General features: G+C 46.4%; 5 protein-coding genes and 1 long non-coding RNA gene across 9 annotated transcripts in view; 2 read left to right on the top strand and 4 right to left on the bottom strand.

Annotated features, from left to right (window-relative positions):
• Positions 1–237: 237 nt before the first annotated feature.
• LOC133105790 (translocon-associated protein subunit beta-like) lies at positions 238–4,350 on the bottom strand. The gene is made up of 6 exons (XM_061215983.1): positions 4,204–4,350; positions 3,448–3,605; positions 3,057–3,155; positions 2,091–2,199; positions 1,479–1,556; positions 238–871 (listed from the first exon to the last, which is right to left on the bottom strand). Exons 1-6 carry the CDS (start codon positions 4,264–4,266, stop codon positions 761–763), a joined length of 618 nt encoding a protein of 205 aa, XP_061071967.1. The 5' UTR covers positions 4,267–4,350; the 3' UTR covers positions 238–760.
• A 506-nt stretch (positions 4,351–4,856) lies between these two features.
• On the top strand, positions 4,857–10,299 carry LOC133105774 (transmembrane protein 79-like). Its single transcript, XM_061215981.1, has 5 exons — positions 4,857–5,113; positions 5,601–6,549; positions 7,180–7,374; positions 7,486–7,708; positions 8,651–10,299. Exons 2-5 carry the CDS (start codon positions 5,826–5,828, stop codon positions 8,850–8,852), a joined length of 1,344 nt encoding a protein of 447 aa, XP_061071965.1. The 5' UTR covers positions 4,857–5,113; positions 5,601–5,825; the 3' UTR covers positions 8,853–10,299.
• Positions 10,300–11,800: 1,501 nt separating this feature from the next.
• LOC133136423 (uncharacterized) lies at positions 11,801–15,988 on the top strand. The gene is made up of 4 exons (XR_009709523.1): positions 11,801–12,135; positions 13,052–13,225; positions 13,825–13,986; positions 14,192–15,988. It is a non-coding gene; the product is annotated as an uncharacterized LOC133136423 (long non-coding RNA).
• Positions 15,989–16,117: 129 nt separating this feature from the next.
• On the bottom strand, positions 16,118–22,079 carry LOC133120889 (E3 SUMO-protein ligase ZBED1-like). 4 transcript variants are annotated; one of them, XR_009707993.1, is made up of 3 exons: positions 21,642–21,781; positions 18,420–18,453; positions 16,118–17,409 (listed from the first exon to the last, which is right to left on the bottom strand). XR_009707993.1 is itself a non-coding variant. In XM_061230385.1 (3 exons), the coding sequence occupies exons 1-3, from the start codon at positions 21,793–21,795 to the stop codon at positions 19,168–19,170; spliced, it is 1,446 nt and encodes a 481-aa protein (XP_061086369.1). In that variant the 5' UTR covers positions 21,796–22,079; the 3' UTR covers positions 19,008–19,167. The 4 variants fall into 4 exon arrangements, 3 of the variants coding, with proteins under 3 accessions (XP_061086376.1, XP_061086362.1, XP_061086369.1); XM_061230385.1 differs by lacking the exons at positions 16,118–17,409; positions 18,420–18,453 and adding exons at positions 19,008–20,127; positions 20,824–21,155 and having other exon boundaries at positions 21,642–22,079; XM_061230392.1 differs by lacking the exons at positions 16,118–17,409; positions 18,420–18,453 and adding an exon at positions 19,004–20,127 and having other exon boundaries at positions 21,642–21,779.
• A 669-nt stretch (positions 22,080–22,748) lies between these two features.
• Positions 22,749–46,699, bottom strand: gon4lb (gon-4 like b). Its single transcript, XM_061248219.1, has 32 exons — positions 46,412–46,699; positions 45,371–45,636; positions 45,038–45,136; positions 44,574–44,797; positions 44,155–44,229; positions 43,889–43,939; positions 43,691–43,741; positions 43,331–43,426; positions 42,875–42,997; positions 41,996–42,175; positions 41,371–41,569; positions 40,095–40,196; positions 39,905–39,945; positions 39,658–39,770; positions 34,710–34,920; positions 33,933–34,019; positions 33,677–33,848; positions 33,048–33,198; positions 32,457–32,607; positions 32,246–32,362; positions 29,675–31,688; positions 29,343–29,563; positions 28,746–29,031; positions 27,949–28,112; positions 27,290–27,505; positions 26,580–26,723; positions 25,970–26,284; positions 25,678–25,788; positions 25,191–25,419; positions 24,624–24,936; positions 24,400–24,502; positions 22,749–23,550 (listed from the first exon to the last, which is right to left on the bottom strand). Exons 1-32 carry the CDS (start codon positions 46,435–46,437, stop codon positions 23,452–23,454), a joined length of 6,750 nt encoding a protein of 2,249 aa, XP_061104203.1. The 5' UTR covers positions 46,438–46,699; the 3' UTR covers positions 22,749–23,451.
• Positions 46,700–49,595: 2,896 nt separating this feature from the next.
• Positions 49,596–59,424, bottom strand: part of LOC133130622 (integrator complex subunit 3) — a 16,209-nt gene continuing 6,380 nt past the window's right edge. The window contains exons 12-29 of the mRNA XM_061245325.1: positions 59,388–59,424; positions 58,830–58,921; positions 58,369–58,475; positions 57,484–57,603; positions 57,162–57,291; positions 57,018–57,072; positions 56,763–56,866; positions 56,393–56,557; positions 55,857–56,010; positions 55,474–55,542; positions 55,184–55,259; positions 53,784–53,897; positions 53,534–53,582; positions 53,017–53,184; positions 52,624–52,724; positions 52,149–52,221; positions 51,726–51,879; positions 49,596–50,714 (exon numbers count right to left, since the gene is read on the bottom strand). The exon at positions 59,388–59,424 is cut by the window's right edge and continues 43 nt beyond it. Coding sequence (XP_061101309.1) covers positions 50,637–50,714; positions 51,726–51,879; positions 52,149–52,221; positions 52,624–52,724; positions 53,017–53,184; positions 53,534–53,582; positions 53,784–53,897; positions 55,184–55,259; positions 55,474–55,542; positions 55,857–56,010; positions 56,393–56,557; positions 56,763–56,866; positions 57,018–57,072; positions 57,162–57,291; positions 57,484–57,603; positions 58,369–58,475; positions 58,830–58,921; positions 59,388–59,424 — 1,846 coding nt within the window. The 3' untranslated portion in view covers positions 49,596–50,636. The remainder of the gene's footprint in view (positions 50,715–51,725; positions 51,880–52,148; positions 52,222–52,623; positions 52,725–53,016; positions 53,185–53,533; positions 53,583–53,783; positions 53,898–55,183; positions 55,260–55,473; positions 55,543–55,856; positions 56,011–56,392; positions 56,558–56,762; positions 56,867–57,017; positions 57,073–57,161; positions 57,292–57,483; positions 57,604–58,368; positions 58,476–58,829; positions 58,922–59,387) is intronic.

Below are 59,424 nucleotides of genomic sequence, written 5' to 3'. Positions count from 1 at the left end.
GAGGAATCTGTGTTTCTTTAACTGCGAGGTTTATCTAAAGTCAGATTTCAAGACCTAGTGGTGAAACAGCCGTGGAATAAACAATTGGCTAGAAAATGGGGTAACTTTTAAGGCCGCATGATCATTTTATAAATCTCAAAAAGACAGCAGGTTACACAAAGGATTCCATTGGGAGTACAGAAGCAGGATTATATTCTGGGATAAACAGTTCCGCTTCAAGAAATATTACTCAAACCCTTTGTTACAAAACAAGGCATATTTATTTTCCAAAGACAAGTACAAATCACATGAAACTTTACAGTTTTATTCACAATTAACTCAAGGTAAAATTCCTTATCAGAAGGATGGAAATATATATAGAAAACAGGAAAATATGGATAAAATGCTGCAATTTCATAATTCAAAATTATTACTCACACATGCCCATATCCAACCCCCCCCCCCCCCCAAAGAAAAAAAACGAACAAAAAACTGCCTTTGTATTCTTCAAAATATACACTATATTATTACATTGTCCCATATTCCTTGGTAAACCGCCTACTATGAGGCAAGAATGAATTTGTCATTATGCTCACATCCCTTGCACTAAGGATAGACTGATTAACTTATAATAAATTATTAGCCATTGTTGGCTGTTGGTCGCATTTTACCTTTAAGACATACCCCGGGGGCTTATACTTTGCTTTTAAATGTTACGCCTCCCAGTTATTCATTACCCCCTCCACCCCCTAACTTAACCTGTCCCTCAAGACACAAGAGCTCAGTTCTTCTTGGTCTTGGGCGTGTCGTACTTCCTCTTGCTTGAGTACCACAGCAACAGAGGGATGCCAATGGAGGGCAAGGTCATCACTCCAAATGCTGCCCAATCCAACTGCAGAAGAGAAAGTCGCTTTTTTAAATTTAAATCAGGGGAAAGAAATTCTAAACGGATAGCAGAACTTCCACGATGACACAGTGATGTGGTGTCCATGAGCAAGATTGCCGGAGTCATTATAAAAACAGAACGCAATGAGAAAACGCCCCTCAGGATTCATGTAGAGAAGAATGACATCCTTAACCCAAGGACACAATGCAAGACAAAGTTCATGGCCCCATAAAGCTCTGAAGGTCTTTCCCTTGAAATATGAAGTTGTACATAAAGGGGTTTCTCTCACTTCCTTCAGTCTCATCTGGAATGTGCCTCACAAATCTCAGTCAACAGGCTCTAAACACAATTGCTCACTGACAGCACACCAATGAATTCCAACAGTTGTTTTTTAGTATTGTCTCCAGGCCAGGGTTTGATTTACTGCTGTATACATGCTGTATATCCACACATGTCAATTCGGTAGTACGATTACACTAACTTTGTATTTACACAAAAAGCTTGGACACATTTGGCAACTGATTTACACCAGTAACAGTAAGTGTTTGGAATGTGTTTTTCATAGCATGAATTTAAGAGCAATTAATCAGAAGCCTGGTTCGGTGTCACTTACATAGTGAGGAGAGAAACGCCTGTCGAACTCCCTTTGAGCCAAGATCCCACCCTGACCTGGGGCACTGGTGTAACCCACCTGGAGGGAGAGAGGAAAAGGGGCAAGGAAGACAAAAGGAAAGATGGGTATTAGGGTTAACATACAAGTTGGCTTTTAAGATCTACAGTCTACAGTTTTATAGAATTAAAGGCACGCTTATACACTCAATTCTCATTGGAGAAAAGACACGTACTTATGGCATCACAAAACAGTGAAATGATGCGTCAACTAACAGCAACAACATGTGAGCAGCGGCTTCAGTTTTCAACAAAGGGGGGGCTACTTAAATTTGAGATTTAATTTTAATTGAATGTAACCCATGTTGAAAAGAAGGCAGCTGAGAAGGACAGGTTGCATTTCTTTCGCATTTTAATGTTAACTGAAGCTTCAATGTCTATTTTTTTTTTTTTTTAAGAATATCACTCGAAGATCAAGCCATAGTGTGACAGCCCAAGTGGGTATTTGAAGCTGAAGTGCATGCGGCAACACTAGGCTATACCAAAGTAAAAATCTGAGTAAATATGAGTAAATATGACAGGACATTTAGCCAATCTGTCTGAAGAGTGTCCTTACCACAACCTGTCCTCCCTCCTGGGCAAGGTAGCTGACAGAGGCAGAGGTGAAGTTGAAGTATCCTGCCTTTAGAGGGCGCAGTACTACAGTATGAGAGACATTACTGGCACTGAGAGGAATAGGATTAAGGAGGAGAACTGAATGAAGCATGAAAATTATATAAAAACTGAGGAATATCTAGACACCGCAGGAGGCGTACGAGACCAGAGGTATTAGACGAAGGAGATACAGAAGAGTGAGAAATTATTAAATCAATTCAACACACTTTTGGACTGCACTGTCACAGATTTTAGACATCTCATATCTACATTACTATAGGTCAAAGAAATGGTTCACATCATTTTAAAGGTTTTATGTACATATTAGGTTCAGGTAACAGTTATGAGTGAATATAATCCTGAAATTTCATCTTCGAAAATACCTACACTTGAAAATGTATCAACTTTTCACAAGAATTAGGTTATAATGTCATCAAATTTGGTCTAGTTTTTTTAAATGGTTGCAGAGACTTCATTACTTATCTGGAGTGGTGTCACATTACTTATGATGCTGTTCAATGTGATAAACTGAAGAAACTGCAATGTTCCTTATTCTGTGCATGAAAGCAGCCACTGACAGGAAAATCATAATTGCGTTCACACCGACACGGTTACTAATGAAGCAAAAGGACATTCCATATCAGGGGTGCCCAACCATGTGCCATGGAGGGCAGAGTATGCAGGTTTTCACTCCAATCACTACTCCTGCTGACTTCAACAGGTAACACACCTTCAACCAGAGAGGAGGGATCTAATTGGTGAAATCAGCTGGTGTAGCGATTGGTTGGAATGGAACCCTGCGTACACTCAGCCCTCCGTGGCACATGATTGGGCAGCCCCGTTCTACATGAAGGACAGGAATGTGCAAGCAGGCGTGAGGTGACACAACAGACACGGCCACAAGAACACATAACGGCTACAAGGATACGGGGCAATTCTGTCCCACTTGACATGAAGCATCCCGGACACAATGCCAAAATCCTCAGGTGGGAAGGAGTCATCGGACAGCTCCACCTCCAGGGCAGCACTGTAGACAGCAGTAAATTGTGTTGAAAACTGAGCACCTGAACTTAAAATTGAGATACACAGAAATGTGTCTGTACCATTAGAATGTTGCTATTCAAAGAACCTACAATGAACAATTACATATTGTAACAGTATATCCACACAAAATAGAATTGTATATCTTTTTTGATTAAAGTGTAGTGCTGTACAATGGGTAGACCTCAGACTTCATTATTCAACATAATGAATTAAATCAGTGTGGTGTATGTGCGAGTAAAATTAAAAATTAAAATGCATTTTCTGCAATAAAACACCTGGTCCCAACATTGTAGATGTTGTACTGCAAAGAGAGGTCCCTTCCCTCCACAGCATAACGGTTCAACAGCGACTTGGAGGCCAGGAGCCGAGCACCCTCTTCTCCTGTCACATAGCCAACCACAGCCAGTAAAGCAAATACGCCCAATGTTCCCATCTATAACACAAAAGGAGCGCAACTGTTAAACCCAAGCGATAGATCAGGAAGACCAATATAACGACATATAGTGAGCTAGTTTTTCTAGTAACGTTATAGTATTAAGAAAAGGAACGTGTCCTTTTTGCGCGTGGCCCATCCAGGCAGACGTATATGCAGCTTCTACGTGTCAGTGGCTATGTATGCTGCTAACGTCAACCAATTTACCAAGATTCTGCAAAGCTAGGTCATCTCGCAAATGCCACACGACTCGAAAACTTTACCGTTCGATTTACGTGGATTTCGTCAGTTAAGTGCATATTGCAAAGCAACGCATTACAGTTAGGTAGGTAGTTCTTAGTCCGAGTACTTCTAATGTAACAACAAGGTACCGTTTCCCAATGTAAAGCAAATCAATGAGACCAAGTGAATACGCTTACGTGTACAAGCCAACTAGCTAGTTCGACAAATAATTACCTACCAATTATTCTCTGCAGCTAATTAAATATTATATTCTGAGGCGTTTCTGGAATTGACAATGTTCTAAATATGCTTTGTGTTACTTACATAGAAAACAATTTAAACGTAAATTAGAACTGAATCAAGACACAAGACTTACCGTGATCTCTAAACTACCGATGTGACTAGAACTTCCTTCCTTCCTTCCTCCTGAGATTTGCATAAAAGCGTTGGCCAACCACAGCGAAGGTTTACGCCCATAATCCTCTTGCGTCGATTTATTTGGTGACGCTTAGGTATGGAGAGTCTAAAGGATCAAAATTATTCTGAAATATACGTGACCCTTGATCAACCATTGAAACACAACTGATCAGATGACTACTGACAAAAGTCATGTTTACTCCCCCGGTTACTTTTTCTTCAGGTAAAAAAATACCCACTGCTCTGAAACACACATTGTAAAATTTAGATTTTCACATTAAGTAAATAGATTTTGATTTTTATTGTTTTGATTGGCCCAGAGAGTTTTCTTTGGCAATTAATTATATTTTTGAAGTTACCAGGTTTCTGACGACCTTCTGCCTTTACAATGGATCGTATAGTTCATAGGTATAGATAGGGGTATTTTGGGGTTTGTGACAGAGAATATAAAAAGCGGCTTAGGCCTACCTCTCCAAAAGCTGTTGGCTACATGTGTACAATACCCAAGTTACTCTTATATTCGGTTGACTATTATCTCCGACTATTGACTATTATCTGCGAAAACCTTACACTGTATTTGCCAGATTTTTATAGTGCGAACTTATGCAAATCAGTGAATAAATGCTCGATGTGTATTATGCATTGGCGTCTGAATGTTTGTCTTGTGCACCCTGCGATTTGCCCTCAAAGGCAAACATCCCCATACGTCTCCTTTAAGACAAGTATTCCCCTTTAATGTTTCACCTGCCACACCTGGGCCCCCACCCCCGTAAAAGTTTCACAATAACAAAAGGCTGACTTCGTGTCCGACAGATTCCATTTTAACTTCTCGTAAAAATGGAGCCCCAAAGGTGAATTCAAATATAAAGGTAAGATCCTTATAGAAAGCGCAAATATTTCGTCAGTATGTATATTTTTAGTCTTTGTTCTGGTTAAAGGTTGTCGGCATGACTTCCTGATAACCTGGCCGACAACAGGAGTTACCTATATATGCCTTAATTTGTACCTGGAGGTATGAATATAGACCTGCTTTGATAGCCGATATAACAATGGCATATGTCTACTGAAGTAATGGTACAAAATGAAATTTGAAGTAGAATAAAATTCAAGAAAATATGCTCGCTGTCAAGAGTCTTCTAATTATCCAATCAAAGCAGGGTTTCATTTGATTGGCGGTTGAGCTGGCCAATCATATCTATTTAGCTGATGGCCGAGAAAACACTATTGGAATTTTATACGAAGCAACGTAGTCAGTTTGGTACTTCAGTATAACCTGTTTTGGAATTGCGAGATCTTTGGCAGGCCGGTAAACAAATAACCTCTCTCTGTCTCTCTCTTTTTCCATTTATACAACAGCACAGGTACATGGTACATCGTGGTATACCAGTTTCCTTTTGCTATGCCTTGCAGGGAGGAAAGAGCAGGAGCATGTTGACCTGACCAATAAATAAAAAGGCATAATAAAAAATAAAAAGTGAGAAATTGGCATAGCTTGCAGGGAGGAGATTTGTATTCAAAAACAAACACACAGAGAAACCCAGACAGAGGCTTGTATACAGGAACATTTGAAAACAGGACAAAATGCCTGAAATCATGTCGCACGATCTGGAGCCTGACTCCAAAACCAGTGGAGTCACTGCAGAACCTCAAACTCTGCCGAAGCCTGAACACGAGGAGGAGAACAAGGTGGAGGGAAAGAACGTAGTGAAAGGAGAGGATCAGGGTGAAGATGAAGAAAACAAAATGGAGGAAGAGGAGAAGGAAGATGAGGAGGAGGCGGTCAGCTCTGCTTTGCTGGAGCCAAGCACTCTACAATGGCCAGAGAACAAAGAGAGGGAGGTGACTGGAGGTGCAGGGTTTGTGAAAGGAGAGGGAGAGGAGGAGGAAGAGGGGGCAGGAGCGGCAAGGGCGAAAGAAACTGAGGCAGAGAATGGGAGCGTGGAGTCCCTGTGCACCTCTGCGAAAGGGCAGGAGAGCAGGACGGAGAGTGACCGAGAGCTGGAGAGGAGGGACAGGGAGTCAGTGGAGGGGTGGATGGAGCTCGAGAAGGAGATGGGGATGAAAGAGGAAAAGAAACCAAACCCTTTCGAGATAGAAGTGGAAGAGGGAGATGCCCTGGTCAACTCGATGCCCGAGAAAGCCGCTGGAGTCTTCAGCCACAGTGTCACAATCCTTCACAGCTCCAGCAAGCCAGAGTCCCCAGGGGAGCTCTGGAGAGGCGACCCAGAGACGGCTCCCTTCCTTGGCCCCCACGCGACCCTACCGAATGACTACTATGATCACTGGACCAAAAAGAAGTCAAAATGTAATTAGCAGTACTATAGCAATATCAGCATTGGAATGTAAAATATAAATAACACACTGATTGGCAGTACTAGTAACTATACCTATTGGAAATGCAAGTGTATTTTACAGCAAAAAACATTATACTACTGTAAATCATAGAGCAATTTTACTGTCAGCACAAATGATAAAAAGGTCAGTGCCCACAACACCAACATTGTCATTTAAGTTATACACCTATTATGCATTATTGCCAATTACCCTCATACTGAGTAATGCTAAGGATTAAACCAAGGTGAGTCAATAAAACACACCTAAGTATGTAATGCGTGTGCTGTAATATACTGTAGGTATAGGCACAATTTCTGTCCATTTATTGTTACAGTTTGCTGCTGCTCATATTTACTTGACCAGTCACATTATTTTAAGCATGGAATTAGTCCCGCAATGGGGAGCTACTTAATTCTATGGCTTGCAACAGTTCACAGGAACTATAGAAAACTATATCATGGTTTAATCTATTGCCAATCTGTGACCACTGATGTATAACCTGAAAATAGTTTTCCCAACCCTTCTCACTAGGGAGTTGTAGAGCATGGTACAAACAACCCAAATGTTTTTGGACCCGTTTTATTTTGATTCCCTCTCTTAGGTGGATGTTGCGGTACTGACCGGGCTGCTCTGAAGGTTGGTGTGTCAGTCTTCACCGCGGGACTCATCTTCCCTCTCCTTGTGTGGGGTGGTTATGTCTTCCTGCCGTTTGATGCCCCACTGCTCAACAGCGCCGCCTTACGGCTGATCTACACATTGCGCTGCTCAATCTTTGCTACAGTTCCAATAATACTGGGTATGTGAATTGTGGTAATGGAATGCTGGTGTGTCTTGTCTGTGCTCAGCCGCACACGGTGTGGCTGCAGAGTGAGCCTCCCTATTGAGACCCGCTTTCTCCCTCTGCTAGGCATGTTTGTGTTGGGCGTGTCCCGGCTGCGTTTCGGAGCGGTGAAGGCCTTGTGCGAGGGCGAGGAAGAGAGCAGGGAGGTCCGCGTTCACCGGCAGTACATCAGCGACTCCATCTCCCTCTTCCTGCTCTACTTCCTTCAGCTGGGCATCATGGCAACTTACCTGAGCCAAGAACTACTCAAACTAGTGCCTCTACTGACTATTATCTTTGCTTTTGGCAGGTAATGCACTTCTCAACCACACATTGTGTAGTTTATACTTTGCTGCTACAGAAATACATGATGCATTATGCATTGGAGTTACATTGGCATGTTTTTGGAGAATAGTGTAGAGCACTGTATTCAAAGGTGTAACACAGAAAAATGTACTGTCAACATTTGAGAAAGGGCAGAACTGCGAACATAAAGGGATGCAACAATGCTTAGCTATGCTGTGGCATTTAGGTGATTACTAGGTAATTAGGGGCCTAATGTGTGCCAAGAATACATTGCCCAAGCCATTACACCACCAGCCTGCACCGTTAACACAGGGGAGGATGGATCCATGGATTCATGCTGTTTATGCCAAAATTCTGACCCTACCATCAGCATTGTGTTTTTGCCCACAGAACTGCCACGTGCTAGATGCATTTTGTTTTATTGCATCATCCTCTGTGACTGTAGTGTGTGAAAATGACAGGAGGGCAGCTGACATGCTGGAATCAACATGTCTGGTACCAACAATCACAGCTACCATGGTCAATCTTGCTTAGATCGTCCTTTGATAACCCAGTCTTTGATAACTAAAGTCTTTTTATATCACGTTGCAGCCATGCAACATGGTTCACTGTCTAATATTATTCACTTCCACAGAGTATATATGTGCTGCTTTCAAATGCCCAGCTTATACACTTGGAGAAAGTGCAGTTGATTTAATTTGAATGCATGCCAAGCACCCTTATCTTGGGTGTTAAATATTAGCAGTATTGCTCATTGTGTACATGTGTAATGCAGTCTATGTGATCGTATTCTCAAAGCTTTTTCGATTGCGTTATTTAATCTTTGTCTTTTCAAGTGACATTGTTTATGTCGATTTCAGTTGCCGTTATTACCAATATTGCATTGTGTACTGTTAAACGATTGTCCTTTTTGAGTAATGGTGAAAGGATCTGTTCTGCCACACAGGCTGATCTACTGGATGTCGATGGCCATGGGCAGCAGTGTTCGGGGAGTGGGCTTTGGCTTTTCCTTCCTGCCTATACTGGCCATGCTGGGGGCCAACCTGTACTTTATGTTCATGCTGGATGCAGGGGGCAGCATCTTTGCCATGGAGGGCCTGGCTGCCCCAGAACCGGAATATACCCCCCGGCAGAGGTACTGGGGCTAGAGCCAGGAGGGAGGCCTGGACCTGGAGAGAGGACCAAATCACATTTGGACTAGAACCGACTAGATGTTGTAGACTGTTATGTTTGCAATGGGAAGAGTTGGACAGGGGCTTTGTTCAGTCTCATAGACTAAAAATGAAAATCTGTAAATTAATGATTTTATTCCTGCATTTTTGTACATTTTATTATCTTTGTAGGTGTGAATGTTATTACTAGTGCCCAGATAAAAATTTTTGTTACAGCCTAGATTCATGACAACATAATGCAAATCAAAATGGCCTCCTGGCTATTCCTCTGAGCTGACACATGACATGTACAGTCAGTTAATTTCTAGATGTCTAGTCTAGTTTATTGGTTTTGATTGAGGAATTTGGTGATGGTTTACAACAAACAAGTTGGACAAAGACCTTGTTTTTGGCTAAACCTGGTAGTCTGAGCTTTATTCATCAGGGTCAGGAGAGTCGAGCTCTGAACCGTCTACATGCACATGCTGATGTTTACTGTGTATTTCCCAGCTGCTCTATCATTTATTCTCACTCTCGAGGGAGAAAAGAAATCCATGTTTTGTAATGTTATGCCTTTGGATCAAACGTACATAAACATACACTTCAGCTCTGATTGATGATCCTGTGCCCCTCTCTCTGTACAACAACCAGGATCCATCATACAGACATCCCAGCCTTTCCCTGTATACCAGGGTTGGGAAGGTGGTGTGATTAGTGTGTATGCATGTTTTATTTTCTGCAATTAATCCATTACCTAATTAGCTGTAAAAACAAGTGCTGGTTCACTCCTAGATTATAGTAAAATATTATAGCAAAATATTTAGGATAGAGACACAAGGACAGTTTTTAGATTAACTGATGAAATTACAGAGAAACGTAGCTGAAATAAGATAATGTAAATTATTTGGCAAATGAAATAATTCAGAGACTTGGTGTGAAAACCAGAAATGTAAAGGCTCTGCGCTGCCCATTACCAGTATAGACAAATACTACTTGCAGTGTAGTGTTCAGTTTGAGAATCGGCAAGGAAGGACTATCTAGGAAGTCCATAACAACTGAATTTACTGGGATATTAGGCTGCCTGAAAGCAATGTATAGCATAGATAGTGGTGATAATGACTTCTAAATAGTTAAATGAGTCAAAACTATTGCAGCCTTCACCAGTATATATCGAGCATTGTGAGTAAAAACAATGATCTGCTAAAATGAAGTATGAATGAATGAGACAAAATGCATATCTAGGAGTCACTACACTGAAATGTACGCTATTTAATTGTTCATACTGTAATTATTACATTAAGAGCACTATTTTCACCTGCACATTTAAGACATATAATGTCAATGGTTGTCCTTCGATCCTATGTTTACTTTTTAACTTTGCTATTTTTTCAAATAATTTTAGTGAAACATTGATGTAAAGCACATTAAAGTATACATTATCTGACCTGACTGTGTGTCCTTTATATTTTCAGCCATTATGCATTTATTTATTTGTTTATTTAAAAGGGACAATGGACAGTTTGTAACTGTTCCAGACTTAGCTAAATGTAATTCTGTCAAAATGTCTGTGTGCGCTTTTTTATGATGTTGCACTGGTCCATCCATCCATCCATTATCTTAACCCGCTTATCCTGAACAGGGTCTCAGGGGGGCTGGAGCCTATCCCAGCATACATTGGGCGAAAGGCAGGAATACACCCTGAACAGGTCGCTAGTCCATCGCAGGGCACACACACCATACACTCACACACTCATACCCACAGGCAATTTAGACTCTCCAATCATGTCTTTGGACTGTGGGAGGAAACTGGAGTACCCGGAGGAAACCCACGCAAACACGGGAGAACATGCAAACTCCACACAGAGAGGCCCTGGCTGACTGAGATTCAAATAAAATAAAAACACAAAAATAAAAACTGTGCCTCAATAGACTCTAACGGGAGGTAACTTTGTAGAATATGATGGGTGAAGCATGTAATTAAAATTCCAGGATATTATATCTAAAAAACAAGAACACATAAAAGCACAGCAACATATAAAAACATACATCCAAGGAAATAGAAATAGATATTAATAGTCACAAGATCAAATTTCAGTCAAGATTTTTATTGTGTTTTATAAACCACCAACGCTTAAGCTTTGTCGGATACTGCTAGATAATGTATTCCAAATATTTGAGGCTGTAACGGAAAAGGTAGATTAGCCAAATTCAGTGGACCTGTCTGGCCCCACACAATTGCCTTTGGTACAGGGTCTTCTTTGCATGATATAAAGAGGAGCAAGGTTATTGATAAATGTATACACTAACAGCCATTTGCAAAATAGATCAAAAGTCAAGAAATTTAAAATGGGCTGAGAGTGGGAATGTGTGACTATGCAGAACATATATAGGGTTAAGGAATGTGCTTTTGTACTTGGGACCAAATGGCAGTACAATATGATAAAGGTGAGAATATTATAGTGTGCATATATCCTTTAGCATTTTCTGAAGTCAGCTGGATCCTAATAAACTTTCATACTTTTAAACTAAACTTAATTTTGAGGATTGAATGTGACTATATGAATGACCATTTTCACTTGTTTTTTTAAAGGTTGAATGTGATTCAATGACTATCCCAAGATAGATTTGAGACAATTTGAAGCTTTACCCTTCTGTTAATTGAGACATACATGCATACAGTCTTGATAATGTTCAGTGCTCTTTGGACTGGGCTTAGCTATCATTAAAACGTAAAGATCAATAGCCTACGTATTGCCAACACTTCAATGGGGTTTGTGCTATGAACCTCATTGCACACAACCAAATCACATCACACACACAGCTGTTCCATTTGAGGAGAGTAGGCCGGCATAAGAACTACCTATTGAATTTAATCCACCTTTTATGCTTTTCATGGAGTGAACAAGGCGGTTGTGACGTCAAGCCCAAAACAGGCCGAACAGGTTTCGGAACTTTTACCGGTCGGAGGACTAAAATTTGACACCGTATGCAAGATTGGTCCTCTTCCGCCCGGGGGCGTCTTGACCGTGAAGCCAGAAGTCCCCCTCACCGCGTCATGCGTGGGGAAACTGTTGACAAGGTTCTCGCAGGAAACACCAGCGCTGAGAAGGACTTGTGACAGAACTAAAGTGGACCTAACCGAGGCTAGTACGTAGAGAGAGAGGGGAGGGATAAGGGGTGGCAGGAATGGCAGCACAGGGACGAAGGAAACATGGTACTTGCTTTCTCCGGATCAAAGAACACTGTCCGTTCCGAAAGCTAAGGAAAAACAAATGCTATGGTAAGAAACTCATCAATGTGTATTTGTTATATTTGTAATTAGAAATTATTAAGACCATATAAAACAGTATCCGACTTTACTTAATTGATTTCCTCCTGAATCATTGAAGTATTTCCAGGAAGTTGGCATCTCTTCGTCCAGTGCCTATAAATACAAAGTTTAGTTTGCGCAGTTGGCTAAGTTACCACAGAAGGCACTCCTATTAAAATTGAAATGGCATGTCATTTAAAAGGTTATTCTATAATGTGCCACATGTGATTCACGTGGGTTATGTTTTGACGGTCATTAGTGGACATTTAGCGTCTCATGTTTGTTTGTTTGTGGGTTCACCATCTTGCACTATGGACATTTGTACGTTACCGGATTGTACAATCTCATGTTCCGAAGCAATGCTTTGAGCAAGACATTTGAAAAGAGTGCAGATATAAATGTCCATAAAAGCATTCATATCTCACGCAATAATGTCATAATAGTCTGTGTCGTCCTGCATGTGTACAGTTGCTTGGTTGCAAATCAAATGCTTTACAGTCAGCAGAAGCAGAAGTAAGCTTGGCGATAACTTCTTTGTACGGGAAGTTTGAGGAAGTTTTGAGTTGTTTACTGAAGCGAAAGCATTCTGCAACGTCCAAAAGAATTCAGTGGAGCCATGCCATACAATAAGATTAGTGAGTAGCCTAAGCACTTGTATTGCTGCATTTTAATCACATATGAAAACTTAAAATAATTCCCAAATCACCACTGATTTGAATTAGATAGTTTTAGTGAGGGTGTCTATATGCTTCCTAACCACCTTAGCTTTGAAGGTGTTCTCCGTTTTGCTGTGACCTGTGAAGCTTGATGGTTCTAATTTTCAGTAAGCTTTTAAGAGTTGACACTTAAGCACAGCATTGTTGTTGTTTTTTCCCCCAATATGTAGATATAGAAAATGTACCATCCAAAAAAATAGGGGAGCACTGGGCCCACTTCAGTGCTCACCCAAACCTGGCCGTGCCACAGGCAGACAGTGGAATTTCTGTTGTCTGTTTGGAGCCCTATGCCACAGTTTCTTTCCATCAGCCTGCATGCTGCCTTGACCAATCACAGGAACAGCGTAAGTCCCTCTGTGCCACATGCAAAACCTTCATTCATCATAAAAGCCAGTAAGGCTACACAAAATAATCATACATGCACTGTTCTGTTCCTTAGCAAGATTGAAGACAGACACATTATTGACGTTTCTGTGCAGTGCGTCACTCAAATGCCATGCACACCCACACATGTAGGGAGACCTGATCCAGAACAATAGCCCATGATTATATGACTATTTTCCACTACTGCAAGCCACCTTTTAACACCTGACAGTTTGTAGTTACCGGTCATGTAGCCAGTTAGTTCAGTAATGCAACAGTAAATTATTGAACCATGGCAAATATTTGGTTTCTCTGTGCTGCACCAGAGAGAATGATTGCAGATGTCACTGTAGCGCTTCACAGATAAATGGCAGTTTATTTTTGCTGTGCTTCCTCCAGCCTGTGTAAAAACCTGTATTTAAGTACATACATGCTGCTTTTTCTCATAGGGATGGAGACATCCAAGTGACAACGTTCAGCCTGTGCATGTAGCAAAGCCACTCATCAGGCAACTCATCATTTTTCTTCAGTCTAAAATCTGGCTCATGGTTTTGCTTTCTTTGTTCTCCATACGCCACAGCTATGGACACTGACAATGCAAGACCCTCTGCCTCCCGAGCAGGCCCCTCGGATGCCCCCTGTGCTTCATCCTCTCCTGCTCCCAACCCCTCAGCCCCTGTCCCTGTCCCCGTCCCCCAGCACCTACCGAACCTGCTTCCCTTTAACTGTGACCCCAGTATGGGTGAGTCATCTGATCCGCCGTGTGGAGTATGCTACATTTTCCTGTGTCCAATTCAAGTAGTCAGAATGCAACTCTTCCGATTCCACAACTCAAGTAATTTGTGGACTCAAGTAATTCTGAAATGGCCAAAAACAACATTTGATTCAATGACTAAATCCTTATCCCAATCTTTAGGATCCCAATCTTTAGGTTTGTTTTGTTTCAGACCTGGACAGTGGTGTTGACCCGGAGACAGGGGAGAGAGCACAAGGCTGATTCTCCAGGATCCCCTGAAATGTAAAACTGGTTCATCTTGCTGGGAACCTAACCATATGTATATATTTTGTCTTTTTCAAACATGAGGGTATTGTTTATTTGCTTGTTTTTGGTTCATGAATAGGTTGGCTATTACCTATGAAATTGAATAATATTTTAATATTTAAGTGTGTGGATTTCTCAGAATCAAGTGGTTTTCTTTGGTTACTGCAGGCTTAACGGTGACGGCCATCCAACACAACACTGTATGACTCATTTCAGTGGGGCTCAAACATCTTATAAACTGTGAAAGCCTTCAATGAATGATCAGTCTAGCAGTTCTTCATCGTGAACATTCCCTTCCCTTTTTTATATAAAGACCTGGAAAAAGGCCAGTTTCTTTTTAAATTGATAGGAAATGCAACAGAGTGGAGGCCCTGGTTAAGCACAAAGGTCGTAATCCATTCTTCATGTGTCCATATAAGGCTCAAACATTTGTTGGACTAAAAACATGCTAACACCTAAGTACAACATCAGCGTTGCTGACCGTAGAGGTAAGCAGGGTGAAAATATGTGGGTATGTGACCTCAGGTTACTCTGAAAAACTGATTGTTGCTATGGAGCATGTGTGCTGTGTCATGACAAAGTGGAGTGAGTTTATATTGCGCCGTTTAAAATACCATTTTGGGCGCATAACTGAATGCTACAGCCTGAACTTTATGTTGGGGGGGAGAAAAGAAACAATAAAATAAAAATAATAGAAATAAGCAATAAAATAAAAATAAACATGCAGTAAATGATTCAGTCAGATTAACCTTTTACAGACAAACCAGTTGAAGAAACTATGCTTGGTGCGATAGACTACTGCAGCAATGCACCCAGATCATTCAGATCGACGGGTATGTAGTTTAAATAAGCATAATCTCAAGATTGTAGGTTAAATGCGAATAATGTTCTTGAGCTTTTATCCTAGAGCTTTCGATTTGTGTTCCATACTGATTCATTGCAATTATGGTAGAAGCATGCTTATCTTACAGTAAGAATTAAATTTTTTGGAGCCTACATCAAAAAAAAAAAACAAAAAAAAAAAACAACCTGTCACTGCTCTTTGCAAATATTTTGTGGGCATTTTCGATATTAAAACCAGGAAGAGAATGCTAATGTGTGTGGGCCTTTAAAAGGAAGTGTTAAATAACCATTTTCCAGAGGGATCGATTTAAAATTCTGAACTTAAGCGCCCTTTATGCTGCCTGCAATTCTTTTTTGCTACCGATGTACTGCCAACTAAACACTTTTTTTTTTTCTTGTGGCTACTTGCTTAGCAGACTCTAGGCGCACATTTTGCTAATATTAATCCCAACAGTCAATGGTCATTTTCACACACAGGGTATTATCAGACCTCACTCCTGTGTTTTGCCCTTAACGTTTTTTAGTGACGATTTTTAACAGTATTGTATTTCTTGTTACATTTGTCGGCAGCTGAATTTATAACATGAAACGGTGTTGTAAATGCATTACTTAAAGCTAAAGACAGAGTACATTCACTTTGACAGTGATGTGTTCAGTGAAAATAACTCCTGTGAAAATGAGCATTGATAGTGAAAATAAGGCTGAGCAGAAGAGGGTGTAATTCTGAGTGAAAGTGAAATTACACAGTGGTGTATCTGTTGCTCAGTCAGTGAATGGTGTCTTGAATTATTACCAGGTTGTTTATAACTGAATGTAAATGGTTTGTTTGTCAATAAAGGCAATAAAATGCGATTCACAATGAATGTCAGTATTTACCTTTGCAACACATACACCAGGGACACCTGCCAGGATTAATTTATCTTTCTTTAAACTAAGATTAAGTCCTGCAATCTTTCACATTTCAAAAGAATCACAGAAAGTCTAAATGTACTTCAGGACAAATTGCTTTAATGATATGAAAGTGTACATTGGTACTAACACGGTCATTTACAGCCCAACTTCAGAAAGGTATTGTACATAAATGAGAGCAGGATGCGTAGACCACTTAATTCCACAGGGGAACCTGCAGTCCATGCGTCTCTTGTCCAGGGGTGCCATAATTTCCAAGAGCCCTGACTGACTGGGGAATTCAGAAACATATTTCATACATAGGATTGTCTGGGGTGGTGGGGCCCAATGTCACTCTGTTCTTCTGTAACTTGTTCTGTTTTTTTCTTAAATGTGAAATCGAATGCAAACAAGCCTGAATGCAAATTCAAGCGTTTTTCATTCTCCTCCAATCGTCACAGTATCCCCAGTCATACAGCTGCACACATACTGAAGCATTTCTCTTAATGAACATAAGTTATACTGTAATGTTGATGGCAGTGTTCCGACATGGGAATCCAAGTTCAAATCTGCACATTTTTGGTTACAAGCCCAGTTCCCTGCCCATTGCATGACATGGCTGTCCATCCCTAATCCTCCCCTTTCCTCTGCACCCTGGCCTCCACCACGCTGCCTTCCCCTCCTCGTGTTCTGATCATAGACATGCATATTTAATGACACAGGCAAGCACACCTTCAGCTAACCCAAGCTTGTGAATCCCTGGAAGGAAGCCTGTTGAGTGCAGAACACTGGAGCTCCCATTGAAATGAATGGAGATCGTATCAGACTTATTCCAGGCTAAATAAAACTAATTTAACAATACATACGTTTCATATGAAAAGCAGATTGAGAAATATGTTACATGAACATTTTAATATTTTCCCAAAATGTCTGGACCAAACCAACCACTGTTTCATAAAATGCTACACAATTCAACTTATATTGACAAGAAATTGACCAAGGTTTTCTTTGGTTGTGAAATACACAACTTTTCTACATTGAATTCAATGGGCAGCAAGCTCTTTTGCCCTCAAGCATGTGCAGTAGAGGCTAGTTTCCTGCAGACCTCGGTCAAATAAGCAATTGTTTTGGATTAAAATACTTTTATATGCTTTACTGAACTCGTCTGATGTATTGGAACTGATGACAAAAAGTGCAAAGCCCGCCTTCTGGTCCTCTTGGTTGGCTGTTGCACCAAGCAAGACCAATTGAGCACAGACAAGTATTTGAATCCAAAACAATACAGCAGGCCTGGTTTCCTGTTACTTCCTAGGCTTCAGTCCGGCCCCTCCTACACTCTCCAGTTCCCCATGTACACTCTAGGGCACTGATGAACAGGAGCAAGATGGCCGTCTGTAAGGGAAGAATGGGGGAGAGGATCAATGCGTCTACTTTAGCGGATCACTTTACAATAGCACGAGGGCTGAACAATCATCCATCCCCCGGGCTGACGGTTCCACAGTCTAACAATTCAAGCCAACAGAATCGAGACACAAACAAGACGAGATAAATATTAATATATTTTATAAGCGGCAATAACACTTTTTTTTTTTTTTTACATTTCTTCACTCACTGAATCTTGCATAGGGCTTTTAAAATTAAACTTTGGAATCCAGCCAGTTTTCATTGTAGTGCATGTCATCGCCATCACCGTTAATGTAAGAAATTACACTGTGACAGCAGGGGTTCCCTACATACACTACCAGTCAAAGGTTTTAGTCCTGTTCATCTTCTGTAAAATGACCCCACATAGCACAAGGTAAGAAGTGAAGAGTCAGAAGTTAAAAAGATATTTTACTTTAGTGGCCTACATTTTGAAGTTCATGAAGAACCACGTTTGGCTAAATAAACAGGCTAACAAATTCAAAATTCAAGTAAAATCAAGCACATTTTGGACAAATTGGACAGAGCAGTCAAAGAGAAGCAACCCACAAGTGCAGCACTTCTGTGGAAACATCTACAGCGCAGTACTTTCAGACCCACATGACTGCCCATACCATGAACATGCTCAGCTATTACTCCAAAAGGTGGCAATTTTGATTTTATCTAATTGTTTGAAAGTTGTGGCTGTACTAAAACCTTTGACCGGTAGTGTAACTAGAGAGGTAAATATAGCAGAGCAAAGCAGTTGATGGGATAGGAAACCCTCCATTACTGCAGGCTTGTGTGACTGGGTCTTCAGTGACCGTGGTCCCCAGATACCCAGCTCTGACATGTGTGCCCAAGTCCCCTTTCCATTCACCCCTCAGGGACAAACTACCCTCCCGGGTCCTTTGGGGTGCGTAGTGGGGGGTGAGAGAGCATCAGCACAGTGGAGCAGGGAATGTGAGAAAGGGAAAAATCACTGAGAGATGATCACTCACTGCTGAAGGCATCGCATCTCCAAGGCCCCACTTCCTGGTAGCAGGGAAGGGTCCAGCAGCATAGAGGGGGGAGGAGAGAGAGAAAGAAAAATCAAGCAAGCAGCACACTTTATGAATGAGCTAATCACTGGCACAGGAGCATCAGGGGGCACAAACACTTTGGGCCAGTTTCACAGACAACAATAAGCTCAATCCTAGATGACCAAATTGTTCCTCTCATACAGCACACTTAGAGTTACGAGAGGTACAAACTACAGGCCGTCTTGTGTGCGGTTCCTATACTTGGATAACTGGGCGACTAAATTTGGAAACTTTTATATTTGTTTTCATTCAAATCTACCTTCCACAAAACGCTGCACTGGGCAGGCTTCAGATTTTCAATCATGCATTCAATCATAAAACCTGTTGCAGACTTAAATTGTATTATGAAGGAAGTAAGGGGCACAGTTGTGTACCTGAATAAACCAAGAAACATAACATAACCAATATCTAGCACTTCTATACTGCATGTTTTATACTCAAGTAAAACATCAGGTCATGAATTCAAACACCAAAACGCAGGTTTTTTTTTTTTTAACATTTATTAACAGCACAGTGGTTGATGAATGAAACTTGGAAAAAAAACTGAGAAACTTAAAGGCTAACGCTTCATGCCTTCCCCGTAGACAAATTCATATCATCGGTCACGCGACGCGACGTGAACAAACTTCGATGGAGGTAAAGTCAGGCAGTCGGCTTAAACGAACACCTAGTCCAGATTTCTGTCCAAAAACACCAGCATGTTGACCTTGTCAGGCTTGAGCTGGGCGCGGGAGGAGATGACCACGTTCCCCGCCGCGCTGAAGAGCCGCTCGGGGGCCGTACTCGTCGCGCAGGTGCAGAGGTATTTGCGAGCGAGTTGCGCCAGCATCGGGTATCGATGTCCATTGAGCCGCCACCACTGCAGGGGATCGGCATCGCCCTCGATCACGGGCTCGGTCAAGTACGCGGCGATCTCGGCCTTGGCCTGCTCCTCCGCGCTCAGAGCCGCGGAGGCGGCCGTGGCCCGTTTCCCCAGCAGACTTCCCAGAGTTCTCATCTTTTTGGCCGGGGGCTGCTCCACCGAGGCGTCCTCCGGCCCCGGCTCTCTCCTGCCCTCCTCCTTCACCCTAATGGCGGCCTGTCCCTCCCCCCTGTCCTCCTCCTTCACCCTGACGGGCGTCTGTCCCTCCCTCCTGTCCTCCTCCTTCACCCTGACGGCCGCCGGGCCTCCCCTGCGGAGCGCGGCGATCTCCCCCGCTATCAGCGGCTTCAGTTGGCCGGAGTCCTCGAAGGTGCCTCCGTAGCGGGGGTCCAGCAGGGTGCATTTCCTCAGCAGGAGACGCACGGCCTCGTCCGCGTACTTGCCGTCCAGCTTGTGCACGATCGACGCCTTCATCTCGGTCGCCAACGCCACGTCGCTGTCAGACGGGGCCATGATGTCCTCGTGTATCAGGCTGAGCATGGGAATGACCGAGGAGCTGGTGACGTAGGTCTCTCCCGAGAGGACGTTGGTCAGCTCAGCCACGGGCTTCAGCGCCTCGTTAACGGCCGTCAGCACGTCGATGTCCTGCCATCTCAGCGTAACGGAGGCTTTGCGGTCGTCTGCCAACACGTGCCGGATGGCCTGCTGCTGCTCGATGATCCTGGCCACCATCTCCTGCTTGCTGCCCCAGCCATTAACGCAGTCCTGTCAAACACGGACACAGGAGAAAGTCGGGTTCAGAACTTCAGGCTTGGGTGCTTAGCTCTGAATAAAAAGCTGTTCAAATACAGAGTAACCTACTACAGCTATGATGAAATCACAGCTAGGTTTGGTATACAGGACACGGGAGACCATTTTCTGAGGTTCTGGGCTGATTGCTAAAAGTAGAGGACACCCCTTTGCTGCATCCTCAGACATGGCTCCAGAGGAATGCTCGGGGGCAATTTTTGCAGCAAGATAAATATATATTTCAGAAAAGATATATACATTTCAGGAAAAAAAAAAAAAAAAGCTCACTGCATGCGTGTCCTAAATCGAAAAATGTAGGAGCAATGCATCCAAATTAGTAGATTAGCACCCAAATTATTTGTCCAGGTAGCACGCAATTTAAATGGGAGCCACATGCTACAACCTAAACGTTTTAGCAAAAAAATAAATATAAGCTTTAACTGTAAGGTAGCCGCGCCGCGCCGCAACATGCATTAATACACCAAAAGGTCGGGTAAAGAAATTCTGCCATTTACTGTTCGCGATAATCCCAGAACATTTTAAAATATGGTCTAGGGTCAAAGATGCCGAGCCCATCCTTTAACTAAATATAATGAAATAATATGGCCTAAATTAATTACTTTAACAGAGTATTTGCATTATGCAGGTTGGACTGAAGGCAATCTCACTTACTGTGATTAGGCTGTGTTGTGGAAGTCCCAACTCTGCCTGTGCTGCCATTAGTGCACGCTTTCGCCGCCAGCTGTGCGAGAAGGCACCGGTAATGGAGCGACAAAGACCGAAAACTCGGTCTGTCCTCCGTTTCTGTGCCTGTATGGCTGCATTGACAGCGAGGTCCAAATTGTGTCCGAAACAAGTGATCAGTGGCCAGCCGAGATCTCTTGCTGCAGCCATTACGTTGGATGTGTTGTCAGTCGTTATCGCCGAGATTCTGCTGTCTTCCAAGCCCCATTCACACACCGCCTCGCGCAGCCAAGCGCAAACATTGCTGGCGGTGTGATCCGCTGGAAAAAAACAAGTCTCCAGGCACTTCGATTCAAGTTTCCAGTCAGATGTGATAAAATGAACAGTGAGAGAAATGTAGGTAGTCATGCCAACAGAAGACCACATATCGGTGGTGAGAGCATAATATTCCGCGTGTGACAACGACTCAAACACATCCTGACGAACTTGGTTGTATAACTCAGGAATTGCTTTGTCGGAAAAGAAATTCCTACAAGGAAGCTCATATAGTGGGTCAAAAGTTCTCAGTAAATCTTTGAATGCCGGCTTTTCCACAGTGCGGAACGATAACATTTCTTTAACGAGGAATCTTGTAACCGCGCTTGTGTACATGCTCCATCTGTTGCCTTCGCTGTTGCATTTGCGACCACTCCTAGTAAGTGGCCCGGTGAGCGGAGTTTGTGTGTCTGTTCGCGAAGTTACTACTCTTGAGGCATAGAGAGGGTGGTTCTTTCTAAGGTGAGTTCGGAGATTTGAAGTATTCCCACCTTTTGCCGAAACGCTCCTCATGCACAGTTTGCAGATGGGAGTATCCGTGTCAACTGGCTTCCCATTTTCATCGCCAACGAATCCAAAGCACTGCCATATGGGTGCGTTTGCACCTTTCTTGGAGACCAAACTTTCGGCACCAGCGTCCGCCATTTTTCTGGCCACTAGGACCTCACGTGACACAGAAAGTGTGAGTTCCCGCGCAACATACAATTGTTTAAATTAATCTTGATTGTGGTTTTGGATCTGTGACATGTGGTAAATCCGTATTTAAAAAAAGTACACCGTGAAAAACCAATACCACGGTGTGCGGTATTATCTGTAGGCCACACAAACCTAGCCCTAGTTCATTCCAGAGTTTGTGCTGCCGCTTCTTGCTCTCCTGCTAGTGGTTCGTCTTCCGTTCTTCTTCGGTGTTTATTGAGTGTTAACTAACGTAAAAGTGCATGGCGCCACCTACTGTACCGGAGTGTGAAATATCACCCCATTCTACGGCTGTAGTAAATCAAAGAAATAAATTAAAACAGAACAAATAAATAAAACAGGGTAATCCCAACCCCGGGTCGCTAAGGAAACAAAAACTCACCATGCTGACCTCCCCAAAACCATCATTCACCCGCAAAATCGCACCCAGCCCCTTCCAATCAGGGAAAAAACTGTCAAACATCAAGACAGTCTGTACTTTAAAATCTCCCGCTCAGACAATTATCCCTTGCTCTCTCATGTAGGAAATTAATAGCAGATGTTACTTTTTCTTCTTTGTTGGATATGATAACAGTGGATTACAATATATACATTTACACATTTACATAATGTTCACATCGATAAGGCTGAAGGCCCACTCAGTCAGGGGCAGATGCTCAGTCATTTATAATCTCATTGGAAGTTCACATCAATGTTAACATCATGAAATACTGACCAATTCTATGTTAGGTTGTGAAATATTGAACAATTGTGCTAATTTATGCTCACAGGTAACTTTCCCAGCCTTCCCAGTTTTATGGTGAATCTGGAACATTGAGAACTTACCACTTGTGAAGAACTCAGAAATAGTGATCCATGTAATTTAACTTTCCACACTTGCACCTCAGGCATGTTCACAACGGTTTGCTCTTGTGGAGCACTTTATTCACACAGCATTTCCTCCACAACCATACAAGAATTACAAGCACTGTATGTCCAGGGTTTTCGGTTGTTACGAGCAAGCACATCACAAGTGAATAAAAGTGTCAAATATGTTAAAAAATACTGTACATTCTCAGCGTCATTTCTATTTACAGTATTTACAGAAATTTGCCACATTGGACTTTGTAAATTTAAAAGCATTATGCTGGTGCGGTTCAGGGATATTTTCAGTGTATATCTTGTACTGGTCAAAGGTGTGATTCAGTTGGTTCATTCTCCGGTATAGATCTGCTTCTCCAAATATCCCCAAATTCTTGGAAAATAGTCATTTTAAGCATCTGGTTCCAATGACTCAATTCCCGTCAGCCCATGTCTTCTGTCTGACTGGTTCAGTTTGTTCTTCAGGAAGGAGACTGACAAGTTTTATGGCCTATTTGAATTTAACAGCCACTCCAAGACCAGGTAATGTTGACCTTTAAATAGTTACTGGCATCTAGTCTATGAGAAACACAACTTATAAATAAACAAGATAAATAACCATGTTATTTTGTAGCCCCAGTCTGATTTCTGGTTCCTGCAAATGTACAGTGCCATTTGTTCCAAGTCCATGTCACGGACTTCTGTGCTTGTGACAGCATACATCCATCATTTCTCTTTCTTTGGTTTTGACCCCGGAGGTCCAGGTCAGTCCAGCTCTTCGGCGTTGCTGGCCTCGTCCTCCGAGCTAACCTGACGGGCAGCTGTGTGAAAGAGGCGCATCAGGTCCCGAAACCGCCGCGACACCTAGGAGAGGACAGGGTCAAGGGTCAGGCGCAGTCAGCGCGTAACGGTCACCCTGACCGTGGAGGACCACACCAAGCCTGCTTTACATACATCCAGAAAACAATAACAGACCGTGTTCAGACTCTCACTAGAAACCAATGTACAGTGATTGCACAACACACTGGATTATAATAGGTCATGAACATGCGCGAAACCACAATACACCAGACAAAACACTGCTTGTCAGATGAAGCACTTCCAAAGCAGTAAAACCGCATAAAGAGCAAAATATTATTTTATTATATTGACTCTAAAATACTGAAACACCTGCTCAATTCAGCTTCAGCGGCAAATTATTTTTTGTTTTCCTATAATTGTTTTAACTCAGTGAAAACTGTTCTGGAAAATGAGTTGCAGTGCTAAAGATACTGTACTTCCTCTAAGGATGGCACGTCTAGGATCAGGAAGTGCTTCAGGCTGTATGTGCAGTACAGTATATTGCACGGCAGCTACTTTTGATAGAACATAAAACACATCTCCGTTTCCCCATCTGTCATGGTATCCATTTCTGTGCGAAATGCTAAAACTGGCATGGTATCCATTTCTGTGACAACAATACTTTCATCCAAGTCTTTGAGTTTGTGATCACAATACTGTAAAACAGCGGTGTCAAACCCCAGTCCTGGAGGGCCGCAGTGTCTGCTGGTTTTCGATGCATTTCTGCATGAGTGATTAATATTCACAGGCAAAATCCACACACCTTGTTCCTGAGGGCTTAATCACCTCCTGACTGAAAAAAAACCACAAATACTTGCGCACACGGCAGGAGTTTGACACCCCTGCTACAAAACAACATCATAAATACTTCACCTCATTGGCTGTCTTGTTTCCAAGCTGAGCTGAGACAGCTTGGAAGGTGCTCTGATTGGCTCCCTGCTGCTGACAGGCAGTTAAAATCACACGGTCCGCCTCCCTGTTACCCAGACAGACAGGTGAGCAAACATTAGAAACACAAGTTTTAATGTTTAGCATAAACATGACTCGACCCTTTCCATTACTGCACGAAACCATGGTCAATCATCTCAGCCTCTCACCTCGTCCACAGGATCACCTTCTCGCCGCTGGGGGTGAGGGAGATGTTTTTGGCACAGACAGGGGGGTCGGCCCCGGGGCTGGGCCGGGGGGGAACAGTGGCCGGGGATGCCTCCCTCTCCCTCTCTCCTGAGGGGGGCGCCAGTGGGCCATCGCACACCATGGCTTCCTCCCCGTCCTTCCTGCTCTTCTTCGGGGACGGGCTGCCCTCTCGCTCAACCTCCTTCCACTCTTCTTCCTCCTCTTCCTCCTTGTCCTCAGGGTTGCGGGCACGGCTGCCCTCAGGGCCGTCCCATGGCTGTGGCCCTTGGTCTGCTGGGGAGTGAGAAAGGGCACGAGAGGGATTGTCTCAAAGCAGTGCATTCTTCAACTGCATTTACACATCAAGTTAAATAAAAAGTCATTTCGGTTGCTAATCGACAAACTGATAATTTAACTGCTGAGGTGAACTGTGACCACTGACCATTCCAATAACCCCAAATAACAATCAAATACCCACAAAATACCACATCTATCCTTTTCTCAATGTGCCACGTACATACATGGGAATGATAAATACAAGCAATTACTCTCTCTGAGACTCTGCTCGGGGCAGTGAAGTTCTGAGCCAGTACCAGGGTGAGGGCTGTGCGCATCACTGCCACCTTCGTCTTTAACCTCCGTCTCCACCTCCTTCTCCCCTTCCCTCTCCTCCTCCCGCTCCTCCGCCCTCGTCTCCGCTTGGCTGTCCTGCTGGAGGCTGCTGGATCCAGGGTACGCGGTGTCGCGACTCTTTCCCCCCCTGGAGGACTCAGTGACCTGTGAGAAAGAAGAGCCTTCGGCTCATATACTGCTCATATACACTGCGCCCCTGCATGATGTTCTTCATCATCCTGCCCCATTCATATTAAAGTCATTTTAAAGTTTGTTTTCAATGTTAATATTAAAATGCTATCCAATACAGCTTTACTTGCATTTTAATATTAAAAAAAATAAATAACACAAATATACTCAATTATCATCCCCACACAATCCCTGATACATTATGTACAGCCACCGATCTCATTTTCAGCTGACCTTGTTGGTATGGCAACGACAGCACCCCTTTCTCTTGTGTCTCCGCAGCTTGGCATCATGGTTTGCGTCATGGCAGGGGCAGGAGCAGTCCTTTTCTGACCAATCACATTCCTGCAAGCAACAATAAGACCAATCAGAGCCCAGCATGTCTAAGCAGGCCTTTTCAGCAGTTTCAGTGTATCTGCTCCCACGGTGTCATTTATTCTATTGGGTGATACAACATCACTAATATCATAACAGCAGAGTTTATCTTTATTTCGAGGGCCAAGGTGTCCTGACCATGTCCCCTCACCTTGTCATTGCTGTGAGTGCCTAACTCTTTCCGCCTCTTGCTTCTGCCCGTCAACGGTGCAATCTTGTGAACCTCTTCCTCTTCTTCCAAATCGGGAAGCGTGACCTCTTCGAAACCCCCGCTAGCTCCTCCCACGGGCCCCACGCCTCCGCCGTCCCCCCCACCGTCCGTCACCCCCCCACCCTCCTCCGGCCAGGCGGCCTCCTCAAACTGCCCCGGGCGGGAGGGGGGCGGCCGCAGCTCGTCGAAAAACACCCAGAACTCCCCCTGCAAGTGCGTGTGGCCCTTGAGCAACGAGGCCATCTGTGCCTTCAGCTGGAAGGGAAACAGAACCACGACAGTTCAACATAGCGACAGACTCCCAGCTCCGCCCTTTCAACCCCCAGGTGTTCAGACCTGGGTCAAATACGTCACTGTTTTGGATTTCTGGATTCAAATACTTTTCTGTGCTCGATTGGTCTTGAGCCAAACAACAGGACTAAAAGGTGGGGTTTGCAGTTTGCAGTTAGGTTCCAACACAACAGACAAGCTCAGTAAAGCACAGAACAGTAATGAAGTTGACCCAGGTCTGCAGATGTTACTGCATTAGGCAGGATGGCCCGTGCCCTACCTCATCTATGCCAGCGTCGCTCAGGCTGGGCCCTCCTTGCAGGGCGCGCACGATCTTCTGGTAATGCGACGGGTTCTCCCCAAAACTGATCTCCAGCTGCCGCAGGAACCGACGACTGCGCTCGAAAGCCTGCTGCTCAGCAAACTGGAGAGAGAAAGAGAGAGAGAGAAGAGAGAGAGATAGATAGATATATATATAGGGAGAGAGAGGGAGAGAGAGAAGAGAGTGAGAGAGAAAGAGTGAGAGTGAGAGAGAGAAAGAAAGAGAGGGAGTGAAAGACAGAAATGGCTGTGTCAGAGAGGGAAGCAGCAACACGGACATTCTGGACACGACAGGCCAGCAGTGGTACAGCACCATGAACAAGTATTTGCCCCCTGTGGGCGGTGTGGGCAGTGTTGGGCAGTGTTGGGCAGTGTTGGGCAGTGTTGGGCAGTGTTGGGCAGTGTTGGGCAGTGTTGGCGGTGTGGGCGGTGTGGGCAGTGTTGGGCAGTGTTGGGCAGTGTTGGGCAGTGTTGGCGGTGTGGGCGGTGTGGGCAGTGTTGGGCAGTGTTGGGCAGTGTTGGCGGTGTGGGCGGTGTGGGCGGTGTGGGCGGTGTGGGCGGTGTGGGCGGTGTTGGGCGGTGTTGGGCAGTGTTGGCGGTGTGGGCGGTGTGGGCGGTGTGGGCGGTGTTGGGTGGTGTTGGGCAGTGTTGGGCAGTGTTGGGCAGTACCAGGCCGCACTCCAGGGCCTGCTCGGGCAGCAGGAAGGCGGCGAAGTCGCGCAGCAGGTCAGGCCAGTCCCGCAGCACGGGCCTCAGCTGGGAGAAGAGCTCCACCGCACTGCGGCTCTCAGCCCCCTCGCCCCCCTCTCCCCCCTGCTCGAACTCGTACAGCAGCCCCAGGAACTCCTCCACCTTCCCCGGGACGTCCTGTAGGGCCTCCCGCACCTGAGGGGCCCCAAAACACAGGGAGGGTTACACACGTCTGCGTCCTCGAGTGTACACGGCCAACTGCACCCCTTTCACATACCAAGTCTTCATTCATATTTTTCCTCACATATATGTAATCTCCCTCTTTTCTCAGTGTTCAGAAATTAGATTTGAATAAAAAGCAGAGCATCGTGTAGCTGGGGAATAGATACGACGTAAATTAGTTGATATCAGACCTGGGTTCAAATAGTATTTGTCTTGGACTTAAATACTATTCTGCATAATACATGCATTCTGTATAAACGCTGCCCTTCCTCTCCTTGCAGGCTCAAATGCAGCAGGGAAGACCAGTGGAGCACTGAAACGTATTTGAATCCAAAACAAATACTATCTGAACCCGGGTCTTATAGGGAGACGTGAACTGCGGCCACAGTGCGACGGAGCTGGAGGCTGTGCGTCACCCTGTTGAGGTAGGCCTGGGCGAAGGCGATGTCCTTGCTCTCCCGGAGGGGGTCGTTGTCCAGGATACGGTCGTCGTACAGCAGTGGCAGTTTGGACGCGTCCTTGCTGTCCCGCTCCTGCCGCCGGCTCCGCTTCAGACTGCGGGGGGGCGGCCGGCCACGCCCTGGGGGGGGGGAGCAGGTCAGCCAAATGTGAGGCAGGGCTACATGGGCAATCATGATAATGGAAGGAGCTACAGTAGAGTGAACTGTACAGCACAACAACATAACACAGTGACAAAAACAGGCCATTTAGCCCAGCAATGCCCGCCTTTTCCTGCCACTAAAGCATACCTGCTGAAATTGTATCTAGAACTGTATCAAGCCTGGTCTTGAAAACCCAGTGTTTCTACCACCACTACTTGTCCTGGTAAGCTATTCCACACAGTGACCACACACTGAGTGATTCTCTGACCACCCTCAGACACAAGTGACTCAATACCCGAGTAGCACCCTCAAACACAGGTGAACAGACCCACACACAGGTGAGCAGACCCACACACAGGTGAGCAGACCCACACACAGGTGAACAGACCCACACACAGGTGAACGGACCCACACACAGGTGAACGGACCCACACACAGGTGAACGGACCCACACACAGGTGAGCGGACCCACACACAGGTGAACGGACCCACACACAGGTGAACGGACCAACACACAGGTGAACAGACCCACACACAGGTGAGCAGACCCACACACAGGTGAGCAGACCCACACACAGGTGAGCAGACCCACACACAGACGCCGTACTGACCTCTGCCCCGGCCGGCCCCCTTCCCGCTGGCCTGATGTGGGCCCGCCCCCTGTGGCACCTCCCCACTGGGCAGCTTGCCAGCTCCGCCCTCCCCAGACTCAGACTCCTCCCCCTTCGGTGGCCCCTCCTCCTCCTCTTCAGAGTTCTCTTCCTGGGAGTTCTGGGAAACGGGAGAGGTGGGGGAGGTGGGAGAATTGGGGGAGTTTGGGGAGTTGTCCTCCTCTGAGTCCCCTTCCCCACACAGTCTCCCCTCTGATGCCAACCAGGTGAGTTTCTCCATGGTCTCCTGCAGTGAGTGACACACAGCACAGAGAGTAACACACAGCACAGTGAGTAACTCCGGCCCAAAGATACACACTGCAGTTATGCACTACAGAGGTTGTAAACATTACAGAATAAATTTTCATGCGATGCCTTGGAAAAATGGAAAAATATCAGATACACATACAATAGGACACAAAGCTTGAACAATATTAATCTTCATAAGTCAGAACTGAGCATCCTGGTGTTCTTTTTTATATGAAACGGTGCAATTCACAAAAAACACACATACACTTATGCATGCGTACACACACACACACACACACACACACACACCTGCAACTCTGGGACGGACAGCACAGACTCCTCCGAGGCAGACGACATCACTTCCTCTTCATCCTCATCCTGAGTGAGGTCATCAAAGTCCTCTTCCTCCTCCTCTTCCCCTCCCGGCCTCTCCCTTTCTCCATCTCCATCCTTCTCTCCCTCTCCGCTCCTCTTTCCGTCCCCAGCCCTCCCTCCACCTCGTTCCCCCTCCCCATCTCCCTCTTTCTCTCCTTCATTTCCATTCTGTTCCCCCTCCCTGCCTCCTTCCTGGCCCTCTCCTCCACCTCCCTCCCTCTGCTCCCCCTTCTCTCCTCCTCCCTCGGAATGCTCCTGCCCCTCACTCCCGCTGCTCAGCACAACCGCCCCCCAGGCAGGGCGCGTCACGCTGAGTCTCACGCAGGTCACCTGACTCTCTCCTCCGCCCCGGTCGCAGTCCCCCTCCCCGCCCTCGGTGACATCACTGTCCCTCTCTACGTCACTCACTCCCTTCCCCTCCCCCTCCCTGGACCTGGGTGTCGACTGCTCCATTTCTGGACCAATCCTCTCCAAGGTGTCCGCGCAGCATTCCAGGCTGGAGGCCGGGCTTCCGGAAGATTCAGAGAGAGCCAGGAGGGAGCCCCCAAAATCTCCACTCTCCTCTTCTTCCAAGTCCTCTCCGTCTTCTTCACCTGCCTCCTCTTTCACCTTCAGTCCTTCGAAGCCGGCTACTAGCTTCACGAGGTTGTCCTCGCTCGTGAGAGCAGTCTGCTGGTCTCCCGTGCTGGAGGGAGGCCCGGGGCACACGGGAGGTTGCGTGTCTTTGGGATCGTTCGATGACGTTTGGAGTTCCACACGCTCCTGCTCGCTTGGATCCACGCCGAGGGCTGCGTTCGGGAGGTCCTCTCCGCTCACGGTCCCAGAAGCCCACGGTGCCCCTGCCTGAATCACGGAGAGGTCGCCGGTGACGGCGTGTGGGGTGGCCTGCGAGGTCACGACCGGAGTTACCAGGCAGTTTTGGGGCAGGAGCAGAAACTGGGTAGTGCCCTGTGCGGTGGTCTGCACCAGGATGTACTGGGGACCCCCCTCTTGGGTCACAGCAGGAGCTGAACTGTCCTCCGCCGTCGTGACCAGCAGGTTTTGGTCGACGGTGAGGGGTGGGGTCACTGTTCCTGTGTAGGTGGTGCATGGAACAATGGTGGCACAGTCTGTACTTGAGTTTACCTGAGCTACGCAGGTAAACTGCGGCGCATCAGAGGGTGTTCGGTGGTCAGTGACCGATTCGGCTCCGTTCACCCCGTTCTGAACGGGGGGAGTGCCTGGGCCAGTCCTGTTCTCCGGAGCGCCTCCGGGAGGAGGAGAAGGGGCGTGCGAGACGAAGCGAGGGCTGGGTATCAGAGTGACGGGGCCGTCTGCGGGGGCGGGGGAGAAGCTCTGGGGAGGGGCGGAGTGCGGTGGAGCCGGTAGCAGCGGGCGGACCAGTTTGCGGAGCCTGGCGAGGGCACCGTTGGGGTGAGTGACAGGGTCCTGTGGAGGAGGGGTGGGCTCCGCTGGGGGCCTGGCCAGCCCCGCACTGACAGCGGTGCCGATTGGTGCAGTCAGATTGAGTATCATGGTGGGCGAGGCCCTTTTCCCCACTTTACTCTTCTCCCCTGCTCCTGATGCCGTTCCTGCGGCCGCACCTCCGCCCGCGGGGAGGCCTCCGCCCGCAGAGAAGCTGTGGAGCTGCAGGAGCTCTGGGAGAGGCCTCAGGGGAGCCGGCTGTATGGGGAGGAGTTTACGGGGCCGCAGTCTCTGGTTGGGCACCGCTGCCTGCACCTGCGGCGTCTGCAGTATACATGTAGTTACTCCTCCCGGACTGAAGAGGGGGGAGTTCAGGGAAGTGGGGACCTGGATTACGGCAGGAGGGAGGGCGGGGGGCGCATCGTGGGGAGGGAGAACAGTGCATCCAATCTCTTGCCCAAACGCCTGAGACAGTGGGTTTAAGGGCATAGAATATGCAGTGTTCAACGGAACAGCTCCATTAGCAGGGGTGATGGGAGTGGCAGCCAATTGGACGGCACCTTGAATAGGAGTGAAAGGGGCTTTCGCCAATAGGACGACCCCTTGAGAAGAGGTATTTCCAGGGGCTTTGGCCAGGGAGGGGAAGGACGGGGTTCTGTAGCCACGGAGAGGTCGGGACTTGGGTGTAGCTAGCGGGCGTAATGTTCTGAATCTAGCAGGGTGCAGGCGCAGAGTAACACTTTTGGGGAGGGCAGGGGGGTAGCGGGTCCCTGGGGGAAAGGTAAAAGGGGGCGTGGAGAGCGTGGATTCGGGGGAGGCCTGCCATTGCTCTTGGTTATACTGCATCACTGCTCTGTGGATATATGGCAAGCTTTTCTGCAGGGAGAGGAAAAAAAGACATGTTCCATTAGTACTAAATTTTAAATAAATTTAATAAAAGTGACAGTTCTTCATTTTGGTATATTAAAGTGCCATATCTGATACCTTTCACAATGGCATATTTGTATCATTTTCAACGCGTTTGCATTCTGTAATTGCTCCTCAAAATGCCATTTTCAATGGTGCTGTTGGGTGCTACAATACTGCCAAGTATACAAATGTGATAACAGGAACTGGCACTTGCATGTCAAATGGAAAGTCCTAAATCCTAAAAGCATGTTTAAAATTAGGTTTGATATGTTGCTCAATATTACGGTGTCAAGCGACATTGCTGGTTGTCCCTAGGCAGTTTTTATCCCTCCAAAATATGCTACCGCTGGATTATCGCCTAAGAAAAATAAGCATTCGGTGGATTTCAAATGGAACATTTTTGACCACCAGCCACCACAGATGCTGCCAAATCGACCAAAACTGTAGGATTAAGGACAGCCATTTTAAATACAGACTATAACGATCCTATCCGTTGCTTCAAGGGGAGTGCAGTGTCTTTGTACCCGCAGCCAGTTTGGCATAATGGCCTCCTCTCTCTCCACCGGGGGGCGCTCCTGTCCCGGCATCACCCTGCCGCAGGCCAGAGGCATCGGAGGAAGGGCCTTTCTCTGAAAGTAGAGCTGGGAAGATAAAAAGAGCGATGAGGCGGGTCAGGAGAGGAGGAGAGGAGCAGAGGAAAGGTCCGTTCCCGCGTCCGGCGCGGTGGAGACGCACCTTGAACACGTTGTCCGGGCCGCGGCGGTGGCACATGTCGTGGACGCGGCCGCGCACCTGCTCGTGCGTCTTGGTGCGGATCAGGTAGCGGCACAGCAGCTGGAAGGGGAACTCCGTCTCACCAAAGTGCCTCAGGCCCAGGAGGATGAGGCTGGAGCAGGGACAGGGAGAGAGAGCGCACTCAAATGTTTTGTTCTGATTCAGGGTCTTTATTGTGATTATTGCAGTAAAAATGATCTTTTTTTTCAGTTCCTTTAATCATATGGCCAGTTTATGATGCAGGGATGCTATGGTTAGCATGCAGTGTGTGTAAATGACTGCAGGGATGCTAAGGCTAGCACGCTGTGTGTGTAAATGACTGCAGGGATGCTAAGGCTAGCACGCTGTGTGTGTAAATGACTGCAGGGATGCTAGGGCTAGCACGCTGTGTGTGTAAATGACTGCAGGGATGCTAGGGCTAGCACGCTGTGTGTGTATATGACTGCAGGGATGCTAGGGCTAGCACGCTGTGTGTGTAAATGACTGCAGGGATGCTAAGGTTAGCGTGCAGTGTGTGTAAATGACTGCAGGGATGCTAAGACTAGCGCGTACCTGTCCTCGCCCTTGGTGTAGCCAGTTTTGGTGCGGCGGGGATGCAGGGCGGGGTCTAGGCTGCACTGGGGCAGCAGTTCAGGGTGGAGGAACACAGGCCGGGTGGCCAGCAGCCAGGCCAGCTTTGAGGGCAGCAGAGGGTACGGACGCACTGCAGAGGGAGCCCAAACACAGGCTGATGTGGCTGCGCTGCATTACACAGGCCACAGCTGTGACCTGTTCCTCTGCTAGAATTCAACACTATTTCACAGGCATGGGGGTGCTGACCAGCAAACAACATGCAGCGTGCCGTTCTATACCAACAGTGCTGCCTGCATGGTGCCTCCATCTCCATACAGACATGGACACACACTCACACTGACGGACAAACACACACACACACACACACGCACACACACACACACACACACACAAGCATGCATGCACAGATACAAACGGATGCATGCACGTGCATGTACACACACACACACACACACACAAGCATGTGCAGACACAAGCATGCATGTACAGACACGGACGGATGCATGCACATATACACACATACACACACACACATACACACACACACACACACACACACACACACACACACACACATATGCATGTGCACACACGCGCCTCTTCCTCACCGCAGTAGGAGCGCGTGGGCTTGGCTGGCGTCACTGGGGCGGGACACAGCTTCAGCTCCTCCAGCAGAGAGAGCGCCCCCTGCAGGTTGCAGGCTCTGAAGATGCTTCTGAACCCCGGCTCCACGGTGGCCCGGGTCTCCTCCCCGCGCTCGGCGAAGGACTGCAGCTCTGACTGGGGCAGGAAGGGAGAGAGGGGGAGACTCGACATTCACCCTTCCACAGTCATTACGGAGAGGTGGGCGGGCGGAGCACTCACCAGGAAGTGACGGGAGGTGCTGGCCTCGCTCTGCAGGGCCTCCACCGGGCTGCTCAGCATGTGCACCTGGGTCAGCAGCTGGATGTGCTGCAGCAGGAGAGACAGAGGTTAGGGAGGAGCAGGAGAACCGCAGGGTAAGGAGGAGCAGGAGAACCGCAGGGCAAAGAGGAGCAGGAGAACAGCAGGGTAAGGAGGAACAGGAGAAACAGCAGGGAGGAGTAGCAGGAGAACAGCAGGGTAAGGAGGAGCAGGAGAAACAGCAGGGTAAGGAGGAGCAGGAGAAACAGCAGGGTAAGGAGGAGCAGGGGAACAGCAGGGTAAGGAGGAGCAGGAGAACAGCAGGGTAAGGAGGAGCAGGAGAACAGCAGGGTAAGGAGGAGCAGGAAAACAGCAGGGTAAGGAGGAGCAGGAGAACAGCAGCAGAAGGAAGCTACTTGCTGGGCTGAGTCCGAGCCAAAATGTCTGATTAGATCTGAGCTTTTCAGAAATTCAATGCATAACAGCTTGACACACATGACATGAGAGTGCCAGATCATTACAGCAGTCCCAATACATATTGCCAACATATTACAGATCAGAGGGTGGCCATTTTCAACAATACAGTGATCAAATACTATTGAACTAACAAGAGCTGTTAACATATGCATAGTACATGTACTTGCCAAATAATGGTGCCACAATTTAAAGGAAGGAGAATGACACTTTTCCCTGTGATGCAGAGCTTCAGCTGCCAGCCACTGCTGTACTTCCCTGGGTGGACAGCAGAGGGCGCCTCACCTGCTGAATCTGCTGCTGCAGCTGCAGTTTCTGCGGCGGGGTGAGGATGAGGGCGCAGGGCGGGGGCACGAGCAGCACCTGGGGCCCCGGGGCATTCTGGGCCGCCCGGGCCTGGCTCTCCACGAGGGCGCGCCGCTGCTGCAGCGCCTCCAGCTGCACCTTCACCGCCCGGCGGCACTCCGTCAGCATGTTGGCCAGGGGCTCCTCGAACCTGCGGCACACGGGGCCCGGCCTCATGTCATTACAATACAATACATTACATTACATTACAATACATTACATTACATTACAATACAATACAATACAATACAATACAATACAATACAATACAATACATTACATCCAGAGCTGGATGGGCAACCACCATCTAAAGCTCAACCCAGATAAGACGGAGGTGATCTTCATCCCTGCTTTAACCTCTCCCTTCTCTGATTTCTCCATCTCACTAGGGGATACCACAGTGACCTCATCCCCTAGTGCAAGAAACCTTGGAGTGGTGATGGACAACAGGCTATCCTTCTCCAAGAACATCGCTACGGTGACCCGGGCGTACAACATCCGGAGAATCCGACCCTTTCTCACCACCTACTCCACTCAGCTCCTTGTTCAAGCAATGGTCCTGTCCCACCTGGACTATTGCAATTCTCTGCTGGCTGGCCAGCATCTGCCATCAGACCCCTACAACTCATCCAGAATGCTGCAGCCCGTCTGGTATTCAATGTTCCCAGACATTCACATGTCACCCCCCTGCTCAGCAACCTCCACTGGCTGCCTGTTATGGCTCCCATCAAATTTAAAACTTTGGTGCTCGCATACCAGGTAGTTAAAGGATCAGCCCCTGTGTATATTCAATCCCTTATCAAGACCTATACACCAACAAGACCCCTCCGTTCTGCCACTTCGTGCCGTCTGGCGCCTCCCCCTTGCCACACCTGCACTTCACGCTCACGACTGCTGTCTGTCCTGGTCCCACGGTGGTGGAATGACCTCCCGGTGAATGTCAGAATGGCAGAGTCTCTGACCTCCTTCAAGCGCAGACTGAAGACCCATCTCTTCAGGCTACACCTTTCCCTCCCCAACTCACAATCACTGTGATTAGCCTTAGACCGTAATGGCACTTATGTATAGATATCGTTACTTGTATAGGTATTGTTGTTTTTATTGGCTGTTGTTGTATTCTAGCTGCCAACTGTGGTATGCTAGTTTGAAAGTTGATTGTACTCTTCAAGGGTTCTGAATTTCTGTATGTTTACACTAGGACTCGAAACTCTCAGGTCTACTTTTGCACTTGTTCTTGTGATTGATTTGCACTTTGTTGTACGTCGCTCTGGATAAGAGCGTCTACTAAATGCCACGTAATGTAATGTAATGTAACAATACATTACATTACAATACAATACAACACATTACATTACATTAATGGCATTTGGCAGACGCTCTTATCCAGAGCGATGTACAACAAAGTGCATACCCATAACCAGGGATAAGTGCGCTGAAAGACCCTAGAGGGAAGTACAATTTCAACTGCTACCTGCACAACAGAGATATATACTTATTAAATCGTAATAACGCAATGAACAAACCACTTACCTAGCCAAACACTGCTTACCTAGCCAAACTAAACATCCTACTACACAAGTAAATATCACAGAAAGAGGGACAGGGAGAGGTGCAGCTTGAAGAGGTGCGTCTTCAGTTTGCGCTTGAAGATGGCAAGAGATTCTACGATTCTAACCTCCACGGGGAGTTCGTTCCACCACCGTGGAGCCAGAACAGACAGTAGTCGTGAGGCACTGCTACACTTTAAAGGTCCCATACTGTGGAAGATGACATTTACCTTGCTATGAGGATTGCAAAGGAGTTGAAGGTGTTATAAAAACACTAAGAATGAATGTTCACAGGCACAGACCCCAGATACATCCATATACTCTGTCTGTGCATTTGCACTTCTGTGAAGTAGTGACATCACAACGATATATTGGTTTGCTTCAGCAGGGCCCACCTAGCAGCCGGAGTAAATCCAAGCGCAAATCCCATGTACTGTTAAAACCATTCAAATCAGACGTGTGATCTTACACGCTAAAGGGTTAAAATACTCAAGGGGGATGGGACTCCTCCTGTGCCACAGAGTTGTATGGAATAGTACACTAACATGATTTATATTACTGAAAAATCAATGCATAACACTGCATATCAAATGTAACGTTGAGTAAAACGCATCACCCTGCGTAACACACTGAGCAAATTACATTAAAAAAAGTCTCAAGTTCAAATGACATTTAAAAAAGTCTCAAGCTCTTTGCTAAGTGTACATTTTGGAGTAACACGGGTAAGAACTGACCTTTTCAGTCATATGCCCTAATACGATTAACATTTATTTGTTGAAGGAACAACATCCTTGTGATTCATACCACTTTAATTACTCAACCTTTCCCTGACAGGACCCTTTAAAAACAACACTGAGGTAGAGTGATTAATCTTTAGCCAGGCTGGGTACACTAACACAGCAAAACAAGTCAATTCCCCACGCAACCGGCCGCACTTCCAGGTGTATGTGAGAGATAACGAGGGAGAGAGGAGGGGGGGGGGGCATGATCACACGTTATCCCTTCATTCATTTTCAGCACCATGTCTCAATGCCATCCTGGAGTCATTCAGCAAATGGAGGCTAATGAGCGAAGATAAGAATCGCGTGAGCCCACAGAAAGGTGCACTCAAAAGGAATGTGTGCTAAATCAAGAGCACTCATCTGAAAGAGGGCAACTGGGCAGCTTTAAGATCTACACACCCACAGACACACACACACACACAGACAGACAGACAGACACACACTCAGATACAGGCACGCACACACAAAAAAACATGCGCAGGTACTACAGACACGTACACGTACACACACACACACACGCACACACAAAAAATGTGTGCACGTACGACAGACACGTATGGACAAAAACACATACACGAGTGCGCACACACACACACACACACACACACACACACACACACACACACACACACACACACACACACACACACACACACACACACACACACACACACACACACACACACACACACACACACCTCGCTCTAATGTGAGGCTGCCGCAGCCCCCAGGTCCCCCCCCGTGCCAGTCCTGCATTACGGCATTAACATCCAGAACAGCGGGACAAAACACAGACCCCGGGGTAATCAGGACACGCTGACGCCAACGGAACTGGCATTCAAGCCCACTTAGACTCTGCGTACAGTGACCATGCAGACGTCACCAGGTACCACTTTCCCAATGATTCACACATTTAAACACAAAAAAAAATCAATGAATCTTTTCAACAGCTGATAAAACCCTTACATTCATGCCTGAGAAAACAAGAGCCTGACTGATTAAGCATTGATTAGAGACGTATGCACTTATAGAAAATCCTTCTGCCTGCTCGGTTTTGTGTGCGTCCGTGTGTGTGCGTGCGTGCGTGAGCGTGCGTGCATACTCGTGTATGTGAGTGTGTGGTTGTAGCTCTGCTGTCAGTGAGCCCTAACTCCCGTCTCTGGAGTTTTGGGAATCAGCACCAACAGAGCATTTCTCTGCCTCCCTACCCAAGCAGAGACAGCAACCCTCTGCTGCTCTGTCCCAAAGAGAGGCCTCGGTGTGTGTGTGTGTGTGTGTGTGTGTGTGTGTGTGTGTGTGTGTGTGCGCGTGTATTGTATACCCATTATCAGCACTGACAGCAGCCACACATAAAAGTCATCAGAAGCCTGAGTGTCCCATAAAAGAGATTTGCTCATGTAACGCACATCATCAGCAGGGACAGAGGCCTGTGAACACCAGGGACAGGCAGCTGGACTGTATACGTGCTCACACACACACACTCGCTCGCGCAAACAGGCACCATGGCAGCTGGACTGCATACGTGCTCACACACACACACTCGCTGACTCGAACAGGCACCGCAGCAGCTGGGCTGTATACGTGCTCGCTCACACACACACACACACACACACACACACACACACACACACACACACACACACACACACACACACACCTGCTGAAACAGGCCATGGCAACGGGCCCCGTGTGCACAGAGAGGGGAGGGGCCTGAGAGGGACACGGAATGATGGATGGAGACCGAGGCAGGGACATCTTATCGGCACATGATGGATGTCCACAGATGATGGATGTCCCCCTGATCCATACTGCTAAATGAATGACTTGCTGTGCATGAAGGTGTGGGGATTCAGTCTTAAACCTGCCTGGAGTTTAAGTGTCCTCAAACGTGGGCACCTTTCCTGTTATAAACGTGCTCTATGTAAAAGACACTAGAGTAAAAATAAGAGACAGACAGGACAGAAACGGGTTCAATAAGGAGTCTGACATTAGGACCTTACTGACATCATTTTTACCACAAAGTGGGATTTTTTTGCACTAACCATGTAATTTGGCCGAATATATTACTACATACTTTCAATAGTTTTTTTGATGTATTGTAATGTTTATGTACATGATAACAACCTTTAACCTTTTTTTCAACCTAGACGATCGAATCAAAGGCCATTTTTATCTGCAGTATGTTTGCAGATCCCTCATATTTTGGCCAATTTTATTGTGCTCACTGAACCGGTATGCCTTTTGATGCAATATTTCTTACACGCTGTTGGTCGATACTTCATATGAGGCTTGTGAGAGGCATTTGATGGATTCTTATCACGTAGGACTGGAGGTAAACCTTTCTCTACCTGATGTCATCATATCAGTGACACAAGTGTTTGTACAGGTGCAGTGAAATCCACTTTTATCCGGACAAAAGGCCCAGTGAGAAATCTTTCTCTGGGAGGATTAACACTGTACAGAATGAATCCCCATTCGTCAGGTTGGAGACAGACGCAGCCAATGGGAGAGTGAATACGTAGTGAAGCAGACACATTGACACGGGTTAGGGTGACCTACCGGATGGCCTGCGGGACGTTGAATTTGGGCGCCTGAGGGGAGATCTTCTCCGCCCTCTCCTCTTCCTCCTGCCCTTCCTCATCCTGTTCCTGGACCCCCAGCTCATCCTGGAACTGGAGAACAGGTACAGAGACTTAAGTGAGATCATTACACACGCCGAGAAGAAAAGCTGAGCAAGTGAAAAACCAAATTCCAGTGAACAGATCTTGGAAAATGAATTATTTAGTTGTCAAAACCCAGCCCTTACCGTTTCAAAAAGCTCCTCCATCAACTCATTCACTTCCTTTTCTAGGAGGGAAAGAGAGAGCGAGAGAACGAAAAAAGAAAGCAGAGGACAAATAAGGGGCTTTGACCAATGAACACTGGAGTCAGAACAGGTCAAATATATTTCCGCTGATATGTGATGAGCCAATCAGAACCGGAGCCCAGGGACTCACTGGTGATGCGCACGGCCCTGTCGTTACGGTAGTCCTCCAGGTCGGGCTCGTCGATGTCATCCAGAAAATTATACTCAGGATCGTCCTCATCGTCTCCTTCCTCTGACAGAGAGAGGACAGAATCGCTAGTACAAAACACTAACGGCAAACCTTACACATACTTCAACCATATACCGTTCAGTGGAAACCCCTTTCTGGACAGAACCCATTCTCAGAGTGAGGCAGAGGATGAAGAGGATTAATATCACACTGAATGGTACCATGCATATACTGTAGTATTATTACAGTTTACATACAGGTTCAATAATACAGCACATTAAAACTGTGCTTTGGGAGAGGATGGATCCCTAACTCAAGATGCACTTGAGAATGTGTACAAGAGTAAAACCACACTCAGTGCAAAACACACAGGAGCTGGGGAAGAGAGGCAGAAGTGGGGGAAAGGTCAGAGATTGGGTAAAAAAAAAAAAAAAAAACGTAAAAAAACACGGAGCTGGCCAAGCAAACAGAGAGGAGAGCCATTAAAACGACAATGCGCACACAGCACACACACACACACACACACACACACACAGCTGGCTCTGGATGCACTCTGGACCATCTGTCTCAAAGTGTTTGCGGGTTTGATGGAGAGAAACAAGGAAATTATGGCCCCTTCAGTCAATAAGGCTCGAAAGGTGAGAGTCATCAGTCTGATAGAGCTCAACCTGGAGCCAAACATCACCGGGCTAAATATAGTCTGATATCTACAGCTCCACTCAAATCTGTGGCCTGGAAGCAAATGGTCAGCAAATGTCTTGTTTTCCCTCAGGTTATGACGTCTTCATTTTCTGTGTGGGATCCAACTGGGGCCCAAAAAAATCGACTGAGCATCATTTTGTGATAGAAGAAATGATATTTTTCACATTCCCAGAACTCTCACACTGCATTTATACGGCACTGCTGAAAGACTGGATTCATAATTTCAGTAAAACGACCAGGAATGTTTCTTGAAAATTCACTCACACCGTACCAAATTTAGAGGGGAAATTCCATGTTTGAAATGCGAAGATCAGTGAATTTACAGCACAGGAGTTTCATTCTAAAAGACAATTATATCTATGGAAAAAGGAATGTTTTTTGAAAAATGTGTAAACGAACAACAAACCTCAGTTTTGCACATTTAAGTCTGAACAACACCAAGGTTTAAAGGGAGCCCACGGAAGCCCGGTCTCTAGCCCCGTCTCTCCCCATCCCTCTCTCCGCCTCTCCATTTCTTCCCCTCTTCCGTCCTCACCTTCGTTCTCTCCGTCAGAGGTCATGAGGCTCTGCAGCCAGTGGGTCCACTCGCGGTCCTCCAGGGTAGAGCTGCAGTCGTACATGTCCGGCGTGATGTCAGGGGCCCTCAGCTCCGCCTCCAGCCGGCCCAGCGGGACGTCCCTCAGCGGGCGCTTGGAGCGGGTTCGGCAGGCCATCAGGCCTCCGCCGCCACTCATCTGGGGGGGAGGAGCTTCATGATTGGCCAGCTCTACTGACGTCGACATACACTGCTGGCTCTGGTGGCACTGGTTTCCCGTGTGGCACAGATATTGAAGAACTGGTTTCCCGTGTGGCACAGATATTAAAGAACTGGGTTTGTAAACAGAGACCTGCACTTCCAACTCCCAGGTGCAGAATTCTAAAGGAAATCAACCTGAACTAAAGATAATTTGGGGAGCAGTAGACAGGTCACCTGTGGCTACAGTGGGTATTTCTGTGTTCCGAGTTGGTGTATGGAATTAGGCGCAGGCTTGGTTTTCTTTTTCTGAGCACTGTGTGCCCCACCAGTACTAATTTCAGGCTAGCCCCAGCAAAGTTGTCCAGGTAAGGAGTATCATTTAGGCGTGTAACCCTCAAGCCAAACAGCGGAGTGCGAGCCGTACCTGGTAGGGCTCTATGCAGATGAGGCTGGAGTCCAGCTCCTCCTCCACAGCGTTGAGCTTCTCCATGAAGCTGCACTCGGGCGGGGCTCGGGGGGGCCGGGGGGGGCCAGCAGGCTGGGGGGGCGGAGGGGGGCCCATGGGAACGGCGTCCACACGCAGATGTCTGGACTGCCGAGAACCCTGGAGGAACGTGGAAGGAGTGCAGGTTACGGACGGGCAAGGCGGGAGAGGGTGAAGGTTTCAGAAAGATTAAAATACCCTTTCATAAAGTGTGATGACGTTTGATATGACAGACTTTCTTTTAAATGGTAAAATGGTAAATGGTTGGCATTTATATAGCGCCTTTATCCAAAGCACTGTACAATTGATGCTTCTCATTCACCCATTCATACACACACTCACACACCAACGGCGATTGGCTGCCATGCAAGGTACCAACCAGCTCGTCAGGAGCATTTGGGGGTTAGGTGTCTTGCTCAAGAACACTTCGACACACCCAGGGTGGGATTCGAACCAGCAACCCTCCGACTGCCAGATGACTGCTCTCATCACCTGAGCCATTGTCGCCCATTAGTATGCTTATTAATATTGTTGCATAATCAGCCTGTGAGTGGACAGTGGTTCAGGAGGTGAGAGCGATTCGCACCCTGAGCAAGACACCTAGCCCCCAACTGCTCTTGATGAGCTGGTTGATGCCTTGCATGGCAGCCAATCGCCGTTGTCCAGCGCTTTGGATAAAGGGCGCTATATGAATGCAAACCATTTACCATAAGTATCAATAAATAAGTGTAACTATCCATCAATAACTTGATTCCATTGGGGTCCCAACAGAAGTGCTAGGGATGAGGAATGGGGCAGGAGGACAAGCGGGAGGGGGACCTGTCTGGGACTGCTGCTCCGGTCCTCGTCGCACTCGGAGGTGTTCATGGGTGTCCTGGGCCGGCCCGCTCTGCTGCCGCGGGGAGACGAGGCGGTGCTGTCCACATCGCTCTCCAGGAACGTCTGGAACACGCCATCGGGACAGAGTACTGTAAGGCTCAGGGGCGCGTACGTTTTACACAGAACAACGCAACATTGGCTTTCATCCAACAACTTAATCATTTATTCATGACACTCTCTGCCAGAACGTTATGGCCATTACAGTGAACCACTAATGGGCACAGAAAAGCCAGAATTACAATAAACAGACAGAAAGTTTAAAAAAAAACAACATGTAACTGTTAAAAGAAACACGGTGCCCAACACTCGTTGGTGCTGTACTACTGTTGGCTTGTACAGAGTGAATAACAGACATTTTTCTGAAGAGAAATGGAGGATGTGTTCAGCCTCACTTACCTCCTCCCCAGTCTCATCCTCCTCGTCCTCATCAGGGCAGTACTCTTCATCAGAGGAGTCCTCTTCCTCCAGAGGGATGTCCACGAACTGGGGAGGCTGGAACAGGGGTTATGAGTGGAACAAATATGTATCAGTCATCTGCACTGCATACACGATGAAGATGCCATCTTAACGGGGTCCTGCATGTGTTCTCAAACAGTTCATAGTCTGAATTTGGATACAAATTCAACAACATCATTTTTCCTAGCATTCCCATCATCTTGTTTCAGGGAGCTTTTCAAATGACCTAAAAGAGATGACCTAACTGCCCCCACCGACCCTACTCCCACACTGGTAGAAACCCATATATGAGGCACATACCTTTACTTCACTGGCCTTCTTGATGGGAGAGATGTTCCATGTTGGAATGACCTACAGGACAAAGACAAGTCACATTCACAGTGATTCAAACAAGCTGGCATGCACACACCAAATATACATGTATTTATTGTACGCCACTCAATAAGCCACGGAGAGGAAATGCAGAGAGACATGACAGAAACTGGCCAGGAAACTTACCACTCCTTTTTCAACTACTTCCTTTAGCCTTGAGCGTGTCATCTTGGGCTCCTGAGAGAAAAATGAAATGATAAAGTATTGTCTTAAAAGCAGGTAAAAATCAAAATGATCAAAACCTTTCATTCAGGAGTGTAAAAATATGATACAATGTGGTCACGGACACATGACAAACAAGCAAACAAACAGGGGAATGCAAAATACTTATGCAAGAGTATAAAGAGGAAAGCATGAGTGCACAAGCAGCACACTGAACGGCTGATACTCACAAACATGGGCATGTCCTGCGTTTCTCTGATCGCAGCTTTCATCATGGCTACCACCTGCTCATTGGTAATTACTTCCTGTGGGCAAAGGGCAAAAAAACATGTCTGAGACGTTTAGGCCAGTGTCCCTGTGTATATGCAATATGGGCAAACGGTGAAATTATGTAAACTGTGTAAGATTAAAGGATGCACCATCAACATGTATTGATCTGAAAAAGCAGCAGGAACAGTCCATATCAGGGGCAACCTGAACAACAGCACCAAAAATAAGGGCATTTTGGAAATATCCACATCAGTAGGAAGAACGCAAGCAGCAGTCATGGGAAGGCCACTCAGAGAACGTGGCGAGTTAGCCATTAGACGTTCCCATGAAAGAGACGGGGGTGTGGACGGAGGATCTGGGAGGGGTCCGCGCAACTCACATGAAGGATGCTGCGGACGTTGGCGTTGGTCAGGTTGTGCCGGCGCGACTTTCTCTCCAGCGCCCTGTCCAGCTGCCTGCAGAGCTCCACCTCCACCAGACCCTCTCTGCCCGTTTCCTCATGGCTTAGCTCCAGCCCATCGGCCTCCTCATCAGCCCAGCCCCACTTCACCTTCTCCCCACCCTTCCTCCTCCCTCCGCACCGCCCCGCACACTGCTCTTCATCTGAGGGGAAAAGGGTACGCAAAAACGAACAGATCAAAAAAGAGCTCTGCGTAACATCCCTACAAAATAACATTCACGAGGAACACAAACACACAAGACAATACTTCCGTATTTACCGCAGCAAAGCTATGTCAGCCCAATTCCTTTTCAACTTTTTTTTGGACACTATTTTTAGGACATGAGTTTTTTTTGACAGTAGCTGTGAGCACAATGGCAGGAAAATTTAAGTGCAAATCTCACCCAGAGTGATGACCAGACCAAGCTCGGTGTCCTCCTCCTCCTGTAGGGGGTGCTGTACTGGGCTAGAACAGTGCTGGAGCTCCATAACCTGAACGTGGCCTAAAAACACAGGTGTATGTGATTGCATTGATAAGATGATATCGATAAGATGCCCATATTTTCATATACTAAGGATGCATCTTCCGCCTCTGCAATTTCTTTCACAATGTCCCTTCAAAATCCAGGTAAGCACTTAATATATAAATTATTAAGAGCAATTATAGCAACTGTTTACAGTTACACACCCCATACACCACATCGCATTTCATTCTTTCTCTACGGCAGTACCAGTACCTGCACTACTATGCTCCTTGCTGGGTGTCTCTTTCTGACATTTGAACCTTGGAGAGTATCGTCTTGGCGATGGTGCATCTGGATCAATCCCCTGGACCTTCTTCTTGACAGGTGTTGATATCTTCCTATTTTCTATGCTCAGAGGTGCATTGGGGGATGGCTGACATCTAGAGACAAAGGCCTCTTTCCTAGCTTTGGAACGAGTAAGCCTTTCTTCTGGACAGCTGGATTTACGTTTCCGTGCCATTTTCATGTTTAACTTGGACCTGCCAGGCCAAACCACATAATAAAAGATCGTCAGCAAATATGAGCAATGTACTGTATCGAAGTACATAAACAACATTTCTAAATGTTGAATTTCAACATTTTCTAAAGTTCAAATACATCCTATTTCACCAGTTAGGACATTATTTGTTCTCATTTGTGCTCAAACCATGGTTGGTAGTCTCACATAACATGGCGTGTTGTCAAATGTCACTGATGCTAAATGGAACGGTCTCCATACTTAAAATGGACTGCGTTTTCCACATCATGGTCGGTTAGCGTATTCGCATTTTAAAATGTGATTTTGAAACCTGGCTGTTTAGTACAAAAAGTCGACTTGCGAAGTTTTACAATCATGAACATACTCGCACGGAATGCTGAAACTGAAAGCAAGGGCCTCGGACAGCAGGTAGCCATCTACTGTATCAAAATACAATGCACCCAACAATAAGGGAATGTTAAAGCCAGCTAGCAAGCTATATGTCAACATAACGTAGTAGGCTAATTCATTGGCAATGTACTCAAGTAAGCAAAATCGTAAAAAAAATAGCTTGCTAAGTTTAGCTAGCTGTCCAGAAAACAAAATACATAGCAATAGCTAGCGAGGGAATACATAGCAAGGGACCAATGTTTATCATGAGAGTTAATGCACCGGGAAGTATCGTCAGACATAATTTGCTATCGTTAACTGATTTAGCTATAATCTGAGTTAAAGTTAAAGAGGGTTAGACTAGCTACGTGCTAGCTATCTTGCCGACTGCGTTCAGATGAAATCACCTGGTCAGTGCTGTTGATGTTTTCATTCGTTCTTGTTTGCTCGTTTCACGGGGCTGCAGCGCATCGCTTGATGGATCTTGTGGACTTGTCCGACTCCGGGTTGCACTGTCCTTTCTCTATGCTTCAGCCGATAATGTCAATGGTCTGATGGACGGTATTTTGTATCCTATGCAAGTAAGTTATTCAGTGCCCGCCAGGTCGTGTTTCGCTCCATCCTAGAAACTACTACAAACGCCTTATCCGCCAACCAGAAAGTCAACTTCCGGGTGTTGCGTTCATACCCTTCCCCGTGGGTGCGCTATTGTCAGAGTCGAGGCACTGATGCTGTAGCCAATTTTAAGGAATAGAAGATAGAAGTATGGAGGTCGAGGAGCCTGGCGTCCTTGTTCGTTTATTAATAAATCGTTTATTTATTTCTTATCCATTGGATAATTTACAGTGCAATAAAAAAACTGATGCCCTCTTCATGATTTCCTCTATTATTGCATATTTGTCACACTGAATGGTTTCAGATAATTTGATACAGGTCCCATTATGTCTGGCATAAAGAAATTACAGTATTTCACAGTAAGAACATCATACCAATATTGTAATATGGTGGAGGTAGTGCAATGCTTTGCTACCTCGTGTACCCTTTTTATAATATCAAATTTTGAAACCATTAAGTGTGACAAATATGCAATAATAGAGGAAATCAGGAAGGGGGCAAATACAATGTAAATAAATACAATGTATTTGTATTTGACACTGTAAATAAATAAATATAATAGTGCATTCTACAATTTTATATGGTATATTATGTTATTCTAATTATTTATTTTTTTAAATAACATTTTATTCACACATGATAGAAATCTGAAACCAAATGCAATGTGTTGTGACACTCATGGATGCACAATGTATGTTTCCCACATATTTTCCAATTTCATATTAATTCATATATTTCGAAAGGTATGTACCCTGTTTATAACGTTTTTTATTTCATTTTGAAAAGTAGTATATTCACGAGCTATAGGCTAATGTGTTCAGGGTAGGATTAAGAATCTTTGTCCTCCACAAAAACATATTCTCTCCTTTTATAGCCTATAAATTAATTTGTTAAAAATACAATTTCAATACTATCTTCACTAATACTTCAATACTAATCTTCGTGATCGATATCAGAAACACATTGTAGTATGTAACTGGGACTCACGAGAACGGTTACAGTCCGTTTTTCATTAAAATGCATTCTCTAATTGTCTATATGCAAGTTGACTTAAGAAATAAAAAATGTGAGAAATTAGCTTGCAGACCTTTTCGCCTATACATATAATTCTGCTTGCATTCTTGCTACCTTGTCAGGTTTTCCACAGCTCATAAACCGCCTACTGCCCAACCACATCTGAAGCTTATTGGGCGGAGTTTCAACCGCAGAACATGCCACCTAAAAGTCAGGATTGACGTCATCGTGAGATATATTTTTCCGTGGACTACTTGGGCGATGAATTGAAAGTTTCAGTCAGTCCGACATGCAGCTAGCGCATAATGAGTGAGGAAAGACATTGAGGGCAGCTTATTTTCTATAGCAGGCTATTGTTTTCTCTAATGTTAGAGTGAATTATTTTCTCTTCTAATTGTATAGGCTAACCTGTGGAAAATACAGTTCTATTTTAATAAAGGCTATAGAAGAGATAAAACCGTTAGTCCAGAGAATCGCTCTTCACCATACCTCTGATTAGCCTACGATTTAAATAAGGAATACATAGTGAAATGCCTACTCTGACGGTGATTAAAACTAGGCACCCTTCTATCATGGCGACACGTGCTCCGGGCGGTCAGGGCATCCCAACAGCAATGAAGACGAGACGAGTGTCACTGCGGGATATGGTGGTCACTCCTGATCGCGTCCCCAAATTTACCATCCCAGCCCTGCCTCCATCGCGCCGGACACGTGCACACAATGCATGTGGAATGGATGAATCCACGTCGGGGTCACCCGATGTCTCGCGCCGGCACACAATGGCCTGGTTGCCTCATTCTCCTTCGCACCGAGTATGCAACGCAGGACCAGAATCGGATCTTATATTATGGGGGGAACTTGCCATGGAGGATTTATCAGACCCTGTGTCACGGGCTGCAATGTCTATCCCACACCTCCCCAAAATTACGACCCCGTACGGCTTTCTCACTCTAGGAGAGAGCCCAAGCGTTCGCCGAAGGGAATCGCTCTTTTTCGAAGATGACATCCCACGGTTTTATATTTCTGGGACTGGAGGGGGGAATCACCTCACCTTCTGCGCCACGTCTTCCTCGCGGATTGCCCGGACGCAATCCTACCCTCTTTCCGATTTAGAGAAATGTCCCCGGACGATGAGAAGAGCCCTGCGCTCCTTCTCTTGCGATGGACCGACTTCTTTTAGTTGTGGCCGTCAGCAATCTGAAACATACTCGCATACCTTGCAAACCAGCCTCGACTCACGACTTTCTACACCTACAGCGCCCACGTCCCCGGGGAGAGGGAGACTACAGCGGCTGCTGAAGAAGCGCGTAGCCGCGCTGAGGACACTAAAAAGTCGCTGCTTGGAAAAGCGACGCTCCATTGACAGACAAGCAGAAAAAAACGTGCTGTCACACTCGAGAATTTGACGGTAATACATAGAATGTTAGAACGTTGGAATAGTGGATATAACTTTGATGAAATATTATCTTTCTTTTGTGCCATACGACTAATATAATACAATAAAATGCATTTAATGTATTCGGGTCTGTTTCTTTCTTTCTTCACATTGGACAGTCACGGTAATTTCGAGCAAATAACTGTTGTCCTTCTAACAGTCTATTTATTTTGGTAAAATCATGTTATACTAGTCTCCCTTAAACTCTCTTCGACGTCTTTTAGGAGATGGATCTATCTGAGGATATGCAATTTAACACTATGGTCCTAGTTCCAAGTTTCAAGTTGGTGTCACCTCATGAAAACATCGACACCGCTTGTTATAATGAATGGAAAATAACATTTAAACAGGAGAGTGATACATTGTCAATTGCTGTGTTTTGTGCAGCACGCCAATTTGAATGAGTAAACTTAATATTTGGAACCTTTGGAACCTAGTTTCATAACTGCAGCTAAATCAATGCAATCACATTTGGGGGAAAAAAAACTACTTCAGTCTCAATTTCTAGCAAAATCACAAGCTCAAAGCACAATTCACATCCTTTTTATTCTCATTAGCACAGTTAGGATCTTTTGTGTATGAAAATATGTCAATTGAAACAAGTGATTAAAAAAGTCATATGGTTGTTGCGCTTTTGACACTTGAGTACTTTACCGCTGATCCCTGCATGTTCCCCATTTACAGTGAAGTTAACAGTCGCCAGGCAGAGGTGTCTCTACACGTCACAGTCCAGACAACCACAGCAGTGAACTAGATAAGAAGAGGAGAGTGGCTGTCGACACCACGCATGGGGTGTAGCAATCAGCTTCAATACCCATTTGTCAGAGTATAGAATGTGTCCTCAGTAGGGTTTTGATAGATGGAGAATTCCAAGGGAAGGTATATTTCAGCACACATGTTTCCCAGCCCAGTGCAACCAGCATTCTCCACAACAAACAACAGCTGTGAGCCTGTGCATCGTCTGAAGTACTGCGTTTGTCTTCTCTGTCATCATCAGCAACCGTAGTTTTCAAGGTAGGGATATGTAGTCCATTATTTCAGTTAAAAGTTGTTTGAGAAGACTTAATGGGCCGTGGGGTCTTTTTGAGTCAGGGTTTGAAAAGTAGAAGGGGGGCTCAAAAGTCAAAGCCATACCCCCAGGGTAACAGGACAGTAAGAGCAGATATCAGTACAGTGTCACACACCCCTGTGTGCAAGAAGCTGGCATTTGGGGGCACTTCAGTGTCACCCTCTGAAGTCAGAGAGAAGTTGTGCATTCCTTTCTGTAATGTAGGATCTCGAAGTCTGTCAATCCCAATCCGTCTTAGCCACAGTGTCAGGAGCTTGAAAGCATCTGTGTGTGTCCCATTGCCTCCCTTACCTCCCACAGCCACTTCAATCAGCCAATGAGCAGTGATGTGGGAGGAGGGGCTTGCTCCTTGACAGTGGTCGCAGACTGCAAACAGGTGCCCTCCCCCTGGCAGTTGGACTGTTTTTAGGGCAGGGGCTCCTCAATGTAGGAGGAGCAAAGTAAGGCAGTGGGCATGTCCCCAATGACATCACAATGGTGGGCAGAGTCAGGAGGCGTCTCAGTCGCTGTCAGAACCCACAGCAGATGAGCCTTTCCTCTTCCTCTTTGGGGCTTTGGGCTTGGAGTCTTCCTCTTCCTGGCATGGAGAGAATCATGGAGAGTGCAGTTAGCAAAGAAGTGACTGAACAAAACACGATAGGAATATTTCTCAATTTCACAAATCACATGCTGGGCTCTATGTCAGGGATCATCAGCTCTGGCCTTCCAATCCAAACACAGCCCTGCTTTTCTTTCCTCCTGGGGACTTAGTGCTAATGATAAGCCAGACTAAAGGCAGGTTGGAAAACCAGCAGCTCTCGGCCCACAAGGACCATGGGTCGCTGATCCCTGCTCTATGCACCGAGGTCAACCCACAATCACAAACTAAAACAATTCAAGGACACAAACACAGATACCCATACAGGTGCACTGACACAGAGAGAGGCGGGGCTGACACACAGAGAGGCGGGGCTGACACACAGAGAGGCGGGGCTGACACACAGAGAGGCGGGGCTGACACACAGAGAGGCGGGGCTGACACAGAGAGAGGCGGGACTGACACACAGAGAGGCGGGGCTGACACAGAGAAAGGCGGGGCTGACACAGAGAGAGGCGGGGCTGACACAGAGAGAGGCGGGACTGACAGAGAGAGGCGGGACTGACACAGAGAGAGGCGGGACTGACACAGAGAGAGGCGGGACTGACACAGAGAGAGGCGGGACTGACACAGAGAGAGGCGGGGCTGACACAGAGAGAGAGGCGGGACTGACACAGAGAGAGGCGGGACTGACACAGAGAGAGGCGGGGCTGACACAGAGAGAGGCGGGGCTGACACAGAGAGAGGCGGGGCTGACACACAGAGAGGCGGGGCTGACACACAGAGAGGCGGGGCTGACACAGAGAGAGGCGGGGCTGACACAGAGAGAGGCGGGGCTGACACAGAGAGAGGCGGGGCTGACACAGAGAGAGGCGGGGCTGACACACAGAGAGGCGGGGCTGACACACAGAGAGGCGGGGCTGACACACAGAGAGGCGGGGCTGACACACAGAGAGGCGGGGCTGACACAGAGAGAGGCGGGGCTGACACAGAGAGAGAGGCGGGACTGACCGAAGCACTGCTGGAGGCGCTCTCTTCCTCGTTGCTCGCGGGCGGGGCCACGCCCTTTCGGGATCGCAGGCTGGATGCAGGGGCTTTGCGCCGTGACTTGGGGGGCTTGGTGGAGTCCTCATACTCCTCAGCCAATGAGAAAAGATCACTGAACCTAGCAGGGGGAAGAAGAGGGAGCCTGCTTTCAGGAAACACCAACAATAACGCTGCTGGCTATCAAAATGGCAGCCCAACTTAAAGCACCACAGCCCGCTGCCTGGGTGACATAAACAGTAAAAACACTCTTTCATCATACTGGGACCTACTTTATCCAATACATTTGTTTACATTGTATCTTTTGGGGTGAGGACTACAGCCTTTTGCAAAACGCCTTTCTAACTTTTTAACAACAGCAGGATTACTTTCACACGTTCGGCATCTCACCTCATCTTATGTGCTTCATCACAGCTGGCCTGGACATGCTGCAGAGCCTGCAGGATGGGTGTCTGGGTGAAGACTGAGGGACACAAAGGGTCAAAGGTCAGAGAGCTGCCATGGGACCACGTCGGAACAAAATGAATGAAACCAACTCTGTCATTTGCAAACTTACAGTTGCACAACAAATCAAGTGTGGTGCAGAGTGAGACTGAAAACGTGGTGCGATGTACGTATAGTCGCCTTTGTGTTATAGCGCTTATTTAATAGGGTGAAGTCTAGCATGCGATAGTGTGAGGCACTTCACCAAGCATTACTGTTGTTCAATGGATGGGACTGTGAGAGGATATAGATTCACGCATGTTCACTGTTTGCTGTTGACAGATGTGGTGTAAGTGTGTGTGAGTGGCAGAGTGCGTCTTCTTTGCGGGCGAGCACGCGAGAGCGCGGGGCCTCCGTGTATATCTCTCTGTTTGAGGCTCACAGTTGTGCTTGTTGTTGATGAGATTCAGCCGCAGGTTGTCCATGTGCTCCAGGATCTGCTCTAAGGTCAGCTGAGCCAGTTTGCTGCTGGAGCTTCGCAGACTGAGGAAGGACAGAGAAACAGGAAGAGAGAAAGAGCGGGTGAGTGAGCACAGCGGGAATGGAGCCGGTACCGAAAGATCCCCTCCTCAGTGAGTATGGGAAACTGGCTTCATTGGTTTCACTAGGTAACAGCCCAGATCTGTGCTCTGAAACGGGGGTGTATTTTAACAGATAAAAACAGCAGTGCACAGGCAGTGCCCAGACTGATGTCTGGCAGGCAGTAGTGGTCAGGCAGTGCCCAGACGGATGCCTGGCAGGCAGTAGCACACAGGCAGTGTGACGCGGTAGCTACCTCTGGCGCTTGCGTGGCAGGTTGTTGTTCTTAATCAGCAGGGCCTTGACGTGCTCCCCCAGGATATCGTCGTGTTTGGCCGCCCAGTGTCGCAGGATGCTGGTGGTGAACTGGTCTTCCGGGTGGCAGGGCCGACTCAACACCATCTTTACCATCTCCTCTGTGGGTCTGGAGACAGAGAGCCACTTTAAAATGTGCTAGCACAAACACATACACCACATGCACTTGGTCAGTTATCTGATTATTCTATCTTAAGGGTTCAAGTTTTCATCGATGCGATCACTCTCGCACTTGGAACCGCACTTGCCTCTAGGGTTTTCATTTGCGCTTTATTGTACATCGCTCTCGATAAGAGCGTCTGCTAAATGACTATAATGTAATGTAATTACTATACGACTATAATGTCTATAAACGACTTTAATGTCACATACTGACTATATGACTATAATGTCTATAAATTACTAATGCCATGTTTGACCTTTCAACAAACACAACATAAAATGGAGGGAAGACTCACTTCTCTCTCCGGAGTTGCAGGAGTAGACAGGACAGGGCTTCAGGGTGTTCTACAGCGAGAGAGAGAGAACATTATCAGAACAGTAATTGATAGGGAAAAATGGCACTGTGTGTGGTGTGTGAAAACAGTGCAGAACATTAATCCAATGTCCCTAAAGCATTACTATACCAATCCTGTCACAGTTGCTGTATACTGCTGTATTAAGTGAAATGTGAAGAGTGAATGTAAATGACCAGCAGGGTCTGCTCACCTTTGTACTTTAAGTGCTGCAGGATGGGAATGATGGTCTCCAGGGGGATGCTGTGGGCCAGGAACAGCTGCCAGGTGCTGTACTGCTCAAACGTCTCCCAGTCCAGAGACTGAACTGCAGCACAGCAACAATCGCCGTGTTATGCCTGCTATGCTATGCTATGTGCAGCCACACGTACAGCACTGAGATAACCATGCTGGTGATGTTAAGCTCCTTCGAGTTACTTACTCAAAAGTATGACAATAATATTAAACAGAAATAAAAATAAAAACAACGATAAAGGCAGTAGATAAAGTACATTACATTACATTACATTATTGGCATTTGGCAGACGCTCTTATCCAGAGCGACGTACAACAAAGTGCATACCCATAACCAGGGATAAGTTCGCTGAAAGACCCTAGAGGTAAGTACAATTTCAACTGCTACCTGTACAACAAAGATAAGGACAAGGGCCATTTTTTTTTTTTTTTTTTTTTGAACAAACAAACAAACAGAGCAAAAGTCACCAAAGTTAACTATCCAAACACTGCTTACCTAGCCAACTAAAATACCGATACACAAAGCAAGTCACAGAGACAACAATTAAGGTTCACAGGGAGGTAGGGAGGGATGGGGAGAGGTGCTGCTTGAAGAGGTGTGTCTTCAGCTTGCGCTTGAAGGTGGGGAGAGATTCTATAGTTCTGACCTCAACGGGGACAGTGTCAAATAATGAGATCTATACATTTTTAAAAGCAGGTGTACTGGGTAGTTGTCCTACACCAGTGAGACAATGTAGTTGTTCCTGCTACATTTTAATACAGTAACAATGTGGAAAACTCAACAACTGTGAACGTCCAGAAAAATCTAAGTTGCAATTTTTGTTTACTATTTTCAAAACTGAGTAATTCAAACTGCCGATTAGCTCTGAATGACATCATATCCGCTACCGTAGTACATAAAGCACAACCAGAACAAAATTTTAAGCCTGAAAACAAATTGGTGAGGCATGTTTCAGAACACCAACATGGGGGGGAATAGGCCTGTGTTGCAGTACGTGAGCCTGAACCCCGTCAGTGTGGGTCAGTGGTCCTGAACCCCGTCAGTGTGGGTCAGTGGTACAGAACCCCGTCAGTGTGGGTCAGTGGTCTTGAACCCCGTCAGTGTGGGTCAGTGGTCCTGAACCCCGTCAGTGTGGGTCAGTGGTACAGAACCCCGTCAGTGTGGGTCAGTGGTCTTGAACCCCGTCAGTGTGGGTCAGTGGTCCTGAACCCCGTCAGTGTGGGTCAGTGGTCCTGAACCCTGTCAGTGTGGGTCAGTGGTCCTGAACCCTGTCAGTGTGGGTCAGTGGTCCTGAACCCCGTCAGTGTGGGTCAGTGGTCCTGAACCCCGTCAGTGTGGGTCAGTTGTACAGAACTCACTGAGGATATTGAGAACAGAGTCTTTCCGGAACATGACCAGATCCCCCATCATCACATGGCACATCAGCTCCTGCAGCTGAGGGAAGACAGACAGAGGGCGCCTAAACAAGCTTTATCACACAGTTTTGTACACAGCGGGTATATAATTACAACATCCAGCACGCAACGCTTGATGAAGCACTTTCTACCTGCAGCTGGAAAAGACAGCCGAGTTATCACCATCACCACAAGATGGTTCCACCCCACTTTTACAGTATGTATGTACGACTGCACATACATATATACCGTACCTGTGTCGAATCAATAACAGCCACTATCATGTTGAGCAACTCCCCGCTACGAAGAGTCTCATCTGGGAACTGTGGAGAGAGAGAGAGAACAAGGCAGGAGAGTGAGTGCAAAGAAATACTATGAGAAGCTCAGATGTTTTACTGCGTTTTACGGGTAGAGTACAAATGCACGTTATAAATGCTTGCCATAGACTGACGGCCATAGGAAAAATATAAGACACTTGAGTTCTGTTCACAAAAATGCTGAAATTAAGTTTAATCAAATAAAAGCGTACAATTTCAGAAATGTTTCAATTTAAATGTTTGTTGTCGGTAGGAGTGACTTAAATGCTCACAAAATTCTTCTAATTGAACCGTATGAATGGTAAGGTGCGCAGACAGACCTCGGAGTAGATGGAGGGGGTGAGGTAACAGAGAAGCCGCACGTCGTCCTCCTGGCACGCCTTCATGTCCATCATCAGGCAGGTGTGCAGGTCTCCCAGCGCCGTGGCCTGGGCGAACGACTCGTACAGACTCATCTTCCCCATGGCCGCTTTACTGCAGGAGAGACCGACAGCTCACCGCACACGCCGGCTCTCTCCCTCACACAAACACAGGCCTTCGCTCTGACCCTGCCGGTAGTTCAGAGGCTGACAGCACAGAGGTAACAGTGGTGCGTGATGGAGAAACTGAAAGCACACACTTGTCGCTTGGCGTAATCTCCATATTCTCAACTGTCCAATAATAATAGGGTTTTTTTCTCCCAACCCCGGGAGTTCATTTTTCCTCTTGTGCCTGTTGTCACCTGTTTTTTGCCCTTCTGTTAGTCTGTAAAGCATCTTTATAGAGTCTTCTGTAAAATGGGCTACACAGATGAACCTGAATTGAAGTGAATAAGAAGGAAAGGGTGAGAGAGGGAGCTCCAGAGACACGGGCTCACCTTGCTTTGAGGTAGTACAGCAGGTGGTAGCCGATCTTGGGCTGCTTCTGGTACAGCTCGGCCAGCATGTCCAGGAGCACGGAGAAGCCGCTGTTGTCCTCCTGCATCTGACACAGGTTCCTGAAGACCAGGCACACAGGCTTGCTCACCGACTCCTCCAGGGACCTGTGAGAAGACGTTATAAGATGTCTAAATAATGTTCAGATATCTCCCGACTCTGAAACAGATGCATGCTGTAGGTCAATGAAGAAGGTGGATGGACACCAAAAACACTTCAATTGAAAGTTTACAGCATATACAGTGACAGAAGGTTAAACCCAGGGTAACTAAGGCACGGGGCAGCCACAGTCGGTCCGACAGACCCACTTACTCCTCTGTGATCTCATCTGGCAGCACGTCACTGCGGAAGTGGCCCTTAAACAGCTCTGCCAGACAGGAGGCCAGAGAAGACATCTGCTCCGAGTCAAAGTCCTCCTGAAAGGGAGAGGTGCAATGCTCTTAGGCCAGAACTGGTGATAATACAAGGTCCTAATGGCTGGTGTCCATCCAAGTGCGTTGCAACTGCTGCGTACCAGAAGGTGGAACACCAAAGTGGACTATCTGACTAACAAAGGAAAAACTTTACCTCCAAAATGAGGTCCACGATATCCTGCATCACTTCGCACTGCATCTCTGTATCACTGCGTGAGGAAGAGAGGAGAGACATGAAGATCAAAGCCATGCTTTTTTCTTTGAAAATGAAAACCCAGTCATCCTTTGGGCCACTCACCTCTCCTTCTGCAGCTGCAACACCTTCTCCTTTATCGTGTCATCCAATTGGTCGATATAGGGTGTGATATCAGCAGGTTCCTCGATGTACTCTTCTTTGATTGGGTGGAACCTGAACTCACGCTTTTTGCCTTGGAGGACGTAACATTGAACATTGAACAGGTAAAGGCAATGTGAACGCAATGTGATTTCACTGCCAATGCAGAATAGACACACATGCAATGTGAAGGCCACAATCTAGATGCATGCAACCGGATCATGAAGTGACTTCTGTATAAACAAGCCTATAGTGAAATCTGAGTAGTGTGGGCAAGCCCTCTCACCCTTGCTGTTCAATTCCTCCTCATCATCGCTGAAAGCTGCCTCCGTACTGTCATAGCATCCATCTTCCTTGTCCAGAACATGATTGTCCATCTCCAAGGAGGCAGACTCTTCCATTTTCACTGCATATCGGCAGGAGGGAGAGTGTGTCAGATTTAACAGGGGAACACACTCTATGAACACACAGACATTTGAGTGATATGCAAGTTATCTACACAATACATGTACAATGTACACAATACTGTGACATGTACAAAAAATAAAATTGTACACAATATTTAATCATCTGTTAAACTGAATAGTGAACTGACACATTTTTGTCAACAACAAACCTCTCAATTCACACAGGAAATTATACAATAACTCCAGAAGGGAGATTCCAGTTACATGAGATTACTGGTCTAAACTCAAGCCTTCTAAAACTACTGCATCGGGACCCCGATCAAGGTTTTAGTTTTGTTTAAGATCCTGTGACAGCAAGGTTGTAGCTGGTGAGCTAGCTTGATGATAACCATATTCAATGGGGTCACAGGGGAGTGTGTAGCTGGATTTATTATGTAATTTACAGTGCTAAACAGGGCTGTTTCATTGCATTTATGTATCTAGAGTGGAATCATTTTTGAATATCTTTTTTTTTATAATCCTCTTCCCACATTTGTAATTTAGTGCCTAACCAGTGTTGACAACTAGCAATACTAAGCACTGTTCAGGACTTAATTCAGGGCCATGGGGCACATTAGTGCACTAAAAAGCGGTTCTGGCCCAGTACCCGTGGGACTCTACATGGCCCACAATATTATTGTTTCTACAATTCAATTCTGAAATACTTTCCCAGATAAGACCGGCTACAGTATAAACAATCATTTCTGGAGCCTTGGCTTTCTCACCCTCGGCCGGAGGAGAGGGGGAGCTGCAGAACTCTGGGAAGCGCTCTCTCAACATGGACCGCAGCTCCCGGTCCAGTTTGGGGTTATCAAACAGGGGAGCCAGGTGACTGAGGGAGAGAGTGAAGAGGAGCGATTATCACTGACAAGTTCACAAATGTGTGAGTGTGCGCGCGTATGTATGTGTGCGTGTGTGTGTATGCAAGTATGTATATGTGACTGTGTACTATGTGTGTGGTGTATGTAAGCACAGAATATGTGCGTGTGAATGTGTGTGATGTATGTATATGTAAGTATTTGTGTGTGTAGTGTAAGAATATACATGTGAGCATTCACTATATGTGTGTGATGCATGGGTGCGTCTGAGAGTGTGTATCAGTGTGAAGTGTACGAATGTACAGGTTGGTATATGTGAATGCATGTGCATGTGTACTGTATGTCAGTAGAATGGCAGGTAGACTCACGCTAGAACCCTCTTCTCCATGATGAAGGTGAGAGAGTTGAAGACACCCTGCCGCACGTGCCCCTCCAAAGGAGGGTAGAAGTGAGGGATTATCTGATGGAGGGAGAGTGTGTGAGAGAGAGAGAGAGAGAGAGAGAGAGAGTTACATTCACCATCATCAAAATAAAAAAAACATCACAAACATTCTGGCCTGCTTGCTTTAGAACAGAAATGAGAAAATGGTCCTAATATGGCAGTGGGAGTGTACGTCAGTGTATAACAGTATTGGCGGGGAGTGTACGTCAGTGTATAACAGTATTGGCAGGGAGTGTACGTCAGTGTATAACAGTATTGGCAGGGAGTGTACGTCAGTGTATAACAGTATTGGCAGGGAGTGTACGTCAGTGTATAACAGTATTGGCAGGGAGTGTACGTCAGTGTATAACAGTATTGGCAGGGAGTGTACGTCAGTGTATAACAGTATTGGCGGGGAGTGTACGTCAGTGTATAACAGTATTGGCAGGGAGTGTACGTCAGTGTATAACAGTATTGGTGGTGCAGTGTAGCAGGACTCACTGACCCTGCACATGAAGTCCAGCAGGGTGGCGGTGATGGCA

The sequence above is a fragment of the Conger conger genome, chromosome 1 (genome assembly GCF_963514075.1).
Source record: "Conger conger chromosome 1, fConCon1.1, whole genome shotgun sequence".
NCBI classification, from domain to species: domain Eukaryota; kingdom Metazoa; phylum Chordata; class Actinopteri; order Anguilliformes; family Congridae; genus Conger; species Conger conger.
The sequence above is the reverse complement of the archived record's forward strand: the minus strand, read 5'-3'. Positions and strand labels throughout refer to the sequence as shown.

Bases quoted from the DNA above. Each gene is read 5' to 3' on its own strand.
- LOC133120889 (XM_061230378.1), bottom strand. From the start codon at position 21,795: ATGGCGGACGCTGGTGCCGAAAGTTTGGTCTCCAAGAAAGGTGCAAAC. The intron at 20,128-20,823 runs GTAAGTGAGATT...CGTGTTTGACAG, and splicing joins CACAACACAGCCTAATCACA to GACTGCGTTAATGGCTGGGG.
- LOC133105774 (XM_061215981.1), top strand. From the start codon at position 5,826: ATGCCTGAAATCATGTCGCACGATCTGGAGCCTGACTCCAAAACCAGT. The intron at 7,375-7,485 runs GTATGTGAATTG...TCCCTCTGCTAG, and splicing joins TACAGTTCCAATAATACTGG to GCATGTTTGTGTTGGGCGTG. The intron at 7,709-8,650 runs GTAATGCACTTC...TCTGCCACACAG, and splicing joins ATTATCTTTGCTTTTGGCAG to GCTGATCTACTGGATGTCGA.
- LOC133105790 (XM_061215983.1), bottom strand. From the start codon at position 4,266: ATGCAAATCTCAGGAGGAAGGAAGGAAGGAAGTTCTAGTCACATCGGT. The intron at 3,156-3,447 runs GTGTTTTATTGC...TGCTGTCTACAG, and splicing joins ATCTACAATGTTGGGACCAG to TGCTGCCCTGGAGGTGGAGC. The intron at 872-1,478 runs GTAAGTGACACC...TCTCTTCTGCAG, and splicing joins GGCGTTTCTCTCCTCACTAT to TTGGATTGGGCAGCATTTGG.
- gon4lb (XM_061248219.1), bottom strand. From the start codon at position 46,437: ATGAAAACATCAACAGCACTGACCAG. The intron at 34,921-39,657 runs GTAGGTCACCCT...CGTGTGCCGCAG, and splicing joins AACGTCCCGCAGGCCATCCG to GTTCGAGGAGCCCCTGGCCA. The intron at 32,363-32,456 runs GTGCGTCTCCAC...TTATCTTCCCAG, and splicing joins GCCCGGACAACGTGTTCAAG to CTCTACTTTCAGAGAAAGGC.